The following is a 72,089-nucleotide window of genomic DNA, read 5'->3' as shown; positions in this document are numbered from 1 at the left end:
ATAAACAGCTCTCTTATGTTCTGGCTCCGTACAGGGATAAAATCTTGATGATCAGGATGAATCAATAAATCCCATGCCCTTCAAATTCTTTTTCTATATATATATATATATTTTCCTCATCTGGAGTTTCAGTACAGCCTGAGCAACCTATAGGTCTGCCCTTTTCCTTTTTAGGCTCAGAATTCATGATGTCCTTGAATATTTTCAGTTCTTTCCCTTCTCTTTTTTAAAAAGTCTATATTATTTGTTATTCTTTTTCTCTTCCTACAGAAGTCATATAGATGTGACACCAAAAATTCAAACTCTTGAGGAACGTACAATCTAAAAAGGGAAATTATCTCATGATCCCAGATCACCACTCATTCTAGATAACCAATTTCTGATGAATTTGGTTCATGTCCACCTATATATCTTTACCCCACCCCTGTACTCTTTATATTTCTCTTTATATTTACATACACATATAAACATAGAGTTAACATAAGTCTTCCTTTTGCTAAAATTTGCTCATTACACAAAACTGTTTTGCAATTCCCAGTTTGCCCTTTATAGAATAATATCGATAATGGTAGTAGTAGCAATGATAGTGATAATAGAAGTGACAGAACAGGAGCCAACATGTAGTGAGCTTACACTGCACCTGGCACTACACTAAGCATTGATATATGCACGGTTATCTTTAATTTTCACAATAACCCTATGAAGTAGGTACCATTATTATCTCTATTTTACAGATAAGGAAACTTGAGTCCTAGTGTGGATAAGGAAGTGGCATAGGATTGATTGCACAGCTGGTCACTGGCATAGCTGGGATAGTCCCTGCTCAATGAACACTTATTGATAGATGATATTTCACTATCAGAACATAGAGATGTTTTTAGTAGCTGCATGTTTTTCTCTTGTATGCACACACCATGATTTATTAATCAACCCCATATTGAAAGACTTCTGTGTAATTTCTGTTACAGTGTGGCAGTGATCTCTCTTGTCATCTATCTCTGTATACAGTGGTGGGCATTTCTAGAATGTCTGGTTCAAAAAGTGGGCACGTTTTGAACTTTCATAGACATTGCCAAATTGCCTTTCGAAAAGTTAGTACAAGTGGATACCCCTCATTCATAATGAATGAAAATACTCTTTCTATCCTCTTGTCATGGTTTTAATCCTTGTCATTTGATACTTGAAAATATCTCATTTCTTTTGTTTGTGTTTATTTGATCATCAATGAGCATCTTTTTATATTTTTTCCTTTTTATATTTCTTTTGTGAATTGTTCTTCTACCTACACTGCTCTTTTTCCTGTGGAGTTTTAAAATCTTTGTCTTAGTATTTTTTAGGCCTTTTATGGAAATATAACTTAGATAAATATCTTTTGGGGTAGATTTTTTATTGAAGCATAACATATAGAGAAAAGTGTATAGAGTGTGCAGTTTCATGAATCTCAGAAAAGTGAAAACACTAGTGTAACCAGTACCTGGATCAAGAAGTAGGAAATGCCAAGCTACCCGGAAACCTCCTTTATGTCACTTCCAATGACTATCTCTGATCCCTCTAATTGCATACTTCTGTTCAATTGGTTTGATAGAAATGAAAGTGATAATATTTTTTAAGGTAAAGGGAACATTCTTCAGAGAGAAGCTACTATTTAATCATTTCAAAAAAGCCTTTTCCTGGCCACGCATGATGGCTCACGCCTGTAATGCTAGCACTCTGGAAGGCTGAGGCAGGAAGATTGCTTGAGGTCATAGTGTAGGAGAGAAATGTACTTGGTATTTCTTTTTGACTAGTATCTACACTTAAAAGAAAATAAAAGTCAAACCCACCATAGGCCAGCTTCTGACGAAAGTGTATTCATAGGATATAGTATGGTTTATTATTTTTTCTAGAAGTCTGGCAAGCTGATGACCAGCTGGAGAGGCACCAGGAAAACCAAAACAGACACCTGAGGTAAGCTATATCCATTAATAAGAAAAGTGTGATTAAATAAAGAGGTCATGAATGTGATGAATTTATAAACTCACTTCCTCAGAGCACATGGGTAGTGTCTTTAGTACACATACCCTATATGAATGATTCATATGTGGAGAGTTTTAAAGTTAATTTAGGCTTATTCAGTGCTAATAGGAGCTCTACAGCTCAGAAATGTTATGAATGTAATGTATGTGGGAAATTATTAATTCATGGCAGACATGAGAAAAATAATGAAATGAAACCCCATGACTATAATGCATATGGGAAAGGTTGTAATCATAACTCATCCTTTGTTCAGCATAATATGATTCAAGCTGGAGAGAAAACCTATGAATGTCCTGAGTGTAGAAACCCCCACAGCAAGAATTCATTCATTATTGTTCATCAGATCACTCATATAGGAGAGAAATCTTATGAATGCATGGAATGCAGAAAAGCACTCAGCAAGAAGGCACACCTCTGTATCCATCAGAGAATGCACACAAGAGACGAGCTCTTTGAATGTAATGAATGTGGTGAGTCCTTCAGAGAGAAATCAGCACTGTATATACACCAAAGAGCTCATACAGGGGAAAAACCATATGTGTGCAATGAGTGTGACAAAACCTTCCAAGAAAACACAAAGCTCATCACACTTCAGAGAAAGCACACTGAAGAAAAGCTCTGTGAATGTTCAGAATTTGGGAAAATCTTCAACCAAAAGGCACACCTCAGTGTACATCAGAGAACACACACACAGGAGAGAAACCTCTTGAATGTAATGAATGTGGCATTTCCTTTAGAGAGAAGTCAACACTGCATAGACATCAAATAGTTCATAGAGGAGAGAAACTTTATGTGTGTTCAGACTGTGAAAGAGATTTCACCCTTATATTGAGCCTCAGTGCTTATCAGAGAATTCATATAGGAGAAAAAAATGGATGTGTGTACTGTATGTGGAAAAAAATTCTCCTGGAAGTCACATCTCATGTTACAACAGGGAGCGCATACAGGAGAAAATTCACAGAAATCCTATAAATACAATGAATGTGATAAAGCTCTCTTCCAGAAATCATTTCTCATTAATCATCAGAGAGTTCACACAGGGGAGAAACCCTATAAATGTGATACGTATAGTAGAGCCTTCAGAGATAAGTCAAAACTCACTGTACGTCAGGGAACTCACATAGAGAAACCCTATAACTGTCCTGAATGTGAGAAAAATTTTCCAGGAGTCAAAGCTCAGCACTGATTAAGGAACTCAGAGAGAAGAGAAACTTTACTAAAGAGCAGAAAATGAAAAATCCTTCATAGAAAGTCAAAGAAAAAGAAAATATAAAAGGTGGGGTGAGGGCTCATGCTTTAGCTAGGGTGATCAGGGGAGGCTTTTGATCTGAGACCTGAAAATGAGGTGCCAACCATACTGAGGGTGGAGGAAGAGCATTCCAGGCAGAAGGAATAGCAAGAGCCAAGGTCCTGAAGCAAAATACTCTTGGCCTTAGTGCCCATAAGTACATGAGTGGATTAATAAAATGTGGTATATGTATACCATGGAGTTCTACTCAGCCACGAAAAGCAATGGTGATATAGCACCTCTTGTATTATTATCCTGGATAAAGCTGGAGTCCATTCTACTAAGTGAAGTATCAAAAGAATGGAAAAACAAAGATCACATGTACTCACCATCAAGTTGGTATTAACTGATCAACACATAAGTGCACATATAGTAATAACATTCATCAGGTTTTGGGCAGGTGGGGGGAGGGGATGGGTATATACACACCTAATAGGTGTGATGCACACCGTCTGGGGGATGGACCGCTTGAAGCTCTGACTAGGGTGGGGCAAAGGCAATATACGTAATCTAAATAACATTTGTACCCCTATAATATGCTGAAATAAAAAAATTAAAACAAAAACAAACAAACAAAAACACCCTTTTGGCCTTTGTACTTGTATCATGGGTATATATTGAAGGACTATTTTACATCAGAGAGGTTGTTCAAGACTAAAATCTTTTGAAGCCTTGAATATATGAGAGCTGTCAGTCAGAAACCAAACCTCACCATAATATGGGCCCAGATATTAAGGGAAACCCAATTTAATTAAATGTCAACAAGCATATTTCCTTGGAAATGATACAAGGGAAATATGTTTCCAGATTTAATAACAAACTCTACAGAAATAAATTAATAAAATCTATTATTGAGAATAGCTGTTTTGTCAGATCTTATAATGTGGAATAAGAGCCCTCTACCAGAACAAAAGGGTTTACCAAATGATATAAAGTGATAGATTTAAAGATAACTACTAAAGTAACAATGATTAAAAATATACTTTAGATATAGTTAAGAAGATGGCAGACGAGAAACACCACCAGACAGAGTGTCTCTGCAGAAAAGACAGATTCTAGGAGAAATTAGAAGAAAGAAGCTAGCAGACGAGCATACGGATGAGGGTTGGAAGGAGGGGTACCTGAGACCATGGGAGACTCCATGGGAGAAGGTTGCAGAGGAGAACTGGAAGCAGAGACCTCCCAAGAAGCTTGGAGACCAGCGGCAAGGGTAGGCAAAGTGGTTAACTTTCCCCTCTCTTGCATCTTGGACTACTGGTGGGCTCCCCAGAGGTTGGAGAGACCTGCGGACACCAGCCCAAAGACGGCCACCGACAGTGAGTGATAAGCCTGTAGTGGATGTGGCACCAGGCTCCCAACTAACTCGGGGCACCTCCCTGTGCACAGACCCAAGCCGCGAGGCAGGCACCATATTGCTCCATTCTCCCCTCCCCCTTCCCTATCTGCGGCTGCCAAGAGAGATAATATAGCCACCAGCTGGAGGCATCTCCAGGGAATGGGACCTTCCCTTTGAGGCCCTACAGTTGACTGAGGGGTACTCAGATGGTGATCTCCCTACCCACCAGCCCTCCCAGGTGCTGCTGGCCCAGTGATTCCAAGAGAATGGAGCAGACCCTGAGGCTGAGAGACATTGACCCAGCTTGGGCTCCCCGTGGGTGAATTAGGACTGGCACTTCTCACCCTGGTGGGGTTAGGGATTGAACTCCAGGGCCCAGAGGTCAGACCTGCAGATAAGATCCCATGCACCCAGGTATTGAATTACCCAGGGCACAGAAGGGATATTTGTGAAGGGCCTACTGAGGTGTGTGCGCCTTCACGGGCAGATCAGCATGCCTGAGGGCAACCCTACTCCCAAAGGGGGGCCGTGTGCCAAGGCCAGATGGTGAACCTGTGCGGGGAACCTCACGGCCCACATCACAGCCAGGGGAGGCCTGGTGGCATGTGGCCTGGCCTGCTGGCAGAGGCCCAGGAGTAGCTGCAGAGTTGGGGAGGGTGGAAAGGTGTGAGGCCCACTCCAGACTGTGGATCTCAGACAGCCCTACCCCCACAGGCTTTCTGACTGAGCAGGGCCATTCCAGCCCCTCCCTGACAGCTTTTCCCAGAAGCAGAGAACAGAACTTTGACCCCTGCTAGCAGCATTGGTGGTGCCTGAGGGCAGGCTTACACAACCAAGTTCCCCCCAGACTCACTCCCAGACCAGCCCTCACTGAGGTGGAGAATAAGGACACACCAGGAAGGCCCAGGGCCCCACCCACCATCTGAGGCACCAGAGTGCCTCTCCAGAGAAACAAGAACTGGATACAAGACCCCAAAACAATAGTGTAGCCTGTTCCTCTGAGCAAGCACCACCTACTGACAGGGAGGGCATTCTTCACAGCCTTTTCATGGCACATACTGACTCATCATACAGGGTGTGGTCGAATCTCACCCACAAACACCACCTACTGGCTCAGAGACTGAACAGGGTGTGTCATTATCCAAACAAAAACATAAAGGCAAGAAGCAACAACTGATCCAGATGGGAAGAAGTCAGCGAAGGAACTCAGGAAATATGAAGAACTAAACGGAAAGCACACCCCCAAAGAGGAGCACTAGCTCCTTAGAAATCAACACAAAGCAAAATCAGACCACTAAAATGACAGAAGAGAAATTTCGAACGTGGATCATAAGAAAATTCAATGACTTGCAAGAATAACTGGATAACCAACACAAAGAAAATACAAAAAGATTCCAGGACCTGGAACAAAAATTCGCTAAAGAAATTGAAACAACAAAGAAAAGCCTAACCGAACTCTTGGAAATGAAGAATCAATTCAGGGAACTACAAAACACAGTGGAAAGCCTCAAAAACAGGGTAGATCAAACAGAAGAAAGAATCTCAGAGATTGAAGATAACACCATCCAATTAAATAAATCAGTCACAGAGATAGAGCAGAGAAACAAGAGAAAAGAGCAAAGCCTACAAGAGGTGTGGGATTATGTGAAGAAACCTAATGTGAGGGTCATAGGGTTGCCAGAAGGGGATGAAGACAACACTCAAGGGTTGGACAAGCTATTTGAAGATATAATAGAGGAAAATTTCCCAGGCCTTGCTAAAAATCTCCAGATACAAGTTCAAGAAGCTCAGAGGACCCCTGGGAGATTCAATGCAAACAAGAAGACATCATGACATGCAGTCATCAGACTGACCAAAATATCAACTAAAGAGGACCTTTTATGAGCTGTAAGATGAAAGAAGCAACATACAAAGGAAAGCCAATCTGAATAACACCAGACTTCTCTACTGAAACTTTGCAAGCAAGGAAAGACTGGGACCCCATTCTCACTCTTCTGAAACAGAATAATGCCCGACCTAGAAGCTTATTCCCTGCAAAGCTAAGTTTTGTATATGAAGGAGAAATTAAGACATTCTCATATAAGCAAAGACTGAGGGAAGACAAGACCAGCCCTTCAAGAAGTACTCAAAACAGTGTTACCCATGGATCACACATGAAGGTAAATCTACTCAAAGCTAAAGATCAAAGCCCAGATACCACAATGGTTCAAGAGAGAAAAAAAACCAATAAAGTTCAACCCAACATAACGAACAGAAATCTGCCCCATCTATCAGTTATCTCAATAAATGTCAATGGCTTGAACTCCCCACTCAAGAGACATAGGCTGGCCGAATGGATAAAAAAACACAAGCCTTCAGGAAACACATCTAACCTGCAAAGATGCAGTTAGACTATTGGTAAAGGGGTGGAGAACAATATTTCAAGCAAACGGATGGCAAAAGAAAGCTGGAGTGGTGGTGCTGATTACAGATAACTTAGCTTTTAAATCAACAAAACTAATACAAGACAAAGAAGGTCACTATATAATGGTGAAGGGTACAGTTCAACAAGAAGACATAGAAATTCTAAATATATATGCACCCAACATTGGTGCACCCAGATTCATAAAGCAAACTCTACTTGATCTAAAAAAATGGATAAACAACAACACCATAATAGTTGGAGACTTTAACACCCAACTGACAGCACAGGACAGATCCTCCAAACAAAATCAACAAAGAAATAATGGACTTAAACAGAACTCTAGATCAAATGGGCCTGACTTACATTTACAGGATATTCTAACCCAAAACCACTGAATATACATTCTTCTCATCAGCTCATGGATCATTCTCTAAGATTGACCATATCCTAGGATACAAAGCATGTCTTAAACAATTTAAAAAAATAGAAATTATACTATGTATCTTTTCAGACCACAATGGAATAAATGTAGACATCAATCCTAACAGGAGTTCTCATTTCTACACAAAGTCATGGAAACTAAACAAGTTTCCTTCTTGTTGAATGATCTTCTGCTGAATGATCACTTCATAAATGAGGAAATCAAGATGGAAATAAAAAGATTCTTTGAACTAAATGACAAAGGAAACACGAGTTACCAAAATCTGTGGGACACAGCTGAAGCAGTCCTGAGAGGAAAGTTTATTTCTATAAATGCCTATTTCCAAAAGTCAAAAAGATCACAAATAGACAACCTAATAAATCATCTCAAAGAGCTGGAAAAAGAAGAACAGACCTACCCCAAACCCAGCAGAAGTGAAATCATTAAGATCAAATCAGAACTAAATGAAATTGACAACAGGGAAACCATACGGAAGATTAATAAAACAAAAAGTTGGTTCTTTGAAAAATAAACAAAATTGACACACCTTTGGCTAGACTAATGCAAAGCAGAAAAGAAAAGTCTCTAATAAGCTCCATCAGGAACAATAAAGGAGAAATTACAACTGATGCCCTGGAGATACAAGATATAATTTATGAATACTATAAAAACCTCTATGCACACAAACTGGAAAATGTGGAGGAAATGGACAATTTCTTAGAAACACACAGCCTCCCTAGGCGTCAACCAGGAAGAAATAGAATTCCTGAACAGACCAATCAAGTACTGAAATTGAAACAGCAATAAAAAACCTTCCTAAAAAAAAAAAGTCCTGGACCAGATGGTTTCACACCCGAATTTTACCACACTTACAAGGAAGAACTGGTACCTATCCTGCAGAAATTATTCCACAACATGGAGAAGGATGGAATTCTCCCCAACACATTTTATGAAGTGAACATAACCCTGATACCGAAATCAGGAAAGGATGCAACAAAAAAAGAAAACTACAGACCAATATCCCTTATGAATATAGATGCAAAAATTCTCAACAAAATCCTAGCCAATCGAATCCAGGTGCTTGCCAAGAAAATAATCCATCACATCCAAGTGGGCTTCATCCCAGGGATGCAGGGATGGTTCAATATGTGCAAAACTATAAATGTAATTCACCATATAAACAGAAGCAAAAACAAAGACCATATGATCCTCTCAATAGACGCAGAAAAAGCATTTGACAAAATTTTACACCCTTTTATGATAAGAACGCTCAACAAAATAGGCATAGACGAGGCTTACCTAAAAATAATACAAGCCATATGTGACAACCCACAGCCAATATCATACTGAATGGGGAAAAATTGAAAGCATTCCCACTCAGAACTGGAACAAGACAAGGTTGCTTACTATCTCCACTTCTATTCAACATAGTGCTGGAAGTCCTTGCTACAGTACTCAGACAAGAGAGCGGAATTAAGGGCGTCCAAATGGGAGCAGAAGAGATCAAACTCTCACTCTTCGCTGATGACATGATATTATACCTAGAAAACCCCAAGGATTCAACCAAGAGACTCTTTGAACTGATAAATGAATTTGGTAAAGTCTCAGGATACAAAATCAATACACAGAAATCAGAGGCATTCATATACGCCAACAACAGTATAAGTGAGAACCAAATCAAAGACTCAATTCCCTTCAAAATAGCAACAAAGAAAATAAAGTACCTAGGAATATATTTAACTAAGGAGGCAAAAGACCTCTATAGGGAGAATTATGAAACACTGAAGAGGGAAATAGCAGAAGATATAAACAGATGGAAGAATATACCATGCTCATGGGTCAGCAGAATCAACATTGTTAAAATGTCTATACTACGCAAAGTGACCTACAGAGTCAATGCAATCCTTATTAAAATACCATCATCATTTTTCACAGATGTAGAAAAAATAGTTTTACACTTCGTATGGAACCACAGAAGACCCTGTATAGCAAAATCAATCCTAGGCAATAAAAACAAAATAGGAGGTATCAATTTATCAGATTTCAAGCTATACTACAAGGCTATAGTCATTAAAACAGCTTGGGACTGGCACAAGAACAGGGACATTGACCAGTGGAACAGAACAGAGAACCCAGATATAAAACCATCCTCATATAGCCAACGAATCTTCGAAAAAGCAGACAAAAACATACACTGGGGAAAAGAATCCTTATTCAATAAATGGTGCTGGGAAAACTGGATAGCCACATGTAAAAGACTGAAACAGGATCCACATCTTTCACCTCTCACAAAAATCAACTCATGCTGGGTAACCGACTTTAACATTAGGTGTGAAACTATTAGAATTCTAGAGGAAAATGTTGGAAATACTCTTCTAGATATTGGCCTAGGCAAAAAATTTATGAAGAAGACCCCAAAGGCAATCACAATAGCAAGAAAAATTAAAAAATGGGACCTGATCAAATTAAAAAAGCTTCTGCACAGCCAAAGAAACTGTCAGGAGACAAACAGACAACCCACAGAATGGGAGAAAATTTTCACAAGCTACACATCTGATAAAGGGCTGATAACTAGAATCTATTTAGAACTCAGGAAAATCAACAAGAAAAAAATCAAACAACCCTATCAAAAAATGGGCAAAGGACATGAACAGAAACTTCTCAAAGAAAGACAGAATAATGGCCAAGAAACATGAAAAAATGCTCAACATCTCTAATCATCAGGGAAATGCAAATCAAAACCACAATCAGATATCACTTAACTCCAGTGAGAATGTCCTTTATCAAAAAGTCCCCAAACAATAAATGTTGGCGTGGATGCGGAGAGATAGGAACACTCCTACACTGCTGGTGGGAATGCAAAGTATTCCAACTTCTGTGGAAAGCAATATGGAGATACCTTAAAGTGATACAAGTAGATCTACCATTTGATCCAGCAATTCCAGTACTGGGCATCTATCCAAAAGATCGAAAGTCATTTTATGAAAAAGACACCTGCACTCGAATGTTTATAGCAGCACAATTCACAATTGCAAAGTATGGAAACAACCCATGAACCCATAAATCCATGAGTGGATTAATAAAATGTGGTATATGTATACCATGGAGTACTACTCAGCTTTAAGAAACAACGGTGATCTAGCATCTCTTGAATTTTCCTGGATAGAGCTGGAACCTATTCTATTAAGTGAAGTATCTCAAGAATGGAAAAACAAGCACCACATGTACTCACCAGCAAATTGGTATTAATGGATCAACACCTAAGTGGACATATAAGAAAAACCTTTATCGGGTGTCGGGCGGGTGGGAGGGGTGGGAGGGGATGGGTATATATAAACACAATGAGTGAGATGTGCAACGTTTGAGGGATGTTCACGCTTGAAGCTCTGATTTGAGGGGGTGGGGACATGGGCAATATCTGTAACCTTAACATTTGTACCCCCATAATATGCTGAAATAAAAAAATTATATACTTTAAATGTTCCAAATTATTAGAAAGGATGCATAATCAGAACAATGTAAAGAAAAGAGCACTAGGGCATCAAATCCAGTTTCCAGAAGTAGCAACAGTTGATAATGTCAGCATTTCTGTGCCAGCCTGTCCTGTGGGCAAGATTTTGGCTGTATTTCTATAGATGGACCTTCCCTTTTTCTGAGCTTGATCATGTAGACTTCTCAGAAATACTATGAGCTATCTGATAGACTTTCAGAAGATCTGTTTTTGACTTAAATTTGACTTAAATTGACTTAAATTCACCAGAGTTTATTTAAATTCACCAGAGTTGCTTTTGATGAATAACTTGCACAGTCAGAAATCAGTACCTAAAGTGGTGAGACCCTTTATGGACCCTCAGGGAGATGCAGGAATTGATTATCTAGGTTCATTGGGGCTGAAGGCAGGGCATTCAGTTGCCCTGAATGCCAATTCAGTTGGCATTTCTTGGCTTGCAGTGGCAGCTAGCTGTTTTCATGATCATTTGTGCTTATGATTATCACTGAAAGCAAGGCATTAGGTAGTTCAGTATCCACCCCCAACCAAAGAATAGGGAGCATATAAGGACTGTTTCGTCATGGGACTGGCTGCTTCTAATGGGGCTGGCCAGTGCAAAGAGAAAAGATGGGAAGTTCAACTTCTTAAGTTCTCTGCTCAAGACACAAACTGAAACCCAGGCATTCTGTAAAAAGAAATTATTACTTTGTGTATCCATTGAATTCTTTGCTTAAATTCCCAGCCTGTCATTTGAAACTCAAGACTTTGATCATGAAAGGGGATGGCAGGGGACACTGGGAGAATGGTGATATGTGGGCGGATGTGGAAGAATGTGAATACTTTAAATTGCTAATTCCCACTGAGCTTCCTGTGTAGGCTAAACCTACTGGATTCGTTCTCCCATGAAGAGACTGTTATCTGCCTTAAATAAATACTTAAAAAAAATTTTTTTTAAGGGAAGCCAATCCCCCCACGCTACTCCCCCATCTTCAAACCTCTGTCTTGTGTACCAAGCACTTTATGTACTTTACAAACATTAATTCATTTAATCCTCCCAATGACCCCCTAAGGTGGTTACTATCATTATTATCCCTATTTTACAGATGAGGAAACTGAGGCACAGAGAAATTAAGTGCCTCTTCCACTTACACAGCTAGTAAGTGGTAGAGATGGTACTTGAATCCAGGAGAACATACACTCTTAATCACTACACTATCCTCCCCTCCTGCCCTACCCCAAATGATCTGGTATTTAGACCTTTGAATATATGGAGGAAGTGATTGAATGGGGGTAACTCCAGGCATTGGAAAAATGAAGAAAGTCAGGCATCAGAGCATCTCTTGCATTGTTTACAGATATTATCTTTTATTAAATACACAAAAGAAAGAAAAGAAAATTGAATCTCTGTCTCTGGGAATCTGAGTCATGAATTAATTTTCGGGTCAGTTTTCACATACACATCACACCCTTTGAGCCATTCAGATAAATCATGGCCAGAACAGTGCCGGCTCCAAGAATCCCTGGGAAATGAAGGGAGGGAGGGAGGGTGAAGTGAAAAAGTCGATGGGGTGGCAGTGCCATTATCCTTGGCTGTCCATGGTCCAGGCTATCCCCATGAACTTACCAGGCAGTCATACTGTTATGTGACGACACAACCCGCTTGGCACACAAGATGTCATCCAGAATATGGCGATTGAGCAGGTCTGGGGGGAAGAGAGGGACATGGTGATCTGGTGCATTGAGGACAGTGTGACAGTGTATGTAGGGCCCGGGGATTCTGGATTCCTTGGGGTTGAATAACCTCAACCACTACATTGGTTGATTCTGGATGACCTTGACTCTATCATCAGATGGTTGTGTATTAACTCAATCACCATGTTGGCTGGGTCTATACAACCTTAACTCATGCTGACTGATCCTGGATGACCTCAATTGACCTGGATGACATGACGTTGGCTGTTTATGAATAAACCCAATCTCCATATTGCCTGGTCCTGGACAACCTCAAACTCCCTGTTGGCCAGTTCTGAATGACTTCAACTGTCATTTTGTCTGGTTGTGAATGATCTCAACTGCAATGCTGGCTGGTCCAACATCATCTGAACCACCATGTTGGCTAATTGGAAAGCTACTCACTTGCCATGTTGGTCAGTTCTGGTGACTTCAATCACTATATCGTCAGGTCCTAGATAAATTCAACTCCCATTTTGACTGGTTATAAATGATCTCAATCTCCATGTTGGCTAGTCCTGTTCAACCTCAGCTACTATGGTGCCTGGTCCTATATGATCTCAACTGCCATGTTGGCTGGACCAGGATGACCTTAACTGCCATTTGGCTAGTTATAATGATCTCAACCACAGTGTTGACCAGTCCTTCACAACCTCAGCTGCCATTTTGACCAGTATACATAACTTCAACCTCCATGTTGACTGGTCCAGGACATCAACTTACATTTTAGTGGATCCTGGACTACCTCAAACCGAATAACCTAACCTTAATTTTATCTAGTATTGAGAAAAAAACCTCATTATTCCTATCCTGGATAAACTCAACCTTCAAGCTGGCCAATCCTGAGTGACCTCTTCTGTCATGTTGGCAGAGCTTGGACAACTTCAACCTCCTCTTGCGCTGGCCCCAAATAACCCCAGTCTCCATTTTGGCCTGTCTTGGCACAACCTTACCCATCATTTTAGCCAACACCGAACAACTTCAACTGCTATTCTATTTTGTCCTCAACAACACCACACTCTTATCTGGAAAGTCCTCTCATTTATGCATGGAGGTAGTTTGTTTCCATTCCTATACCAAACATCATTTTTACTCAGGGCCTGGACAACATCAATGCCAAATCAGGACAATATCTCTCTCTATTCCACATGGAGCTAAATTTTCTGTTTCCCGAGTCTTAGAAAACTGCAGTGTCCATTCTGGGTGAGGGTTGGGAGCTCTGAGTTCTCCCGACCTAGACAATCTCTCTGTAGTCTAAGTAATGATACAGGATTGTGTCTCTAACAGCCAAGGCAACTTTTCTCCTTTCCCCATCATTCTTCTGCTTGTTGCAGGAGATTATGGCTTAGAATAATCTTACCACGACAATCCATGTGACAAAGGTTCTGGGTGGGTGTGACACCATTGTCACACCACCAGGCAGAGTTCAGCTGGAAAATGCCATATTCGCTGCTGCCATCAGGATTGTGGTCTACGAAGGAGGTGTCAAAGCCACTCTCATAGTGAGCCATGCACAGCCCTGGATCAGGGAGAAGGGAGTTAGGAGATAAGCACAGAGCCTGGGAATAGGGAAGGATAGGGTGAGGTGGAATACAGGGATGGTTGTCATCTCAGTTGTGAGGATGATGATCTTGGTTTGGTTGTGGTGATGTTGGTGATTATGGTGAGATATCAGTGCTGGTGATGTCAATGGTATTCATGGTGATAATAGTGGTGATGCTATTAATTATAGTGATGGTGTTGATAGTAGAGATAGAGGTGATGGTTGTGAAGGCAATGATGGTGATGACATTAGAGTTAGTTCAACTATTCATCACAGTTAGTCAGTGAGTGACCAAAAGGATCATTCTCTGGTTCAGAGAGGTGAAAAATGGCAAGGGGGGCCTGGGTCTGGATGTGGTGGGTGGCTCAGGGTATGGATGGGACTTGGGGCAACCAGAATCTCACAGTCTCCAACGCTGTAGCCCTTGTAGCCATTAAGGCCTGCCTTCTCCAGCTTGGTTGCCAGCTCGCAGCGTTCATAGATCTTGGCATCCACAGTGGCAACCATCAGCGCGGCCAAGGTCACTACCACAGTGCCCCAGGCCTGCATTGTGACACCCAAAAGCCCTCCTAGCTGACACCTTGCTCTAGTCTCACCCTGTGGTGTTCAGAATTATGGACATTCTGGAACTCTGAGCTCTATGAGCAAAGGTCTACGTGGTAGATTCTGGAACACAGGTCTGGGCACCTCACCACTTTCCCCAGTGCCAGCTCTGTTAGAGACCAAGAGACATACACAAGGAAGAAGAAAGATACTGATATATACACAGAAATGGAAGGAGACAAAGGGGGGGGACCCCAGATTTATCTCAAAGAGATGCAGGGAAAGAGGAGGTAGGGACACACAAGGACAGACAGGACTCTGGTACTAGGCCTCACACTGGGCCCATGTTCTCCTACATTCTTTAACACTGTCCCACTCTCCTCTAGTTAATCATGTTCTACCACTGGTTATCTCCATTTTCACTCACTCTGCCACTCATTACCTCTATTAACCCTCCTGCTGAGTATTCAGTGCTGTTCACCACACTGTGCCTGCTACCACCTCTGATTCCTCATGCTCTGCAAAATATGCCTAATGCCCTTGCTCTCGGCCCCTCATAACTTCCAGTAATCCATTGTCTTAGTCTGTTTGTGTTGCTATGACAGAATACCTGAGATTGGGTATTTTATAAATAACAGAAATTTATTTCCTCACAGTTCTAGTGGCTCTGAAGTCCAAGATCAAGGTGCTGGAATCTGGTGATTCTTTCTTGCTGTGTCCTCACATGGTGGAAGGCAGAAGGACAAGAAAGAACAAACCCACTCCAGCAAGTCCTTTTTATAGTTGCACTCATCCCTTCCTGAGGGTGGAGCCCTCGTGATCTAAACACCTCCCACAAGACCCCACCTCTCAACACTGTTGCATTGGGGATTAAGTTTCTAACACCTGAATTTTGGAAGCGACACATTCAAATCAGAGCACTCATCCTTGACACCTTGTTTACCTTGCTGCACTTACTGTGCTGTCCTATCCTAATTTGCTGGAGGAATCTGCCCCATTTGACACATTACATATTACAAATGACATCATATATACACATATATATGTATATATATATTTACATACATATATATATACATATATGTATATATATATTTACACTCAGCTGCTTTGTCACCTTCATTCTTATTCTACCTTTTAGTCCCGTGTTCATTTACACTACCTCTCATCCACTTATATTCACTCATACCCGGCCTCATGCTATCCTAATTCCCTAAACTTCTACTTCTCATTACCCAAATTCGTTCACATGATATTCCTTTTCATGTCCATTCGCTCTCAGACTCATATCCTACTTTCACCTCCACTTCCTGCTGCCACATCAGATGACTCCTGCTCACTCTCAAGTGGCCCCTTTGTTTATTGACTCGGGCCCTCCTTATCTCCCCCATTCACTCCCTTTTTGCCCGTTCTTCACCTCTATTCTCTCAGATGCTGCCTACATCAGCCCCATTTCCTAGAACTCCACCCCATATTCCTCCCAAACACTAGCTCAAGTTCCCCTTATACACTCACTGTACACTTGGTCACCTCCATCCTGTCCCCATTTTCTCTTCATTGTCCCCACGTATTCTTACTCTGCTTCTCATTACCTCATTCATTGAAATCCACTACCAGTGTAACCCGTTATCCTTTCTCACTCAAATTCTGCTCCTGAGTCATGTCTAGTTGTTTCCACTCTGCCCCTCAGCACCCCCATTTGGTCACACTTTTCCTTGAATTCTCACTTTTCACTCACATGGGGCTCTGTATTTTCCCACTGTCCTCACCCCTGGCCGTGTGACCTTTGTCCCCTCCCTGCCTCACAATACCCACCTTTACTCACCTGCTCTTCCGTTCCTCTCACTCTGCCTGACAGTGCCTCCATTCATGCATGCTCTTCAGCCCACTCATGCTTGCTGATTCCCCCTGGGGCTCCTGGACCACTACCCTGCACTATCCCATCTAGTCCCAATCTGCCCCTCTCACCTCCCATCACTCTCCTCTCTCCAAGGACCCCCAACTCAAACAAATGCGGCCTGGTTTACACTCTACCATGTATTCAGCTCCATTCCCTCTTCTTCTGCCCCTCCTGCACCCCATTCTTCCCTCCATGCCCCACATTACTCCCATTCACTCCTACTTTCCCCCAACTCCCCTCTCTTTACTCATACCATGCCTCATAAGTCGTGTTTATTCACACTCTCATCCTTAGCCCTCATATCAACTCCATTTGCATTTGGCACCTTTCATTGCCCCATTCATTCATGGTCTGCTCCCACTGCACCTTTTATCACTTAGATTGTGTCTCCTTTTCTCACCTTTCACTCAGTCTCATTGTAATCTCAAATTAATTCACAATCAAATGCATAGTCATTCTGTCTGTCCCACATTCACTCCATTCTGCTGCTCATTCACCTCCATTCTGTCACCCTTTGCCTCTTGCCCCCATTCACTCCCAGTTTGTCTTTCAGTCACCATTATTCACTGCCCGCCAGTCCCATGTGTCTCCTGCTCACTGACACTCCCAGTGACTAAGACAGAAAAGTCAGGATTCAGTTTGGCTGCACATACCAACACCACCACAAATACCAGTGGCTTCAAGAGGATGGAAGGGGATTCTTCTTTTAGAGATGAGCAATTCAGGGCTAGTGTGGTGGCTCTGAGGTCACCAGAGACCTGGCTCTTTCTGCGCTGTTGCTCTGCCAACTTCACCTGCTGCCTGGTGGCCCAAAATGACTGCTCACAATTGGCAGTACTTTCATAATTTTGATACAATGTGTCTGAAGAGCAATTGTAATGATGACTCGCCAGCCAGGGGGGCGGGGGAGGCTTTTCTCATTGTCTTTGGGTGGGAGTGTCACATCATGCAGACTCTGTGGTGGGACTAGCCACCTGTCAGCTTCCTGCACCCCTTCACCTAGCCACCTGCTGCTTAGGCTACTGAATGAGGAGATTGTACCTGTAGGGACTTATGGTGGGATGCCCACAATAGAGTGTGGGGGTCTTGGCTCTGCAGCAGAAAAGTTGGCCTCATATAGCTTGTGCATGTGCACTGTGGGCCCTGGGACAGTTTCTGAGTGGTTGTATCACTGACTTAGAAACATTTCTGGAGCTGGCAATTACTACACCCCAATTCCTACCAACCCTAAAGGATTCCCCTCTTTGTATAGGTATGTGTGGACAAGGTAGTGGGGATGACATTTAGGAGATGGAAGGGCCAGACTGTGACAGACCCTAAAGGTCCAGCTCTTTCCATTTCCCTCCTCCTAATGCATTGAGACAGTGGGCAAAGTTTGTACCCAAGAGGTATTGATACTTTAAGGAGCAAAAGACTTGAGTTCCTCTGTTGCTTTCTCCCCTTTTTTAAAATATTTTTTTATTTTTAATTATTATGGGTATATAATAGTTGTATATATTTATAGGATACATGTGATGTTTTGATATGGGCATACAATGTGTAATAATCAAATCAGGGTAATTGGGGTATCCATCACCTCAAGCATTTATTATTTCTTTGTGTTAGGAACATTCCAATTCTACTATTTTAATTATTTTAAAGTATACTATAACTTATTGTTGACTATAGTCACTTTGTTGTGATATCAAATATTGTTCATTCTGTCTAACTATCTAAATATATTTTTGTACCTATTAACCATCCCCATTTTATCCCCTCTTCCTATAACCTTCTCAGCCTCTGGTAACCATCATTCTACTCTCTGTCTTCAAGAGATCAATTATTTTAGAATTTAGCTCCCTCATATGAGTAAAAACATGCGAGATTAGTCTTTCTGTGCTTGGCTTATTTCATTTAACATAATGTTCTCCAGTTCCATCCATGTTGTTGCAGTTTTCTCTCTTTACCTTGTCTGCCAGGGAGCTCTCTTCCTTGGCTAGTTTTAATGGGCTCCTTAGATGCCTTCTGGAAGTTCTGTAGGATATTGAATAAACAGAAGTCTATTGGGTAGAAGTTATGGATCTGACCTTGGGAACTTGCGTGACCTTGGGCAAATTACTTAATCTCTCTGGAATTCAGTTTCCTTATTTGACAGGTGGGGGTCATAAGACTGTTGTAGTGACTATCTGAGGCAGGTCATGTCATGTGCTTCACACAGTGTCTGGCACACACGAGATAATTGAGTTATATCACTTGCTGTGCTGTGCCTTGGCAGTAGTGTCCTCACTGGTCTTCCTATTCCCACCCTTGCCCTCTGCAGTCTGTTCTCCACAAAGCAGCCAGAGTCATCTTTTAATTTTTTTCCTTCTTATTTAAGAAAGTTTTATACATATACACATCAAATTTTATTTAAATAATAATAAACAAATGTTTATGTGCCACGCATTGTTCTAAACCCTTTAAAATTATCAACTTATTTGTTACCACAACCCTAACGAGGTAGGCACCTGTTATCATCCCACTTTTATAGTGAGGAAACTTAGCACAGAGAAGTTAAGAGTTGTACCCTAGGTCACACAGCTGGTAGGTGAGGGTTTGAACTCAGGTGGTCTCCATCATATTTGTTTGTTTGTGTCTGTTTTTTCCCTGCTATCTTTTCAATCTAGAACACTACCTGGCATACAAGAGGTGCTTAAGCAAATCCCCATGGAGGTCATATTCTAGTGAGGCAAGATAGGCAATAAACAAAGAAGTCAAACATACGTGTGTTTTTAACGTTTATAATGCTCGATTTATTCACACTGATCTTTAAAAAATCTGATCCCTCCTATGGCTTCCCATTGTGTCCATAATGAAATATGAGCTCCATCTCTGGTTGAAGAGGCCTTATAGCACTTGCCCCACCCTACCCACACCTCCTACACTCCCAACACGCTGACACTGTTTCTGCCCAGCCAGAGAAAGCAACCTGTTGGCCACTACTTAATACACCTCTTTCACCCCTGGGGCGTGTGCCTGTGTGTCCCATACCAGCGTTCATTTATTCTTCAACTTGCCTGTCTGCATACCAACCTACCATTCTCATCCTTCAAACGTTACTATGGAAACTCCCAGCCTTAGCCACTGGATGGAGCCAGTGGCTTTTCCCTACCTCCTAATTGTGCTCACAGAGACTCTGTCACGCAGCTGTCAATTACACCTGCAACCCCGTTGCTGCCCTGCAAGTTCAAGACATGAAATTGCCGCCTGCTAGAATCCTTAATTAGGCACTTCCCCTCTCCGCCGCGCCATAAGAAAATTGGTGTCTGAAGTCTTAGGAAAGCCAGTCTCCGCAGCCGCAATCCAAGGAAAGATAAGCGGTGGACACCACTATCCCGCCTCAGGGCTGTGACGTCACCGGCGAGGCTACCTTCCCTCTGCGCCTGCGTCAGGGACCGGTCACCTTCGCGGCCCCATATTGACTATTGGCGGACGCGGTCTCAAAGGCGACATTGAGCGTGCGCAGAACCGGCCGCTGCAGCCCTTTAGGCTGCGGTGCCAGAGTCGGTCCCGAAGCGGAAGTCTTGTCCGGACCAGTTCTTGTAACGGTCTTCTTATCGGGGAGCAGAAAATCTGATGTCAAGAGAGTGAGTTTGAGGGGGCGATTGCTAGGGGTCGTGGCCTGAGTGATGGGGAGTTCTAGGGGATGAGTGAAGGGGGAGTTGAGGGTGTGAGTGATGGGGGACCGAGAGGTCAGTGAATGAGGGTCTGGGGGCTCAGTGCCGGCCAAAGTTACGGGGCTAGGCAGGATTGAATGGGGCTTATTAAACTTTGACTTTTACACATTTTCCATCACAGTGACCTGCGCTAAGGGTTCATGCGCATCCCTCTCAGGCCCTTCTGTAGAGTGTCCCGCTCCTCCCTCTGCCCTCTTCTGTTGCCCAAGCCCCGAGATAGGGGCCTGTTGTGAATGCTCCAGCTGAAGGGAACCTGCACCTGAAGGCCTCTTTCTGGCTCTTGGGCAAGACGGCCCCAGTGAGGTGAGCAGGAAGAGACACCTGGGAGTACTCACCTGACCACGGGCCTCGCCCAGAGTTTGGGGCCTGGGAGAAGTGGGCGGGGCCTGGCGCTGCTGGGTTCTGACGGAGTTGGGGGTAAAACGTCATTGAGATAATTGTTTTAGAATTAAGTTTTTGGCATTTAATAAATAACATTTGAATTATAGATTAATTGGGAAATAGAGGAAACGGAAATCAAAAGGAACTAATTTTACTCCCCCACATTTAAATGCCCATTCTTAGACATTTTTATTGTGTATAGGAGTATGCCTTTTAAACATTTAACATACAGTTTTAAAATGGATTCCTGCAGTTTTATAACGTACTTTGTTTTCATTTAGAAGTTTAATGTAATTCAGCTTAATTTTTTTCTATACTGTTTTTAAACTTTAGATTTAGATAAATGTGCCACAAAGTACATAGATAGTAAGTGTACAGTTCTATATAACATTTTAAACAGCTGTTTAGCATTTCATCCCTTATATTTCCTTATTATTAATCCTTTATTATGGGTCATATAGGATCGTTTAAATTTGGCATTATTAAAGTCAATGCTGAGGTGAAGTTATTTACAGAGAAATTATGATACATTATAATAGGTTATTTTATTAAGGAAAATATCTAGAAATATAATTTCTGGGTCAGTACATAATTTATATATAAAACCTTTTGCTGTCAGCATTCACATAAAGAAAAGAGTCAAGAATACACAGGTGGTTGTTAAAACCACATGGTTATTCAAACTCTTCCACAGAGTGGCCTCATGGCCAGCTGGTGTGAGGGGATTTCTAGGTAGATAATTTTGTGCATTGAAAGCTTGAGGGGGTCTCCTCATATGCTCTCATATACTCTTCTCCACTTGTTCCAGCTCAGCCTTCACGAATCTCTGCTTTTTCTCAAGAAGAGCAGGAAATGGCCAAACTCCAGGTATGTATGTTATCTGTCTGTTCATTAATTTACTGTGGATGTGATATGTAGGATCTTTGCTGTAAAATAGGAAATTATTTGTAAATAAGGATTAGGATCAGGGAAAATGACAGGCAGCAGATCATGGCCAAGTTAGAATGTGGACACATGGAGGACTTAGGGTGTAACAGATATGTTAATTAATACTGAGCTGTCAGTTTCTCCTTGAGCCTTCTGACGGTTAAAGGGAAACATAACTGGTACCTTGGTTCACCTCACTTATAAGGAGAAAGCACACCTAGCCCTCAGGGGAAGTCAGGCTTTCCTGGAGTTGCTCTTCAAGACATTTCTTTGCAAGGTCTTCATGTGGATAGTGGAATTGTCTTCAACTCCAGCATGGTAATAAATGTAGTCCCTGGTTTCCTGCAGATATTTCCTATAGCATTACTCAGTGAGCTGGAAATATCATGCCAAAATGTAATTTGGAAATGAAATCTTTTAGGGAACCTGCCTGTCTTTCAAATAATTTTCCTGAAGTAATTTTCTCAGTTGGACTTTTCAATTCTCTTTTGGCCAAGAGACAAAGTTCTTCAGCTACCCATAGTTCACCATGTTTTTTCTTTCACTTTTTAAATTTTTATCTTTTAAATTAACATATAGTAACATTGATTTTGCTATTGTATAGGTTGATAAATGTTAACACATGTATAGATTGGTGTAACTATAGGAGATAATAGTTTCATCATCCCAACAAACTCCTGTGTGCCACCCCTTTTATAGTCATATCCTTCCCCACCTATAACATCAGGCAACCAGAGGTCTATTCTGTATTGCTATAGTTTTGTCTTTTCAAGAATGTCATATAAGTGGGATAATATGCTAGGTAACCTTTCCCTTTTAAGATGATTAATTTACATGCAATTCAAAGAATAATACAGAGAAATCCTGTGTACCCTTTCCCTAGTTTCCCCCAATAACATCCTGCAGAACTGTAGTACAGTATCAAAATCAAGTACAGAATAGCTCTATCATCACAAGTTGTTATCCTCAAGTTGTCCTTTTATAGCCACCTCCACCATCCTTCCTCCCTCATACCCATTCCTAAACTCCTGGCAACTACTAATCTGTTCTATGTGTCAGGAATTTTTGTCATTTCAAGAATGGGATATAAATGGAATCATACAGTATGTGAACTTTTGGGATTGGATTTATGTTTTCACTCAGCACAGTTACCTGGAGATTCATCCAAGATTTTTCATGTGTTAATAGTTCTTTCTTTTTTATTGCTGAGTCCATGGTATAAACATACCACAGGTTATTTATCCATTTCACCTGTTGAAAGACATTTGTGTTATTTCCGATTTTGGCAGTTAGGAGTAGAGCTACTTTAAAGAACCATACACAGGTTTTTGTGTGAACACACGTTTTTCATTCCTCTCGAGTAAAATATTAGATTGCTGGGTCATATGGTAAGTATGCGTTTAACTTTTAAAGAATCTGCCAAATTGTCCAAAGCGTTGAACCATTTTTCATTTCACCTGGCAATTTATGAGTTCCAATTGTTCCACATTTTTGTTACTACTTGGTATTGTCAGTACTTTTTACATTGGTCATTCTAACAAGTATGTAGTAGTGTATATCATTATGGTTTTAATTTGCATTTCCCAATGGCTAAAGATGTTGAACATCTTTATATATGCTTATTTACTTTTTGTATATCCTCTTTGATGAAGTGTCTGTTAAAAAGTTTCTGCTTATTTTTAAATTGGATTTTCTCACTATTGAGTTTTTTTTATATTTTATTGTATTTATTTATATTTCTTATGTGTTAAAAATCAAAAATTTTTAAAAATCCATTTGCAATGTTGATAAACACACTTTCCTTGACTTAATCTTTCTTGACTTAACAACACTTTTCCATTTCTTTTTAAATTTACTTGTTTATCAATTGTGTTCTATATCCTTTAAATATTTTATTTCTTCCTCTCAAAGTTCTCCTAATTTCCTTCAGTACTTCAGCCAAGAATCCATCAGTTTTTTAAATTTAAAGTGCTAATTAGTGATTAATTTAACCGAGAATTACTTCTTGTCAATGGCCTTTTGAAACTTAATAAATTTAAGCACATTGGTTAATCTCTAATTTCCAAGAACAAATTGAATTGCTATCTTACTTGTACAAGTATGTATGTATGTGTATATATACACATGTATATGTACACACATACATATATATTTGTAAATAAATTTATCCTTTTAAAAAATTTCAGGCTATTATGGTGTACAAACATTATGACTTTGCCTCACCCAAGCCTGGATTAGAGGCATGCCCTTCCCCCATACAGTGCTTACCACGTCCAATAGTTGTGAGTTTACCCACTCCTACCCTCCTAACCTCCAATGAATATTATACCTTGTGAGCACCTTAGTGTTGATCAGTTTCACTGTTGAGTTTTTAGAGTTCTTTGTACATTCTTATACTAGTCCTTTGTCAGATACATGGTTTGTAAATATTTTCTCTGAGTATGTGGCTTGTCCCTCCATTTGCTTAACAGTTGTTTGTAGAGCAACTGTCTTCTAGCTATTTGAAAATATACAATAATTTGTTGGTAATTATGGTCACCCCACAGCGCTATACAACACTAGAACTTATTTGTCCTATCTAAGTGTACTTAAGTATCTATCCGTTAACCAACCTTTGGATATCCTCCCCTCCTTCCTACCCTTCCCTGCCTCTAGCAACCATTATTTTACTCTCTACTTCTCTGAGATCAACTTTTTTAGCTTCTACATATGAATGAGAACATACAGTATCTATCTTTCTGTGCCTAGCTTCTTTCACTTAGCATAATGTCCTTCAGGTTCATCCATTGTTGCAAATGACATAATTCCCCTCTTTTTAAAGGCTGAATAGTATTTCACTGTGAATATATACCACATATTCTTTATTCATCTGTTGATGGAAACTTAGGTTGATTCCATAACTTAGCTGTTGTGATAAATGCTGCAATAAACATGAGAGTGCAGCTATCTCTTAAACATACCGATTTCACATCTGTTGGATATATACCTAGAAGTGGGAATGCTGGATCACATGGTAATTCTGTTTTTACTTTTTTTTGAAGAATCTCTTGTTTTCCATAATGTCTGTATATTAATTTACATTCTCTCAACAGTGTGCAAGGGTTTCCTTTTTTCCACATTCTTGCCAATATTTGTTTTTTAAATCTTGATGATAGCCATTCTGATAGGTATGAGGTGATATCTCACTGTGGTTTTAATTTGTAATTCCCTAATGATCAGTGATGTTGAGCATTTTTTCATGTATCTGTTGGCCATTTTTATTCTTTCGAGAAATGTCTATTTGCCCATTTTTAAATTGGGTTTTCTTGCTATTGAGTTGTTTAAGTTCTTTATATATTTTGGATATTAACCCCAAATCAGATGTATGGCTTGCAAATACTTTCACCCTTTCTAAAGGTTGCCTCTTCACTCTGTTGTTTCCTTTGCTATGCAGAAGTTTTTAAAAAAAATTATTTGTAAAAGTGTATGGGGTACAAATATAATTTTGTTACATGGATATATTATGTAGTGGTGAATAACATAAGTTGTACTCATTAAGTAATTTCTCATCATCCACTCCTTTCTCACCCACCCACCCTTCCAAGTCTCCATCATCTATCATTCCATATTCTACGTCCATGTGTACACATTATTCAGTTCCTACTTATAAGTGAGAACATGCAGTATTTGTCTTTCTGTGTCTGAGTTGTTCCACTTAAGATAATGGTCTCCAGTTCTAACCATGTTGCTGCAAAAGACATGATTTTATTTTTTATGGCTAAATAGTATTCCATTGTGTATATATTACAATCATCTGTTGATAGACGCTTAAGTTGATTCCATATTTTTGCTGTTGTCAATAGTGCTGCAATAAACATACAAGGGCAGGTATCTTTTTGATATAATTATTTATTTTCCTTTGTGTAGTTACCTAATAGTAGGATTGCTGAATCAAATGGTAGCTCTATTTTTAGTTCTTTGAGACATCTCTATAATGTTTTCCATAGAGATTGTACTAATTTACATTTCCACCAACAGTATATAGGTGTTCCCTTTTCTCTGCATCCTCACCAACATGTTACTTTTTGTCTTTTTAATCATATCCATTCTTCCAGAAATCTCATTACTGGGCACCTACCCACAGGAAAAAAGGACATTCTGTAAAACAGACATCTGCACTCAAATGTTTATAGCAGCACAATTCACAATTGCAAAGATGTGGAAACAACCCAAGTGCCCATCAATACATGAGTGGATTAATAAAATGTGGTATATATATACCATGAAGTACTACTCAGCCACAAAAAACAATGGTGATCTAGCACATCTTGTATTATCCTGGATAGACCTGGAGCCCATTCTACTGGAGCCCATTTGAAGTATCAAAAGAATGGAAAAACAAGAACCACATGTCCTCACCATGAGATTGGCCTTAACTGATCAACACTTATGTGCACATATAGTAGTAATATTCATTGAGTGTCAGGCAGGTGGGAAGGGGAGGAGAGGATGGGTATGTTCACACCTAATGGGTGTGGTGTGCACCATCTGGGGGATGGACATGCTTGTAGCCCTGACTTGGGCAGAGCAAAGCCAATATATGTAACCTAAACATTTGTATCCCTGTAATATTCTGAAATTAAAAAAATCATATCTGTTATGACTAGTGTAAGATGATATGTTACTGTGGTTCTAATTTGCATTTCATTTGACAAGGGAGTAATATGCAGAATTTACAAGGAACTCAACAGAAAAATCCTAAATAATCCCATTAAAAAGTAGGTAAAGAACACGAATAGGCATTTTTCAAGAGATTACATACAAATGGCCAATATGCAGAAGCTTTTAGTTTGATGTAATCCCATTTGTCTATTTTTGCTTTAGTTTCCTGAGCTTTTGGGGTCAAATTCAAAAAAATCATTGCCCAGATCAGTGTCATGTAGTTTTCTCCTATTTTCTTTTTTTTTTTTTAAGTTTTTTTCTTTTCAATAATTATTTATTTTTATTTAATAAATAAATTTTTATTTATTTAATTCAGGATATTATGGGGGTACAAACATTTTGGTAGTTTTAATTTCTTTAGTCTGTTCTTTTGATCTGTGTATCCATCCCTTCACCAGTACCACACTGTCTTCATTACTACAACTTTAAAGTAAGTCTTAAAATCAGGTAGTATTATTTCTCCTACTTTAGTCTACTTTTTCAAGATTGTTTTGCTATTCTTGTTCCTTTGCCTTTCTATATAAATTTTAGAATAATCTTTTTGTATCTCTAAAAATTATCTTGGTAGGATTTTGATTGGAATTGAGTTAAAGCTATAGATCAATTTGGGAGAATTGACATCTTTACTATGTTGAGTCTTCCAATCCATGAACACAGTATGTCTCTCTGTTTATTTAGATCTTCTTTGGCTTATTTAATCAACATTTTGAGCATATAAATCTTATACATATGTAGCGGTCTGCTCAGGCTGCCATAACAAAATATAACAGACTTAGTGGCTTAAACAACAGAAATTTATTTTGTCACAGTTCTGGAGGCTAGACATCCAAGATCAAGGTGCCATCAGGGTTGGTTTCTGGTAAGGCCTCTCTTCCTGGCTTGCTAACAGCTGCCTTTTGTAGTACTGTATATATGACACGTACATTTTTATGAATTCAAGCAGATGGCCTTTTTTTCCTTTTTTTTGAGACAGGGTCTTACTCTGTTGCCTGGGCTGGAGTGCAGTGGTGTCATCATGGCTGACTGCAATCTCAAACTCCTGGGCTCAAATGTTCCTCCCACCTCAGCCTCCCAAGTAGCTGGGACAACAGGCATGAGCTACCATGCCCAGCTAAGTTTTCTATTTTTTTGTAGAGATGGGGTCTCGCTATGTTGTTCAGTCTGGTCTTGAACTCCTGGCCTCAAGCAATCCTCCCATGTTGGCCTCCCAAAGTCCTAGGATTACAGGCATGACCCACCATGCCCAGCCTGTTCTATTGTTTTTTAGTAAAGTGTTTTGTATGTGTCAGTTGCATACAGTTGATTGATGGTGTTGTTTAGTTCTATATTCTTGCTGATTTTCTTTCTACTGGTTCTATCAGTTATTGAGAAAGGAGTATTGAAATGTACAATTATTGTTGCAAAGTTGCCTATTTCTTATGTCATGTATCAATTTTTGCTTCATGTATTATATTTTGAAGCTCTGTTAGGTATATATACTTCTAGGAGTGTTTGTCTTTTGGTTAATTTATTCTTTTATCCTTACATCATGTCAGTCATTATCCCAGATGATTTTTTTTTTTTTGCTCTGAGGTCTACTTTGGTTGTTATTAATATGATCACTCCAGTTTTCCTTTGATTAGTATTTCAATTATATACTTTTTTTCCATTCTTACTTTTATCCTACATATATTATTATATTTGATGTATGTTCTTTTAGACAGCATATAGCTGAGTATATTAGTCTGCTTGGGCTGTTATAAGAAAGTACCACTGACTAGGTGGCTTGAACAACAAAAATTTATTTTCTTTTAGTTCTAAGGGCTGGGAAGTCCCAGATCAAGGTGCCAGCTGATTTGATTTCTGTTAAGGGCACTCTTTCTGGCTTGCAGATGCCCATTTTCTTGCTATGTCCTCACGTGGCCTTTCCTGTTCTCATGCATGGAGAGAGAGAGAGAGCTCTGATATCTATGTTTGTTCTTATGTGTGCACCAGTTCTGTTGAGTTAGGGTCCTACCCCTATGAACTCATTTAACCTTAAGTACCTCCATAAAGGCCCTGTCTCCAAATACAATGGCATTGGGTGTGGGGCTTCACTATATGACTTTGGGTGGGGGAAGGACACAATTTAGTCCATAACAGTTGGATAATATTATTTTAATCCATTTTGAAAATTTCTTTCTTTCAATTGGTATGTTCGGTCCATTTACATTTAATGTAATTATTGATAGTCTTGGATTTAGGTCTACCATTTTTTGTGTGGTTTCTGTTTTCCTTTTTTGTTCCTCTTTTTCTGCCACCTTTTGGGTTATTTGTACATTTTTTTGTATTACATTTTCATTTATCTATTGCATTTTGACTATATTTACTTAGATTTTTGGTAGTTCCCCTACAGATTATCATATATATTTAACTTTACATAATATGCTTAGAATCAATATTTTACCTCTTTAAGTGGAGTATATGATAACCTTACCATCTTAGAAGTCACTTTACCCTCTCTCCCTTTTATGTTTTTGTTGTCTTATGTATTACTTCTATATACATTGAAAACCCCACTAGACAATGTTATAATTTTTCCTCCAGCTGTCAAACATATTTTAAAGAACTCAAAAAGAGAAGGATAATCTGTCATATTATATTAACCTAGATTTTTACCACTTCAGATGATTTTCCCTCATTATTGACAATCCAGGTTTTCCTTCTGGATATCAATTGCCTGTCATGAAGAATTACCTTAAGCAGTTGTTTAACAGCAAGTCTGCTGGCAACACATTCTTAGTTTTCCTTCATTGAGAATGTCTTTATTTCACCTTCATTCCTGAAGGAAATTTTCACTGCATATAGACTTCTCAGTGGACTGTTGCTTTCTTTTGGAACTTTAATGATGTTGTTCCACTTCTTTCTGCACTCCATGGTTTCTGATGAGAAATCCACAGTCAATTGAATAGTTGTTCCCCTATAAGTAATTTGTTCTTTTTCCCTTGTTCTTAGTTTTTAGCAATTTGATGATAGTGTGTCTGAGTCTGGATTTTTTGGGTTTATCTGTTTGGGCCTTACTGAGCCTCTTGAACCTACAGCTTTTGTCTTTTGCTGTATTTGGGAAGTGTTCAGGAATTATTTCTTCAAATATTTTTCTGTACTGTGCCCTTTCTTCTCTCCTTCTGGACCTCTGATGACATGAATTTTGGACTTTTTGGTATTGTACCACAGGTCCCAGAATCTCTGTTTAGGTTTTGTTTTTTCAGATTGGATAATTCCTATTGATTTACCTTAAAGTTACTCTTTTTTCTTATCTTTCTTGTGTTATTGAGTCCATCCAGTGGGGGTTTATTTCATTTATTATCTTTTTCAATTTTAAAATTTCCATTTGGTTCTTCTTTATTATATCTTGTTTCTTTGGTGAGACTTTCTATTTTTCTGTTGGTTCCCAGAGTATTTGCCCTTACTTCTTGGGATATTTTTATAATAGCTGCTGTAAAGACTTTCTCAAACATTCCCAACGTCTGTGTCATCTTAGTGTTGGTGTCTGTTGATTCTCACATGAGTTGAGATTTTACTTGTTCTTTGTGTACCCTGTAATTTTGAATCATGTCCTGGACATTTTGAATATGATGTTATGAAGCTCTGGGTTATGTTTAAATCCTATGGAGAATGTTGATGTTTTTGTTTGTGATAGGCAATCAACCCAGTTGCATTCAGGCTGCTAGTTCTAATCAGCCTTCTGTGGTTTATAGTTTCAGTGTCAGTTCAGTTTTCAAACCTATGTGGTGCTATTCAGACCTATCCTGTCTGTGTGCCATTCTATAGCCATTCTAGGATTCAGGTAGTGGTTTGTTCCTTAGTTCAGTTCTCAAAGTGTTTGCTTTTCTTTTTAGGATTAGATCCACACATGCACTTCTTAAGCATGAGCCAAAGAGTGGATAAATGGTCTTATGGGATTGCTTTCCTGAACTACTCCTCTCCATGATTGATTTCCTGTGTACTTTCTGGTTCCCTGTGGCCCTTCTTTTCCATTCTCCTGACAGAAAACTGAGACTTTACTTACCCTGCTGTGCTGCATACTTCCCTCAAATGTGCCTAGGAGTGCTGTTTACCATTCCTCAATCCAGTTCTAGAGGGCTGCTTCTTGAGCTCTGTCCATTCTGTGTCATAGTGCTTTCTTCTTGGTTAGGTGCTGCCTTGATCTTGGACCAGGGGATACCAGAGAAAAAGTGGCAAACTCAGAGTCTGTTTGGTGATATTTCAAATTCTGGCCTTTTTCCCTAATCTACCTGCTTCCTTTTTTACTTTTCAGAATCATCAAACACGTCCAAGTTTTATACCTGTATTCAGTGGGACAGACACGGTAGAATGTGCTTACTTCACCTTGCTCAGAACCAGATACCCCAGCATTGTACTGCACTGTGTGCTCCAGCTGTCTAGCACCAAACCACATGGAACTGCACCAAGCCTGTCTGTCACTTCAGCTGCTTCTTACCACCAACACTGTGGGCCTTTGACAAACTGTACTTGCCATATGGCTCAGCTGTCAGATTTGGCAAGCGGTGGGAGGCTTGACTCTGTGCTCACGTATTTTTTTTTTTAATTCTAGTTCCATTGGGGCGTGTGTCTGATCTCAAGCATTTTTCTCTTCTGCTCTTATAAAAGAAATACAGTTTTTCTCACTGCAAATGGAACAGTTGCACCCTATAAAAATCCAGGCTAGTCAGGAATATAAAAAGGATATGAATATAAAAAGGGCACGATTGATTAAATCACCCTCTGGAGAGGTAGGTCTCATCACTTTCACAGTTTGGTAAATGTCCCTAGGGAAGTTTGTCTCTTATTCTCTCTCTTTTCACCCCTACCTGTGATTCCCTTTCTCCTCCTTATATATTTATATCTAATTAGTCATTTTTCTACTCTTTCCATTGTTCTTGCCTCTTTCCTGATGTTCTGAGATTCATTCTTTTTTTTTTTATTTTTTAATTTTTTTTTTATTTTGGCATATTATGGGGGTACAGATTTTAAGGTTTCAATAAATGCCCATTTCCCCCCCTCCCCCCAAAAGTCTGAGTCTCCATCATGACCATCCCCCAGATGGTGCACATCTCACTCATTATGTATGTATATACCCGCCCCCCTCCCCCCTCCCACCTCCCTAATACCCTATTACTGTAGCACCTATGTGTCCACTTAGGTGCTACTCAGTTAATACCAGTTTGCTGGAGAATATATCTGGTGCTTGTTTTTCCATTCTTGGGATACTTCACTTAGTAGTATGGGTTCCAGCTCTAACCAGGAAAATATAAGATGTGCTATATCACCATTGTTTCTTAGAGCTGAATAGTACTCCATGGTATACATATACCACATTTTATTAATCCATTCTTGGATTGATGGGCACTTGGGCTGTTTCCACAGCCTTGCAATTATGAATTGTGCTGCTATAAACATTCGAGTGCAGGTGTCTTTTTTGTAGAGTGTCACTGGATCATTTGGGTAGATGCCCAGCAATGGGATTGCTGGATCAAATGGTAGATTCACTTGTATCGCTTTAAGGTATCTCCATATTGCTTTCCACAGAGGTTGAACTAGTTTGCAGTCCCACCAGCAGTGTAGGAGTGTTCCTCTCTCTCCGCAACCACGCCAGCATTTATTGTTTGGAGATTTTTTGATAAAGGCCATTCTCACTGGGGTTAAGTGATATCTCATGGTGGTTTTGATTTGCATTTCCCTGATGATTAGAGATGATGAGCATTTTTTCATATGTTTGTTGGCCATTCTTCTGTCTTCTTTAGAAAAATTTCTGTTCAAGTCCTTTGCCCACTTTTTAATGGGGTTATTTGATTTTTTCTTCCTAATTTTCATGAGTTCTAAGTATATTCTAGTTATCAGTCCCTTATCGGATGCATAGGATGCAAAAATTTTCTCCCATTCTGTAGGTTGTCTGTTTACTTTCATGACTATTTCTTTGGCTGTGCAGAAGCTTTGTAGTTTGATCATGTCCCATTTATTTATTTTTGTTGCTGCTGTGATTGCCTTTGGGGGAGATTCATTCTTTTATCATGTCCTTTGTGTTTGAAGAACTTCCTATAAGTATTTTCTTAAGAAATTTTCTTAAGTTCTACCAGAGACAAATTCTTTTAGATTTCCTTTACCTGAGAAGGTCTTGATTCCCCCTACATTCCTGAAGGGTAATTTTGCCAGATATAGAATTTGTGGTTGACAGTTCTTTTCTGTTAGTGCTTGAAAAGTATTATGCTACTTCTTTCTGGCCTCTGTGGTCTCTGCTGTGATTGAAATTGTTTTTTTCCCTATAGGTGATACATTGTTTTTCTCTGGCTGTTTTCAAGATCATTTTTCTTTAGTTTTCAGAAGTTTAATTTTGACATGTCTTGGCATGAATTCTTTGGGTTTATCCTATTATGGGTTTGCTCAGCTTCTTGAATCTGTAGGTTTATGATTTTGCCAGATTTGAGAAGTTTTCAGACATGATTTCTTTGACTACTCTTTTAGCCACATTTTCTTTTTCCTCCCCTCCTTCTGGGATGTCAATGACATGAATTTGGATATTTGTTATAGTCCCATGGGTCCCTGAGATTCTGTTCATTTTTTTAGTTTATCTTTTTTCTTGTTTTTCAGATTGAGTAAATTCTATTGATCTGTCCTCATTCACTGATTCTATCCTTTGTCATCTCCACTAAGCTGATTGCATTCAGTGAGTTTTTTATTTTCTTATTGTATTTTTCAGTTCTATAATCTCCATTTGATTTTCTTTTTTATAACTTCCATTTCTTTGCTGAGATTTTCTGTTTTTATTTGTCTCTGGAGAATTCTTAATTGTTGAAGCATTTTTATGTTGCTGTTTTAAATCTTTATAAGGTGTTGTAGGCTGAATTTTGTCTCCCCTGTCCCCCTGCCGAATTTGTATGTATGCACCAGAATTAGTGCAGACCCTGCAAGTTAAGGGCTTATTCTCACAAGATTGCTTCCACTTCAGATGCCAGCCTCATGTGGGGTGCTTGGACAACGTGCACTTCTGCCCAGCTGATTACAAATTCGGGGATTGCCACGAACTTTTCCTTAGGTTCAAGAATTTGCTAGAACTACTCATAGAACTCCGGAAAGCACTTTACTTATGATTACTAGCTTACTAAGAAGGATATAACTCAGGAACAATTAAATGGAAGAGCTATATAGGGCAAGGTATAGCAGGGTGCAGAGCTTCCTTCCATGTCCTCTCTGAGTACGCCACCCTCTCAGCACCTCAGTGTGTTTACCAACCCAGAAGCTCCCCTAACCTTGTCATTTAGGGGTTTTTATGGAGGTTCCATTACATAGGCATGATTGATTAAATCATTGGCCATTGGTGGTTAACTCTATCTCCAGCCCCTTTCCCTTCCCCAGAGGTCTGGGAGTGGGGCTGAAAGTTCCAACCTTCTAATCTAATCATGTACTTGTTTTTTCTGAAAAAAACAAGTGCCCATCCTTAAGCTATCTGAGTCATTTCATTAGCATAAAAAAGGCAGTAAATTCCAAGGGTTTAGGGACCTTTGTGCTAGGAACTGGGGACAAAGATCAAATATTTATTTTTCATTATACCACAGGGTGTTTTTTTTTTTTTTTTCTAATTTGGTTTTGAGGTCTCTCTCACAGGAGTGGTTAGAACCTCTAACTCTACCCTGAGGGGGTTCCAGGGAATTCCATGGGTGTTTACAATTGCCTTTCACAGGGTACTTCTTTATCCTGGTGCATGGCTTAATGCCTAAGTGTCTGACCTGTGACCCAGTGTCCCTCTCACAGGTAACTTGTTTATGCTGGCAGATGTCCATGTGGCTCTTGTCTGACCTATGTCCAGTTTATTCCTATCAAGATAGCCACTCTCTAGGAGAGCCTTGACTGGGGAAGAAGTTAGGTTCTGATGTGTTGGTCAGGTGAGATGCAGAGAAGGCAACACAACAAAACACATGACATGACATGACAGAAGCAGTGTATTACTTACAGGTTCCAGAGAGAAGAGGGCAGCACACCTCTCAGTGCCAACAGGAAGTAGAGAGCCATCCAGGACACACATACTCAACCAGTGTGTGGGGAGCGAGGCTGAGAGAGCAAGGGACCTGTGTGGCAAAGCCTTTATTAGGGACCAGGGCATTACCTAGGTGGATTTCCCTCCAGGAATTCTAATTGGTGAGTTCAGAGCAAGCAGGCACAACTTCCATGGACTCGTGTAACTGAGAGGTGGTCACTGTGGCATATCTGTGCAGCCCATGTGGAGTGTGGGGATCAGAGGGGTGAGTCAAGTAGGTTGTATCTAGCTATCCCCTAGGGAGATGGTCACCAGCTGGGGGTTATATAAGGCAGATATCTGGATCAACCACATTGGGGAACAGGGAGGGGGCAGAGAACTGGAAACCACATCAAGGGTGACTAAGCCCTGTTTCTGGTATGAGAGCGGCCAACTTATATTCAAAATGGATGCCAAGGCAACATACAGTTATAGGAATGTCAACGGAAAAAAAGCCGAACTCTGTAAAATAATTTTAAAGAGATTTACTCTGAGCCAAATTTGAGGACCATGACCTGGAGCCATGCCCAATAAGCCTTAAGCAAGTGGACTCTGTGTGGCTGGGTTACAGTTTGGTTTTTTTTTTTTTTTTTTTTTTTTTTTTGAGACAGAGTCTTGCTTTGTTGCCCAGGCTAGAGTGAGTGCCGTGGCGTCAGCCTAGCTCACAGCAACCTCAAACTCCTGGGCTTGAGCGATCCTTCTGTCTCAGCCTCCCGAGTAGCTGGGACTACAGGCATGCGCCACCATGCCCGGCTAATTTTTATATATATATATCAGTTGGCCAATTAGTTTCTTTCTATTTATAGTAGAAACGGGGTCTCGCTCTTGCTCAGGCTGGTTTTGAACTCCTGACCTTGAGCAATCCGCCCGCCTCGGCCTCCCAGAGAGCTAGGATTACAGGCGTGAGCCACCGCGCCCGGCCTACAGTTTGGTTTTATACATTTCAGGGAAATGGGTTACAGGTAAAGTCATAAATCAGCACATGGGAGGTACATTGGTTTGGCCCAAAAAGGTGGGCCATCTCGAAGTGGGGGCTTACAGGTTATATAGGTGGGTTTAAAGATTCTTTGACTTATAATTGGTTGAAGACATGAAGTTTTGTCTAGAGGCTTGTCATGTTTTAACATAAGGAGCTGATAATCAGAGATAAGCCACCAGACATATATTGTGTAAATTGAGGACCTGCAGATTTGTCTTGCATACCCTTAGGCCTGTTAATGGGTTATAAAGGATGTCCCCAAGAAGGGTGGGGGCATGATGAGGCATGTCTGACCTCCCTCCTCATTGCAGGCAATTTAATTTTTGGATATATCCCCTTGGCCAAGAGAGGGTCCATTCAGTCAGCCAGTCAGAGGGAGCTTTAAGATTTTATTTTAGTTCACAGGAATTCACTACACAGGGGACAAATAGTGCTCCCTGGGCTGGGTACCTGATTGCCCCCTGCTGGCTCTGCATGGTGTGTGGACTCCTGTTGGGAGAAGGGGTTCTTCGGTCAGCAGGGATGAAGAGCATTTCCTGGCTGGGTGCTTGTCTTATGGGGATCCTTCTGCTTGTACTGCCTGACCGCCAGGTGTCTAAAAGTGGGAGTGTGTGTCTAGGTGGTGAGGGAAGTATCAGCTCAGTGGGGGAGAAGGCGCTTTCCCTGGCTGCATATTGAATTTGGGGTTGCTTCCAATTTTATCCTAAACAGAAAGTTGGGAAGTAAATGAATGTCTCTGCATGTTTGTATTCTTGTAGGGACATTTCTGTAGGACAGATTCCTATAACTGGAATTTCTGAAATAAAAAAATTACTTTAATTTTTAAGAGAAATTGCCAAATTCCTTTCTAAAAAGGCTTTACAAGGTCACATGCTCACCCGTAGTGCAATGGAATGTCTGTTTCTGAATATTGTCCCCACAGGTATGTATTAGTGTTTTTGGACCTTGCCAATCATATAATTGATGGATGATTTCTCATTTTATTTATTTATCAAGGTTGACCAAATTTCCATATGTGTTAACCATTTTCTATAGAGAAGTTGTAAGAATGATGCAATGAATAATCATATACCTTCACTTAAATTCACCAATTATTAACTTTTTATCACATTTTTACATCATCTGTCTCTTTGCACAAATATATATGTGTGTGTGTTCTATATAACTATGCATACACACATATGTATGCACTTATTTGGGAGGGTGACAATTTGAGAATTAATGGCAGATATACTAACATAACGACACTCCTGCTGGATCCTTCAGCGTAGTCCTTATATCAAGTCATAGGGATCATCACTATGCAGATCCTAGTGGAGGCTGTATGTTGAGCCTTGTGCAGCCCAGTATGTGTCCATTAATTTTTTAGTGAGGAGCCCACCAATCTCTTCTTTTGACATCCTGTTATTGAGTATCAGGCCCAGAGATTTTTTTGGGAAGGCTCTTGCCCAGATTATTTAGGGTAGGGTGCCTGGTTAGTATTTTTATATTTCTGTTGGTGGTAGTTTTTGTTATTTTGGCAGTAGTTGTATTTTTAAATGCCTGAGAATTAGCTATGACTTGGATTATGTTGTGGGCCAATTGACCTTACCTCATGAGGAGGGTTATTCTGGCTCAATAACCAGCAGGAGCGCCAAGAACAAATGTAGAAGTTTGAGTCAGGTTAACAATCTTCATTCTCCAATGAAGGTGCTTGGCCTAGGAATGCAGATATGTGTAAGAGCATGGCTGGCCTGAGTCCTGGACTCTAAGTCTCTTTAGAGACTACAATGTCTCGGCTATATACCGATGGGGAGCAGCTTTCTCCTCTGGCCTGAAAAATCACAGATAGGTTTTTACCCAGGAGCTGGACTCCTCAGTCTCCTAAGAGCAAGGACATTCTTCTATATCATTAAATTACCTTTAACATACTGAGAAAGTTAACACTGATATGATGCTATTATGCAGCATATTGTCTTTATATTTTAATCTGGAAGAGTTCCTTAGCATTTCTTTGCCTTTCATGTCTATGACATTTTTAAAGCATACCAGCCATTTATATTATAGAATGTCCCTCACTTTGGGTTTTTCTTATGTTTCTTTATGGTTAGATTGAGGTTATGAATTTTTGGTAGGAGAACTGTATAAGTGATATATTCTTGTTGTATCACATTGGGGGGCATATGATGTCAATTTGTCTCATTTTTGATGATATTAACTTTGATCACTTGCTTAAGTTCTTCTCACTTGCTAGGTTTCTTGACTGTAAAGTTACTATTTTTTCCTTTGTAATTAATAAGTAATTTGTGAGGTGGTACTTTGAGGGTACATAAATGTCCTGTTCCTCATCAAAGTTTCACCTGTTAGTGTTAGTATCCATTCATTGCCTGAATCAGATATTGTAACAGTTGCCAAATGACAGTTTTTAAACTCTTATCATTTCTTTTGTATTTATTGTCATTTTACTGTAAGAAAGTTTCCTCTTTTCCTTTATTTATTTGCTTATTTATATCAGTAATGCATTTTAAAATTTTATTTTTATGGGTTTTTATTTTATTCATTGGATATTGCAGTCATTATTTATTCTGATGCTCAGTTGTCCCTGAGTTGGCCAGTGGGAGCCCCTTTAAGCTGGCTTTTGTGTCCTTTTGGCATATCCCTATAATTTTCTGAGTACTTTCTTACTTTCTGGCACAAGATGTTCCACCCTTCATCTTTCACTTTACTTGCCCTAGCCCTGGAATCAGCCATTTCTCCAAGGACCTCTGGTTCCTGTTAGTGGATAATTATATTTAAAGACCAAAATCTGGGTGCTAGATGATGTATTCATTGCTGCTGGGGCATCATTACTTCTGGATCCTTTCAGTGAACAGAGATGTATGTGTGTGCATATGTGCATGTAAGCATGTATCTGCATCTATGTATCTATGTGTGTATGCCCATACAACACACACATACAAACACACTTTGAGTTCATATAGTATCCCAGGAATCTTCCTAGTCATCCCTCATTCCATTTTTGCATTTTCCTTCTCCAACAGTGAGAGCATTGTCCCCTAGGATCAATATATCAACTCATTTGCTCAGTCTACAATATACAGAAAGTAGAATCAGAATTTCTGTGTCTCTATTACCATGAAAAACCAACCTATTGAGTATAGTACATAATTTGTTTACATGTCTTTTGCCTTTAGATTAAGGATATGTAGTCAAAGTATTCTGTTCAAAAGTTACTTGGACTAGTTTTTCTTTTTCATTTTTTCCTATCCAGTATGGTTATGTTATTTATTTGGTATACAATTAGGTTCATGTTTTTAGGTTTGTATTCCATTTTATTTGTTTCCATCTTGTTGATTTAATTTTATTCTTTTTTTTTTTTTTGAGACAGAGTCTCACTCTGTTGCCCAGGCTAGAGTGAGTGCCGTGGCATCAGCCTAGCTCACAGCAACCTCAAACTCCTGGGCTCGAGCGATCCTCCTGCCTCAGCCTCCCGAGTAGCTGGGACTACAGGCATGTACCACCATGTCCGGCTAATTTTTTGTATATATATTAGTTGGCCAATTAATTTATTTATAGTAGAGACGGGGTCTCGCTCTTGCTCAGGCTGGGTTCGAACTCCTGACCTTGAGCAATCGGCCCACCTCGGCCTCCCAGAGTGCTAGGATTACAGGCGTGAGCCACCGTGCCTGGCCTAATAATTTTATTCTTTATATGTAAAATGTTAATATGATTTGAAGAGACAAGATTATATAAAAATATGCATAATTGTCACCTGTCCCCAGAACCTTCTACTCCATTCTCATTCCTACTTGGAGATAACCAATCTTGTTAATTTCTAATTTATGCTTATAATATTTCTTTTTAAAAAATAAGCACATAAGTATATTTTTAAATTTCCTCTTCTTTATTACACAAAATGTAGTATACTTTATTTACATATTCTTTTGCACTTTGCTTTTTCCCCTTAACAGATTCTGGAAATAACTCCATGTATGTTTACAAATATCTTCTTCATTAATTTTCATAGTTGCATGCTGTTCCATTGGTGGACATACTGGTTTGTTTAACTGCTTTTCTATGTATGTGGAAATTTTGGTTGTTTCCAGTATTTGGCAACTAAGAATGATGTTGCAGTGAAATATCTTGTGCATATGTTGTTTCTTTTTTGTGCAGGTATATCCTTCTATATAAATTCCTACAAGTGGCATTGCTGGGTCAAAGGGTAAATAAAATTATGGTTTTGTTAGATATTGGCAGATTCCTTTCTATAGTAGTTGTACTGTTTTCCATTCCTACCAACAGTATATGATGATGTCTGTTTCTCTGTAGCTGTACCAACAGAGTATGTTGTTGGGTTTTTTAAGTTTTCCAGTCTGATAGGTTAGAAATGGTATCTCTGTGTAATTTTTATTGGCGTTTTTCTTACTATGAGTGAAATTGAATATTTTTCACATGTTTAAGAGCCATTTTTATCTTTTTTGTGAATTGTCCTTTCATGGTTTTTTGCCTAATTTTCTAACAGTCTTTTTTCTCCCTGATTTTTAAGAGTTCCTTATATAGTAATGATATTAACCTTTTATCTGTGATCTGTGTTACAACAATTTTTCTATCTAGTTTGTCATTTATCTTCAGACTTATATTTTTGTGGTTGTATTTATCAATCTTTATTACGTCTGGATTTTTATTCATAGTTACAAGGTCTTTCCCTATACTCAGGTCACAGAGGCATCCACTTAAGTTTTCTTCTAGTACTTTGCATGGTTTGATTTTTATACTTTTAGCTCTCTGATCCATTTTGTGTGTACTCTTGTGCATGGTATAAGGTATTGATCACTTTTTTTCCCAAATGTCTCTCCAGTTGTCCCAGTGCCATGTGTTAAAAAGTGAGTATTTTATTCTGTGCTTTGAAAGAATATCTATATCAGAGTATGTTTTGGTATCTGGTAGGGCTGCTCCTTTTCTCAGGTTAAGTATTTTATTCTGTGCTTTGAAAGAATATCTATATCAGAGTATGTTTTGGTATCTGTTAGGACTGCTCCTTTTCTCAGGTTTTCTTTTCCAGTATCTTTTTAGCTATCCTTTGTACATTTATTTTTCAATATAATCTTTGGTATTGCCTTCTTTTTTTGTTTTCAGTTTTTTTTTTTTGTTTTGTTTTTTTTTTTGAGACAGAGTCGCATTCTATCATCCAGGCTAGAGTGCTATGGCATCAGCCTAGCTCACAGCAACCTAAAACTCCTGGACTCGAGCGATCCTTCTGACTCAGCCTCCCAAGTAGCTGGAACTACAGGCATGTGCCACCATGCCTGGCTGTTTTTTTCTTTATATTTTTAGTTTTCCAGCTAATTTCTTTCTATTTTTAGTAGAGATGGGGTCTCGCTCTTGCTCAGGCTGGTCTCAAACTCCTGAGTGAGCTCAAGCGATCCTTCTGCCTCAGCCTCACAGAGTGCTAGGATTATACGCTTGAGCCCCCGCGCCTGGCTGGTATTGCCACCTTTAGCACCATTTAAAAGCTTATTTCTTTATTGGGATCACATTAAATTTCTAAATTAACTTAGGGATAACTAATTGTGACATTCTATGAAGAGTTTGACAGCTTTGAAATTGAAAGGAACAGTGCCCGCAAGAGACCACCCTCATTTCTGACACCAACTGCAAGTTCAGGTGTTCCAAGACCACTGTTAGGTTTGATAATTTATTGAAGAACACACAAAACTCACAAAAAATTGTTATACTCACAGTAATGGCTTATTATAGTGAAAGGATACAGATTGGAATCAACTATGGGAAAAAGTGAACAAGGTAGAGTCCAAGAAAGTGTTGAATGCAGAGCTTCCATTTTTGTCTCCTTTTGGAATCAAGACATGTTACTTTTTTGGCATTCGTGTGTGGAGGGCTCATGGAGTATTGCCAACCAAGAAAGCTCACCTGAGCTTTGGTGTTCAGAATTTTTATTGGGACTTTATCATGTAGGCATGATTAATTGTCCATGTGTCTGGTCTCAGTGTCCAGCCCCTCTGACAGTGACCCAAAGCCTCTACCCTAAATCATGTGATTGGTCTTTCTGATGTGGCCAGCTCCCACTCTAAATCACATTATTAGACTATCCAGTGACCTAAGGCCCCCATGCAACAGAGACACTCTTATCAGGCATGATATCTTAACGATAATCTCCCAGAAGCCAATGAGAAATGCCAGACAGCTTTTTGAGCAAGATTAAATTGTTTACTACACACTATCAAGAACAAGAAATGTCTTTTTATTTGTTGAAGTTTAATTTTGTGTCTTTCAGAAGTGTTTTAAATTTTTCCTTATATAGGTTTTTCTCATTTCTTTTGAAGATTATTCATAAATATTTTCTTTTTTTTTTTTTTTTGAGACAGAGTCTCGCTTTATTGCCCAGGCTAGAGTGAGTGCCGTGGCGTCAGCCTAGCTCACAACAACCTCAAACTCCTGGGCTCAAGCGATCCTGCTGCCTCAGCCTCCCAAGTAGCTGGGACTACAGGCATGTGCCACCATGCCCGGCTAATTTTTTTCTATATATATTAGTTGGCCAATTAATTTCTTTCTATTTATAGTAGAGACGGGGTCTCCCTCTTGCTCAGGCTGGTTTCGAACTCCTGACCTCGAGCAATCTGCCTGCCTCGGCCTCCCAGAGTGCTAGGATTACAGGTATGAGCCACTGCGCCCGGCCTATATTTTCTTTTTGCTATTATTTTTCTACTATTTATATGTTCTAATTGGCATTTGTTTGCATACATGAAAGTTATTAATTAATATTCTTATTTTATATAGTGCTACGTTTTTGGATTCTCCAAATGATTATCTTAGTTTTCTTATTGATTCTGTTTTTCAGATACTCTTATACTATCAATAAATAGAGTTTTACTTATTTTCAGTTCTTATGCCTCAAATTGTTTTCTCATGTTTAATTGCATTAGGTAATTCTTTTTTTTTTTTTTTTTTTTGAGACAGAGTCTTGCTTTGTTGCCCAAGCTAGAGTGAGTGCCGTGGCATCAGCCTAGCTCACAGCAACCTCAAACTCCTGGGCTGAAGCGATCCTACTGCCTCAGCCTCCCGAGTAGCTGGGACTACAGGCATGCACCACCATGCCCGGCCAATTTTTTCTATATATATTAGTTGGCCAATTAATTTCTTTCTATTTATAGTAGAGACGGGGCCTCGCTCTTGCTCAGGCTGGTTTTGAACTCCTGACCTCAAGCAGTCCGCCCGCCTCTGCCTCCCAAAGTGCTAGGATTACAGGCGTGAGCCACCGCACCCGGTGCATTAGGTAATTATTACAGTACAATATTATATAGTAGTGGTGACATTAGGCCTCTTTGCCTTGCTCCTGATCTTAGTGGAAATGCCTCTAGAATTTTCCCATTCAGTAAGATGCTGGCTTGATATAGTTTGGATATTTTTCCCTTCCATATCTCATGTTGAAATTTGATCCCCAGTGTTGGAGGTGGGGCCTCAAGGGAGGTATTATTCTAAGGAAATTGCTATCAGTTCTAATCTTCTTTGGGTAGTTTTTGCTATTATTAGCATTGGGTATTAAATTTTGTTTTATCATTTTTGTATCAGCATTCCTTATATTAATCATAAAGATTTTCTCCATATGTATTTAAATAGTGAATTATATTAGTGGATTTTCTAATATTGAGCCATCATTGTATTCCTGAAATAAATCTTACTTGGTTATGTTGTATTATTATCTTAATGTAGTTCTATTCTGTTTACATGTTTTATTTAGGAATTTTGCACTGATATTTATGTGTGAGATTGGTCTGCGGTTTTCCTATTTTGTATAATCTCAAATGCATTTTTTTTTTTTTTTTTTTTTGAGACAGAGTCTCGCTTTGTTGCCCAGGCTAGAGTGAGTGCCGTGGCGTCAGCCTAGCTCACAGCAACCTCAAACTCCTGGGCTTGAGCGATCCTTCTGCCTCAGCCTCCCGAGTAGCTGGGACTACAGGCATGCGCCACCATGCCCGGCTAATTTTTTATATACATATCAGTTGGCCAATTAATTTCTTTCTATTTATAGTAGAGACGGGGTCTCGCTCTTGCTCAGGCTGGTTTTGAACTCCTGACCTCGAGCAATCCGCCCGCCTCGGCCTCCCAGAGAGCTAGGATTACAGGCGTGAGCCACCACGCCCGGCCTCAAATGCATTTTTATATCAAATTTACTGAATTTATGTAAAGAATTTGGACGCTTTTCATTTTCTATGCTTGGGAAGAATTTTCATAGTGTTGGGATAGTCTTTGAAGGTTTGGTAAAATTCCTCTGTGAAACTTTTCTGGGTTAATTCTTTGATAACCTTCTCTATTTCTTCTATCTAATCTGATTCTGATTAAGCTTTTTATCTTTGCTGAGGTGAGTTTTTTTATTTGTACAAATTTATGGGGTACATGTGAAATTTTGTTACATGTATATAATGTGTACTGATCAAGTCAGGGTATTTAGGGTGTCCATCATCCAAGCACAATACATTATTATTAAGTACAGTCACCATACTCTGCTATCAAACACTGAGGTTATTCCTTCTATCTAACTGTATGTTTGTATCCTTTAGCACACTTCTCTTGGTCTTTCCTCTTCCCTCACATTTGCCCTTCCCAGTCTCTGTTATCTATCTTTCTACTCTCTCCCTCTATGTGATCAAATATTTTGGCTCCCACATATAAGTGAGAACATGCAATATTTTCCTTTTTGTGCCTGTCTTATTTAATTTAAGATAATAAACTCCAAGACCATCCATGTTGCTGCAAATGACATGACTTTTTCTTTTAGCACTGTGAGAAGAGGTGTGTGCTCTGATTTGTTTTGGTTTTGAGTTTTGATTGTTCTTTGTCTTACATGACCCTAAATTTCTCCCTCTAGTTTTATTTTTTCCCTTCACCACCTAGCCTCCAAATGATACTTCCTTGTCCTTTTACCCTCTTCTCCCTCAAAAATGATGCCTTTTTGTGACTGCCACCTTGGGTCCCACACACATTTCCTATAGCTGGTGCTCTGTTATATCTAGCCAGTTTATGTTTTCATATTTATGGTAGATTTTTATCTTTTTAAGCCTGATTTCAGCTCACCCTTATGCTCTCTACTCTCTCCTTCTGTTCTATTTACTGTTTTGTCAGACCTTCCTCACACTTCAGGTAATTAGAAATTTGTAGTAATCTGTATTTCCTGTTATAAGTTATATTGAAGGTATAGGTTATGTGTGGTTTTATATGTTCTTCATGTTGATCTGTAGTTTTTTGGAGGATATATGAAAAGATTTGGATTTATACAGATGTAATTAGTCTAGATTACCTAGAAGTGCCTTATTTTTTATTTTAAAAAATTAAGGTATAATTTATGTACAGTAAAATGGACATTTTTAGTGTACAGTTCTTCAAGTTTTGACAACCCATAAAGTTATGTTACCACCACCACAATGAAGCTATAGAAGAGTTCTGTCATCTCCCAGTGTGTCCTCTTTGTAATAAAACCCTTGCTAAACCCTGGCCTTTGGCAGTCACTGATATATTTTCAGTCTCTGTAGTTTTGCCTTTCGCATAATATTATATAAATGGAATCATATAGTATGTAGCCTTTTTTTTGAGTCCAGCTCTTTTCACTTAGTATATTTGAGGTTCATCCATGTTATTGCATGTATCATAGTTATTTCATTTTTATTGCTGAGTGATATTACGTTGTATACATTGACAATTCCAGGTTGTTTATTCACTGGTTGAAAAGCATTTGGAATGTTTCCAGATTTTGGTGATTAAAAATATATTAAGAGCTGCTATATAATAGTTCACATATAGGCTTTGGTATTTACATAAGTTTTCATTTGACTAGGATAAATATACCTGGGAGTGGGATTGCAGGGTTGCATGGTAGTATATGCCTAACTTTACAAACAACTGGAAAACCATTTTCCAAAGTGGTTGTGTACTGTTTTACATTCCTACTATGATAGAGGTTCAGTTGCTTCAATCCTCGCCAGCACTTAGTATTGTCATGTTTTTTTCTTGATTCTAATAGGTGCGTGGTAGTAGCTTATTGTGATTTTAATTTGCAGTTCCCTCATGACTAATATTTGCCATCTGTATATCTTCTTTGGGGAAATATCTCTCTTATGCCTGTTTTTGTTTTGTTTTGTTTTTTAGTTTTTGTTTTTTTTGTACTGAAACCATTTATTTCTGTTCCTGATAGATTATTTTTTTTTATCTCAAATTCTCTGGGTACAAAGCCCTTCTCCCCCCTTCCACCTGTTCACCTCCCATTAAAAAATTTTTTAAATTTATTTTTAGACATTTTGGTTACAGTGTGTTTCTTTGCCTCTCCCTAAAAAGGGATAGAAGTAATCCTTTCCCCCCTACAATGCTCATCACATCCTTAAGATATGGGTCTCCCCCTCCCCCCCAGATCCCTGTTGAACACTACAATTTTTTGAGCACCATAGTTTTAGTCTGTCAGTACCAATTTGATGGCGAGGAGATGTGTAGCCCATCTTCCAGGTCTTGTGTCATCTCGCTTTGTATTACAGGCTTAAGCTTAATCCAAGATAGCATAAACGGTGCTAGTTCACTATCGTTTCTTAGGATATTCCATTGTGAGTATATACCACATTTTAGTTATCCATTCATGAATTGACGGGCACTTAGGTAGTTTCCATGACCGTGCAATAGTGAATTGTGCTGCCATAAACATTTGGGTGCAGATGTCTTTATAATAGAGTGACTTATGTTCTTTTGGATAGATGCCCAACAACGCTATTGCTGGGTCGAATAGTATTTCTATTTCTAGTTGTTTGAGGAATCTCCAAATTCTTTTCCACAAAAGGTTGCACTAATTTGCAGTCCCACCCGCAGTGTAAGAGTGTTCCTGTCTCTCCGTATCCTCAACAGCATTTGTTGTTTTGGGATTTCTTGATACAGGCCATTCTCACTGGGGTTAGGTGGTATCTCATTGTGGTTTTGATTTGCATTTCTCTAATGATTAGAGATGTTGAACATTTTTTATATGTTTGCAAGCCATTCTGTCTTCTTTTGAGAAGTTTCTGTTCATTTCCATTGCCCATTTCTTGATGGGGTTGTTTGATTTTTTCTTGTTTATTCTTTTAAGTTCTAGATAGACTCTTGTTATTAGACCTTTATCGGAAGTGTAGGGAGTGAATATTTTCTCCCATTCTGTGGGTTGTCTATTTGCTATAATGATCGTTTCCTTGGCAGTGCAGAAACTTTTTAATTTGATCAGATCCCATTTGTTTATTTTTGCTGTGGCAGTGATTGCCTTGGGGGTCTTCCTCATAAATTCTTTGCCTAGACCAATATCTGATAGGGTTTTCCCAACATCTTCTTCTAGGATTCTTAAAGTTTCATGTCTTAGGTTTAGGTCTGTTATCCATCTTGAGTAAATTTCTGTGAGGGGTGAGAGGTTGGGGTCCTGATTTGCTCTTCTGCATATTGCTAACCAGTTTTCCCAGCACCATTTATTGAAGAGAGAATCTTTTCCCCATACTATATTTTTGTCTGCTTTATCAAAGATTAGGTTACTGTATACAGATGGTTTGATCTCTGGAATCTCAGATCTATTCCAGATATCGATGTTTCTGTTCTTGTGCCAGTACCAGGCAGATTTTACTATTAATGCCTTATAGTACAGCTTGAAGTCAGGAAGACTGATCCCTCCCAGTTTGTTCTTTTTACTTAAGATTGCTTTGGCTATGCGTGGTTTTGTCTGGTTCCATACAAAGTGAAGGACTATTTTTTCTAAATCTGTAAAGAATGCTGGTGGTATTTTGATGGAAATTGCATTGATTCTGTAGATTCACCTTAGATAATATTGACATTTTAACAATATTGATTCTTCCAAGCCATGAGCATGGTAGATTTTTCCATCTGTTTAAATCATCTACAATTTCTTTTTTTAGTGTTTCATAGTTCTCCTTGTATAAATCTTTCGTATCTCTCATTAGATATACTCCTAGATATTTAATTTTCTTTGGAGCTAAAGAAAAGGGTATTGCATTTTTGATTTGAGTTTCTGCTTGATGGTTTTTGGCATATATGAATGCTTCTGATTTGTGTATATTGATTTTATACCCTGAAACTTTACTGAATTCATTGATCAGATCTAGGAGTCTCTTGGATGAGTCCATGGGGTTTTCTAGATATAATATCATATCATTGACGGAGAGTGAGAGTTTGATCTCATCTGACACAACTTGGATGCCCTTAATACACCTCTCATGCCTGATTGCTATAGCTAAGACTTCTAGCACTATGTTGAATAGGAGGGGAGAAAGTGGGTATCCTTGTCTAGTTCCAGTTCGAAGGGGGAATGATTTCAATATTTCCCCATTTAGAATGATGTTAGCCATTGGTTTGTCATAAATGGATTTGATAAATTTTTTTAATTTTAATTTTATTTTAGCGTATTATGGGGGTACAAGTGTTAAGGTTACTTATATTGCCCATGCCCCCCTCCTCGAATAAGAGCTTCAAGCATGTCCATCCCCCAAACGTTGCACTTCTTACTCATTCTGGTTGTATATACCCGTCCCTTCCTCCCTTCTCCCACCCTCCCGACACCCGATAAATGTTACTCCTATATGTCCACTTAGGTGTTGATCCGTTAATACCAATTTGCTGGTGAGTACATGTGGTGCTGGTTTTTCCATTTTTGAGATACTTCACTTAGTAGAATGGGTTCCAGGTCTATCCAGGAATATACAAGAGGTGCTATATCACCGTTGTTTCTTAAAGCTGAGTAGTACTCCATGATATACATATACCACATTTTATTAATCTACTCATGAGTTGATGGGCACTTGGGTTGTTTCCATAGCTTTGCAATTGTGAATTATGCTGCATTAAGCATTCGAGTGCATGTGTCTTTTTCATAAAGTGACTTTTGATCTTTTGGGTAGATGCCCAGTAGTGGAATTGCTGGATCAAATGGTACATCTGCTTGTATCGCTTTGAGGTATCTCCATATTGCTTTCCACAGAGGTTGAACTAGTTTGCAGTCCCACTAGCAGTGTAGGAGTGTTCCTCTCTCTCCACATCCATGCCAGCATTTGTTGTTTGGGGACTTTTTGGGAAAGGCCATTCTCACTGGAGTTAAGTGATATCTGATTGTGGTTTTGATTTGCATTTCCCTGATGATTAGAGATGTTGAATATTTTTTCATATGTTTGTTGGCCATTATTCTGTCTTCTTTCGAGAAGTTTCTATTCATGTCCTTTGGCCATTTTTTGATAGGGTTATTTGATTTTTTCTTGTTGATTTTCCTGAGTTCTAAATAGATTCTAGTTATCAGCCCTTTATCAGATGTGTAGCTTGCAGAAATTTTCTCCCATTCTGTGGGTTGTCTGTTCTCTTGACAGTTTCTTTGGCTGTGCAGAAGCTTTTTAATTTCATTAGGTCCCATTTTTTTATTTTTGTTGCTGCTGTGATTGCCTTTGGAGTCTTCTTCATAAATTCTTTGCCTAGGCCAATGTCCTTGCAGGTTAGATGTGTTTCCTGAAGGCAGCAGATACTTGGCTTGTGTTTTTTTATCCATATGGCCAGCCTATGTCTCTTGAGTGGGGAGTTCAAGCCATTCACATTTATTGAGATAACTGATAGGTGGGGCAGATTTCTGTTCATTATGTTGGGTTGAACTTTGTTGCTTTGTTTTCTCTCTTGAGCTGTTTGTAGTGTCTGGGCTTTGATCTTTAGCTTAGAGTAGATTTACATTCGTGAGTGTTTATTGTGCTGATCCATGGGTAACACTGTTTTGAGTACTTCTAGAAAGGCTGGTCTTGTATTGGTGAATTCCCTCAGTCTTTGCTTATCTGAGAAAGTCTTGATTTCTCCTTCAAATACGAAGCTTAGTTTGGCAGGGAATAAGATTCTAGGCTGGGCATTGTTTTGTTTCAGAAGAGTGAGAATGGGGCCCCAGTCTCTCCTTGCTTGTAAAGTCTCATTAGAGAAGTCTGGTGTTATTCGAATTGGCTTTCCCATGTATGTTACTTGCTTCATTCATCTTACAGCTCTTAGAAGGGCCTCTTTAGTTGATATTTTGGTCAGTCTGATGACTGCATGTCGTGACTTCTTCCTATTTGCATTTAATCTCTCAGGGGTCCTCTGAGCTTCTTCAACTTGTATATTGAGATTTTGAGCAAGGCCTGGGAAATTTTCCTCTATTATATCTTTGAATAGCTTGTCCAACCCTTGAGTGTTGTCTTCTTCCCCTTCTGGTAACCCTATGACCCTCACATTAGGTTTCTTCACATAATCCCACATCTCTTGTAGGCTTTGCTTTTTTCTCTTGTTTCTCTGCTCTATCTCTGTGACTGTTTTATTTAATTGGAGAGTGTTATCTTCAGTCTCTGAGATTCTTTCTTCTGTTTGATCTACCCTGTTCTTGAGGCTTTCCACTGAATTTTGTAGTTCCCTGAATTGATTCCTCATTTCCAGGAGTTCGGTTAAACTTTTCTTCATTGTATTAATTTCTTTAGTGAACCTCTGTTCCAGGTCTTGGAGGCTTTTTGTGGTTTCTTTGTGTTGGTTATTGAGTTATTCTTGCAGGTCATTGAATTTTCTTATGATCCACATTCGGAATTCCTCTTCTGTTTTGGTTGCCTGATTTTGGTTGGTGTGTGTTTTTAAGGGGCTGGTGCTTCTCTTTGGGGGTGTGTTTTCCGTTTGGTTCTTCATATTTCCGGAGTTCCTTCGCTGATTTCTTCCCTTTTGATCAGTTGTTGTTTCTTTCCTTTAGGTTTTTGTTTGGGTATTCACACACCTTGTTTAGTTTCTCAGCCAGTAGGTGGTGTCTGTAGGTGAGGTTCGACCACTCCCTGTATAATGAGTCAGTAGGTGCCGTGAAGAGGGTGTGCAGGGTGTCCTCCTTGTCAGTAGGTGGCACTTGCTTGGAGGAACAGGCTATGCTGTTGTTTTTGTGACCTGTGACCAGCTCTTGTTTCCCTGGAGAGGCACTCTAGTGCCTCAGGTGGTCGGTGGGGCCCTGGGACTTCCAGGTGTGTCCTTTTCTCCCTCTCAGTGAGGGCTGGTCTGGGAGTGAGTCTGGGCGGAGCTGGGGTGTGTAAGCCTGCCCTCAGGCACCACCAATGCTGTTAGTAGGGGCCAAAGTTCTGTTTTCTGCTTCCGGGAACAGCTACCAAGGAGGGGCTAGAATTGCCCCGCTCAGTCAGAGAGTCTGCGTGTGGGGGTGAGGCTGTCTGAGACCCGCAGTCTGGAGTGGGCCTCACTTCTTTCCACCCTCCCCCACTCCACAGCTATTCCTGGGTGTCTGCCAGCAGGCCAGACCTCATGCCACCGGGCCTCCCCTGGCTGTGATGCCGGCCAGGAGGTTCCCTGCGCAGGAACGCCACCTGGGCTGGGTGAACGGCCTCCTTTTGGGATGAGGGTTGCCCTCTAGGATGCTGATCTGCCCCTCAAGGCACACACACTTCAGTAGGCTGTTCGTACATATCCCTTCTGTGTTCCGGGCAATGTGAGACCTGGATACATGGGATCTGGTCTCTGCAGGTCTGACCTCTGGGTCCCAGAGTTCAAACTATATCCCCACCAGGGAGAGGAGTGCCAGTCCCAATTCACCCACAGGGAGCCCAAGCTGGGTCTATGTCTCTAAGCCTCAGAATCTGCCCCGTTCTCCTGGGATCACCAGGCCAGCAGATCCTGGGAGGGCTGGCGGGTAGGGACCTCAGAGTCTGAGTTCCCCTCAGTCAGCTGCAGGGCCCCAAAAGGGAAGGTCCCGTTCCCTGGAGGTGCCTCCAGCTGGTGGCTATATTGTCTCTCTGGGCAGCCACGGATAGGGTCGGGGGAGGGGAGAATGAGGCAATATGGCGCCTGTTGCGTGGCTGGGGTCTGTGCACAGGTAAGTGCTCTGCGGGAGTGGGAGCCTGGTACCGCGTCAGCTATAGGCTTACCACTCACTGGCGGTGGCCGTCTCTGGGCTGGTGTCTACAGGTCTCTCCACCTACTGGAGAGCCCATCAGCAGTCCGAGATGCAAGGGAGGGGAGAGTTAATCACTCTACCTACCCTTGCCGCTGGTCTCCAGGCTGCTCCGGAGGTCTCTGCTTCTAGTTCTCCTCCACAACCTGCTCCCATGGAGTCTCCTGTGGTCTCAGGTACCCCTCCTTCTGACCCTCATCCGATGTAGGCTTGTGTTCTTGCTTCTTTCTTCTAATTTCTGCTAGAATCTGTCTTTTCTGCAGAGACACTCTGTCTGGCGGTGTTTCTCGTCCGCCATCTTAATTCGGATCCGGATATGATAAATTTAAGGTATGGGCCGTCTGTGCCTATTTTGTTAAGGGTTTTTGTCATAAAGGTATGTTGGACTTTATCAAATGCTTTTTCTGCATCTATTGACAGAATCATATGGTCTTTGTTCTTGACTTTATCTATAAAGTGGATTGCATTTATAGACTTGTGTATGTTGAATAGCCTCGCATGCCAGGAATAAACCCCACTTGGTCATGGTGAATTATTTTTTTGATGTGCTGCTGAATTCTATTTGCTAAAATTTTGTTTAGGATTTTTGCAACTATATTCATGAGGGATACTGGTCTATAATTTTCTTTTTTTGTTGCATCCTTTCCTGGCTTTGGTATCAAGGTGATATTGGCTTCATAGAATGAGTTAGGAAGGATACCGTCCTTGTCAATGGTGTGGAATAGTTTCTGTATTATAGGTATGAGTTCATCCTTGAATGTTTGGTAGAACTCTGGGGTGTAGCCATCTGGCCTGGGACTTTTCCGTTTAGGGAGGTTTTTAATTACTGCTTCAATTTCTGAGCTTGTGATTGGTCTTTTCAGGAACTCATTTTCCTCCTGGGTGAACTTAGGGATGTTGTGTGATTCCAGGAATCTGTCCATTTTGTCTTTGTTCTGTAGTTTTTGGGCATATAGATTTCTATAGTAGTCAAACATAATGTTTTGTATTTCTGTGGAGTCTGTTGTGATCTCTCCTTTTTCATTTCTTATTGAGGTTATCAGCATGATCTGTCCTATTTTTGAGGTTTTCCACTGTATTATGGAGTTCCTTGAATGTTTCCTTCATTGCTAGAATTTCTGCTTGGTTTCTCTGAATTATTTCTATATCTTTGGAGAATTTTTCATTCATTTCCTGGATTGTTCTTGTGGTTTCTCTATGTTGGGATTCTATTTTCTCTTTGATTCCATTGAGCTTTTTAACAATCCATATTCAGAATTCTTCCTCTGTTAGTTTAATCATATCATGTAAGTTGGCATCCGTTGGTGGAGAATGAGTATTTTCTTTTGGAGGTGACTTTTCTCTCTGATATTTCATGGTTCCTGATGTTTTTCGCTGGTTCTTCCTCATCTGGATACTTTGTTGAGGACCAGAGGTGCTGGAAGTCAATATAAGCTGTGTACTTGGGTTCCAAAGGAATGATCCTTGGAAGACCAGGGGAGGATGTGTTCTGGTCATGTATTGTCTCTCCCAAGGGTTCTTCGAGTCCTCAGAAATAGCAGCCTCCTTCGCTTCTCTGCCTTGCTAAGACAGGCTCTACTCTCTGGGCACAGAACGCCAACCACTGAGTGCAGCAAGATACCACTCAGGTGCAGACTTATGCGATAGCTGCCGAACAAAGCACCACTCTCAACTTTCCACCCTTATAAATTCAGCTTTCAAGGCCACCTGCCCGGTTAGGGCAGAGGGGAAGACTGAGTTTACTACTGGGGCAGCCCTCCGCAGTGTTCTCATGCTAAGGAGCGGCTCGGTGGAGCTGGGAAGCAGCTGCTGGGTTCGGACCTTCTCCCTCTTGCTTCTGTTTCAGCGGAGGCTGGGAACTCAACAAGTTGCCTTCTCCGGAGGCCCGAACAGATCAGCCAGTTTAGGGTAGAAGAGGTGCCAGAGAAATGCTTGAGCGCTGTCCCCCGCAGTGTCTCCAAGCTTCGGGGCAGTGTGGTGGTGCTAGGAAGTGGCTGCAGGGTTTGGACCCTTTCTTCTCCTGCTACTGGTTCAGTGGGGTTCTGGTGGTTCAGAGAGGTGCCTTCTCCAGCTGCTCGAAGAGTTTGTCTGGTTTAGGGTAGTAGAGATGCCTGGCAAACTCCTCCAGCGCAGTCCTCTACAGCTTCTCCAAGCCTCGGGAGTAGAGTAGCTGGGCAGGGGAGCAGGCACAGAGCTGGGCCCTTCTTCCTACCCTCTACCGCTTCAGAGGTGCTGTGGGCTTGATAGGCTGCCCTCTCCTGAAGCAGGAACAGTTCAGCTGGTTTGGGGCCCTGGGGAAGCCTGGTGAACGCCTCCCGCACAGATCTGTGTGGCGTCTCCAAGCCACGGGGGCTGGGCCCTTCTCCCCACCCACTACCACTTCAGCGGCGCTGTGGGCTCAATAGGCTGTCCTCTCCTGAAGCGGGAACAGTTCAGCTGGTTTGGGGCAGAGGGAAAGCAAGGAGAACATCTCCCGGGCAGGAGTCTCCAAGCTGTGGGGGCTGGGCGGCGGGGCTAAGGAGCGGGTGCTGGGTTCAGACCCTTCCTGCACTCCCTACTGCTTCGGTGAGGCGCTGTGTAGAATTCAAAATGCTGCCTGCTTCAGATTCCCCTCCAAACCGCTCGTCTGCCCATGTTGCCACCTCCCATCAACTTCAGGCAGTTCAGCGGGGAAGGGATCATCTCCCTGTGTGGGGTAGAAGGGATGCCTCCTCCGGCCAGCCCGTGGGGCGGCTGACGGGCAGGCGCGCTCCCTCCCTACTATACTTCCAACTCCCTGGGTTTTGTGAAAGAATTTCGGTTCACCTTTAATTGTTGTCCAGATTTCCGTATCCCAGTGTCTCTTTGCAGTCCTGCGAATCTGCTCCAGAGTAGGTGCAGATGGCCTGCGTGTGGTCGTCCGTCCTCTTTACCCCTCACCCTGAGAGCCGAGAGTCAAGAGGTCAGCCCTAATCCGCCATTTTTCCCCCTCCTGTTTTTTAGTTTTTGAGGGTTCCTTATGTATTCTCAATGCAAGTTCTTTGCTAGATATTTGATTTGCAGATATTTTCTTCTGTTCTCTAGCTTATCTTTTCAATCTCTTAACAGTATATTTTGGATTTTGGTGTCACATCTAAGAAATATTTGTCCAACCCAAGGTAAAGAGATTTTCTCCCATATTTTCTTCTAGAAATATAATATTACAGGTTTAGGTCTATGATTCATTTTGAATCCATCTTTATATATGTTGGAGGTATTAATTGAGGTTCTTTTATTCGCATATCGATATCCAGTTGTTCCAGAACCATTTGTTAAAACAGGAACTCCTATTTTCCATTGAATTGCCTCTGTGATTTTGTCAAAATAATTTTTATGTGTAAAGATATAAAGCACATTTAAGAATAACATACACAGTTTATAAGTACAGTTTAATTTTTTTTTAATTTTTAGAAACTCATGTTTATTTTCCATCAACCTTATTTCCATTTTTAAGAGTTTGTAGAACTTAAGACCACTCAGTGGTTGTTCCCACCCATTCAGTGGCCTGAGCAGTGGGAGCTGCAGACCAGTCTTCCGTGGAAGGCTGAGCGCTCCAGTCTTCAGTGGGGAATTGCTGAATAGGCACAGAGGGCACCTGCACACTTTCAGACCAGTCTGCAACCTCGGGCTGAGTAGCAGTAAACTCAGGAGCTGGAGCTGTCCATTCACCCTGAAATTCCTCTTTTGTCACAGCTTTCTTGGCGGCAGCTTGCTCTTCCTTCTCAATCTCTTCAGGATCTCTGTAGAAGTAGAGATCAGGCATGACCTCCCACAGGCGTTCACGGGAGATGGTGCCGTGTATTCGGAAAACTTCCCGGGCCAGCATCCACCACATCAGACCCACAGAGTGAGCCCCCTTGTTGTTGCATGGGATGGCAATTTCCACATAACGCAGAGGAGAATCTGTGTTACACAGAGCAATGGTAGGCAGGTTAACATAAGATGCCTCTATGAGAGGCTGGTGGTCAGCCCTGGGGTCAGTAACCACCAGAAGACGCGGCTCCCGGAATGCTACCTGGATCTGGTTAGTGAAGGTTCCAGGAGTGAAGCGGCCAGCAATAGGAGTGGCTCCAGTGGCAGCAGCAAACTTCAGCACAGCTCGCTGGCCAGTATTCCTGGAGGATATGACACTGACATCAGCGGGGTTTTCAATGGCAACAATGGCACGAGCTGCCAACAGAAGCTTCTCCCAGGTCCTCTTCAGATTTATAATGTAGATGCCATCAGTTTTCCTTTTGTAGATGTACTGTTCCATTTGGAAGTCAAGGTTGGTGCCACCTAAGTGGGTTCCTGCTGCAAGGAATTTGAGGACATCCTCCTCTTCCATTTGCAGGACATCAAGGGCTCCGGACATCGTGAAAGTTTCCCTTTAAGTTACGACAGGAATCCAGAACAACGCCGTATGGGCCCCTTCCGCGGGTAGCATGGAAAGCAAGTATACAGTTTAAAAGTGTATAGCTTGATGAATTATTACAAAGTGAACACGCTATGTAGCCACCACCTTGGCCAACATATCAAGCATAATCGGGACCTCAGAATTTTCCCTTATACCCTGTCCCAAAGTCATTGCCACCCACAAAACTAATCACTATTCTGACTTCTAACATCATGGATTAGCCTTGCCTGTTCTCTTACTATATATAAATAGGATAGTGCAGTATATAGACTTTTGTTTCTGATTTCTTTTGCTCATCAGTACATCTGTGACATTCATCTACATTGGACATGTGCAGAACAGTTCTCTGGGTAGCCTTGGACTGACTGACTTCTCCCTGCTTTTTTACTTATAGTTCTCAAGAATAACTGTATAATGTGTTGGGAATGTAACATCCTGCTTTAAGGGAGGAGCTGGCCAGAATAGCCTGGGCTCTGTTCTGGTCACCTCCTAGAAACTGGATGTTCCTCAGTGCTTTAGCCTAGTGTGCCATGTGCCCCCGCCCCACCCAAGGTATAAAACCCAAGGAAGGCTGCTTTCTGAGGTCTGTCAGCTGTGGTGCAAGTGGGGTACACACATATGAGACTCCATCCACCTTGTGCAGCTTTCCTGAGTCTTGGGGTACCAGCTCACAATGAATACTAGGTTTCTGTTGTTCCTTGCACCCTATCTGTAGGTAATAAATGTGCTCCATGTAACTGGTGTACAGGGGTATTCTGTCTCACTGGACTCAGACAAGTTGGTAACCAGTGCACAGTGAACCTGCTTCACAACATGCTGTGGCAGTTCATTCATTTTCATTACTACACAGCATTCCATTGAATCACTGTGCCATAATTTACTCTTTCTGCTGTTGATGGACATTTGGATTTCTTCCATGATTTTGCACTCGCTTTTTTCTCGATTCCTTTATTCTACTCAGGATTTAATTTTTTAAATACCCCAGATTTTACAAAGTGCGGCAGTAGAATAAAAAACTGGAGTTTCTTTTCATACAAACTTATTTATTTGGATTTTTTTATATTTCAAATTATTGAGACATTCAAAGAGTAATTTTAATCTCTATAATGTTTGCTAACCATGTCGAGTCACACTCGACATCTGAGTGAAAGGTTTAAAAATAGTGCTGCTGTGAACATCTGTACACTTGTTTTCTAGAGCTCATGTGCATAATTTTCTCCAAGGTGTATGTATACTTAAGAGTAGAATTGCTGGGTCACAGTATATGCAAATCATTAACCTTGGTAAATAATGTCAAACTGGTCCCAAAATGATTATACCAGCTTACATTCCACTAACAGTATGTGAGAGTTCCCATTTCAACACAATATTATGGTATTTTAGTATGCTTGATTATAACTTTTCTGGTGACTGCATATTGGTGTTTCTATGCATCTTAAATTTTCATTTACCTGAGTACTAATGGGGTTGAGTACATTTTCTGATGTTCATAGGGCATTTGGTTTTCCTTTTTAGTGAAGTACCTATTTACTTCTCTTGTCTATTCTTTCGTGTTATTTGTATGTTTCTTATTGATTTGTAGGGGTTATTTTATATATTACAGATAAGACCCCTTTATCACTCATTAATATTGCCAATAATCTCCCCATCTGTGGTTTGCCTTTTCACTGCAGTACTTTTACTCTTGTAACACTTACATGTCTTTTCCTTTATGAGTGGTGCTTTACATACCTTGTTTCAGAATTCTTTCCCTATCTCAAGCTTAGGAAGACATTTTTCTGTATTATTTTATAGGCACTTTATTGGTTACCTCTCGCATTTGATTTATAATTTACCTGTAGCTAATTTTTGTGTATAGTAACAGGGGTTACATTTCATTTTTCCCCATATAGATATCCAAATAACCCATCTACATTTATTGAAAAGATAATTTTCTCCCAGTTGCTTTACTGTGCCAACTTTGCCATAAATCAGATATATATACATGTTTGGATTCTCTTTCTAGCTCCACTGGACTATTTGTCTATCCTTGTTCTAATATCACACTGTCTTTAAATATTCTATTAATGGAATATTTTTCCACTATGATTTGTGATTTTCCACAAAGTAGGTCACTAACTTAATATGAAATACACATCTAGTATTGTCATTATGATGAACTGGAAACCCAATCAGTAGTTCCCCTACATTCTAGCTTTATTACCCAGTCGCAAGCATTTTAAAATAAAAGGAATGCACCATTACAGGAACTAGTGACATTTGAAGACGTGGCTGTGGATTTCTCCCAGGAGGAGTGGCAGTACCTAAACCTTCCACAGAGGACCCTGTATAGAGACGTGATGCTGGAGACCTACAGCAACCTGGTCTTTGTGGGTAAGGATGGCCTCCTCAGGTAATTTTGCTATTTATGATTATTGTATCCAATAGAGGACCTTTTCTTTCTCAATTCCCCCTCTACCTCTTGTGACTAGGTGTTTGTGAACTCAAAACCCAGGTTAAATGGTTTGATTTTACAATTTGTTAGTGATAGGTCCCTTGTGCTGCCCCCAAACTGCAACTTCCTCTGTCTCAGAGGCTCTGAAGACCAAGGAAGTATCTCTGTCATTTCTCATTAATAGGGCAACAGGTTACTAAACCAGACCTCATCCTCAAGTTGGAGGTTGAAGAATCCCCGGCAGAAGGAAGAATCCTAGTTAGGAGCTTTCCAGGTAAGTAGGATTGACCCAGGCCCTGGGAATGAGGCTCCAGCCTATCAGTCAGAGGTGAGGCACTCTGAAAGGACTTTTACGAATATCTTAAGAAAAGGTTGTGGCCCTTTGGCACTGTTGGAGGACAGGAACATGAATACCTCAAACATAAGACTGATACTCCCTCCCCTATCCTCCCCACACCAGATCACTCATTCTGCTTAAGTTGGTGCTCACCGGCAAGTTTCTGCATAGTTCCTTTTGTTCCATATATGTTTATTAAATGCTACCACCCAGGCCCTACCACTTTGATGATTCTCACCTATCACTTACTTATCTGAAGCCAGGCCCACATTAGTCACAGGCCTGGACTCTAATGCTGTAATTCCAGGTTAGATAACCTGACTCCTTTTTTCTTGTTCAGCTTAGATATTCCTGTAAGATTTGTTTTCCCGAAACATCTTGATTATCTATTTTTTAAAAGTAGCTTTATTGAGATATAATTCACACATCACAAAATTCAGTCTTTAAAAGTATACAAGTTAGTGGTTTTTAGTATATTCATAGAGTTGTGCAACCATCATCACTATCAAATTCTAGAATGTTTTCATCACCCCTAAAAGAAGCCCCTGCTCCTTAGTAGTCACTCTGGATTCTCTCCTCCTCCCATTCCTTGGCAACCACTAAACTACTTTCTGTCTCCATGATTTTGTTTATTCTGGATGTTTTATATAAATGGAATCATATAAAATGTGGCCTTTTATATTTGGTTTCTTTCACTTGGCATGTTTTCAACATCCACATTGTAGTGCATATCAGTTCCTCATTCTTTTTATGGAGCAATAATATTCCATTGTATACATAGACCATATTTTGTTTATCCATTCATCCATTGATGGATACTGTAGTTGTTTCCACTTTTTGGCTGTTATGAATAATGCTGCTATGAACATTCATGTACAAGTTTTTGTAGTAATGTATGTTTTCATTTCTTTTGGGTAGATACATAGGATTAGAATTGTTGTACCATATGGTAACTCTATCTTTACCATTTTGAGGAACTGTCAAACTGCATGAATATCCTGTTTCTCAAAAACTTTTACCCAGTGGTTTTAAGATTCAGTGATGATTCTTGCCTAAATCAGTTATTAATAAGATGGTTGATTTTTATTTTTTCAATGTGTTATCATCTAATACTGTCATTATTCATTTTCATGTTGAAATTGTCCTTAGGTTGGCCAGTACAAGTCCGTTCAGGGTGGCCCCTTTGTCCTTTTGATGTGCCCCCATCATTCTTTGAGAATTTCTTCACTTTTTAGCACAAACATAATGTTCCAGGCTCACCTTGTACTTTCCCCATTTCAGACCTGGAATCAGCAACTTCTCCAAAGACGTCTGATTCCTATTAGTGAATGTGATATTTAGAAATCAGGATCTGGGTGCTGGGAATATTCATAGCTCCTCAGATTCTTGTCTCTTATAATTTATAGATGATTCGTTCCCCTCCATCTCTCTTTTTTCCCCTAATATTCCTTTTTTAAGTAACTGGGTCATTTGACCTTTAGTTTTCCATATTCTAGATTTTGTCACATAGTGGTAATTAACATCATCCTCTGTATTTCTTGTAAGTTGATAGTTAGATCTAGAACCTGGATCAGATTCAGGTTTTTATTTTTTCTTTTAGCAATATTACTTCTAGCTACTTCCACCAGGAGGCATCTAATGCATAGTTGTCACTTTTTGTTCTGTTACTAGTCGTTGCTGATTACTGCTTAGATCCATTAATTAATGGTTGCAAAATGGTGATATTCTACATTTCTTTATTGATTAGATGGAATAATTCTACAAAGAGAAATTGCTTCTCATCTATTATTTGGTTGCCATGAGTTACATATTATACAGAAAAGACAGGCTAAGTGATTGTTTTTCCATTTACTAATCAGTTTTCAAAATAATGAGTTGCTTTTATAGCATCATCCAAAGGTGACCAATAAATTATATCTTTTTTATCCATGTCATTTATGGACTTATGGGTTTAAACATTTTTATGTTTTAATCCATTGCCTTAATATACTTATTATAAATCAAACTGTCTTATCTTTGGCCAGTAGAAACTCCTTCAAGTTAGCTCCTGAGTCTTTGGTAGCTTCCTTGATTTCTGGTGTTACAACATGTTCCAGGTTCATTTTGTATATTTCCCGACTCTGACTTGGAATTGGCCGTTTCTCCAAGGAGCCCTGGTTCATTTTAGTAGAAAATAATGTTTTGAGCCCACAATGTACATGTTAGGGAATAATTTTTAGGGCTTTTCATCGACAAAACTAGGGACTATGTATACATTTTTTACAGAAAAAATACCTTATGTATTCAAATTGATATTTCCAAATCAAATTCTGGACTTAAAAGTTTCTAAAATTATTAATCCCACATCTGAAGGTAGTATTCTTCTGAGACTGTTGCGTGTGTATATAGTGATTGAATGAATTGAGGTAATCATGTTGGTGCCATTGATAATCAAGATGTTTCAACATTAAGAACTAGGATTAAGAACTAGGGCTTAGGTCTGCGTGGTGGCTCATGCCTGTAATCCTAACACTCTGGGAGGCTGAGGCAGGAGGATCACTCAAGGTCAGGAGTTCAAGACCACCCTGAGCAAGAGTGAGACACTGTCTCTACTAAAAATAGAAAGAAATTAGCTGGACAATTAAAAATATACAGAAAAAATTAGCCAGGCATCGTGGCACATGCCTGTAGTCCCAGCTACCTGGGAGGTTGAGGCAGGAGGATCGCTTGAGCCCAGGAGTTTGAGGTTGCTGTGAGCTAGGCTGACACCATGGCACTCTAGCCCCAGTAACAGAGGAAGACACTGTCTCCAAAAAAAAGAACTAGGGCTTAGCCATGTAATGAATGGAAGTCAGAGGAGTGAAACCACAGCTGCACAATCCATTTTAAATTTCAGTATTTCTATGGCAAAATGTTGAATCTAAATGGTTGAATCTAAATGGTTGAATGGTTGAATCTAAATCTAATATGAGTAGTTATTATACTCTTCTTTCAACTTGGTTGTTATGAAATGCAGATGAAGGGATGTTTACTGTTATTAAGGAATCCTTTTATATTCAGTTTTGCTTTATGATTACATAAAATATTTATAAAATATTCACTTGGTTCCAAAGTCAAATCAAGAAAACAAGGTATATTCAGAGAAGTCCACCTTCTTTCCTTCTCCATTCTACTACCTTCCTTCCTTCCGCCATAGGTAACCTTTATTAAAAATTACAGGTTTATTATTCCATCATTTTTTATAACATGAACATGTATGTATGTATTTATATATTCATTTCCTACTATGCACAGTTTTATTTACTGCCTTTTTTCACTTAATATTCAACAACATATTAAGTATATAGATACTCCTTATTTCTTTTTACAGTAATGTAGTAGCTTTTAATAATCATAATAGTAGTAGTTGCAGTGGTAGTAGCAAACATTTGAAAAGTACTTCCTATGTGCCATGCATGCCCTGTTATAAGTAATTTAATCTTCTCAACATCCATTTGGGTGGGCATGCTGTAATTCCTATACAGGTAGGAAAGTAAGATACAGATAGATTAGATCACTTGCCTAAGGTCATAGATCAAGTGAAATGGTGATCAAGGATTTGCTTCTGAGGTAGAGAGGCCATGACCCTAACCACATGGGCCATTTTTGCTTATTATGATTGCTTGTTATCACCTAAGGAGGTTCATATTCAGCAGATCCTTGGTGGAGCCTGGGTTCCATGAAGCACATATTTTAAAAGCTCTTCGTGTGATTTTGTGTTCATCCTTAGTTAAGAACTAGGGCTTAGCTATCCAATGAAAGGAAATCATAGGAAGTGAAACCACAACTGCAAAATCCTTTTTAAAATTCAGTGTTACTATGGCAAAATGTTGAATCTAAGTGGTAATGAATAGTTATTGTACCCTTTTTTCAACTATTTTTTTATGCTTGAAAATTTTCATATAAAATATTGGGGAATAGAAGAGTAAACTACAAAAATGATTAAACATTCAGTACATGTGCAAAAAATTACCATATTTTATTGACTTCAATATACCATTGATTTAAAGGCATACCACTAAGAAAAATTGCCAGCAATTTATCTATGAAATGTCATTAATTATAAGGTACATCCAGATTTAGACATGTTAAAATGTGAAATAATATGTATTTTGCAATTGATAAAATATGAAATTATAGGCAAGGCTTTGCAATTTTAACTTGTTTAAATGAGTGGTACGGATGACTGACTAGAAGTTAGTAAAAAGTTATATAGGAAGATTAGAGTAAGATTTTTTGAAAAGACCGAGCTGCCTCATGAAAGTTATCTAGATTCTGAATATAGCAAAATATGGAGGACAGGGCTATGTGAGTGACAGAACAAAAGAAAGAATTTGGAGTTAACAGCAGAGCTTTTATTAGAAATAGCATAGACAGGAGCAGAGAAGGTGGTATTGAAGAACTTCGAATACAAGCTTGGGTGGATACCACAAGTGAACCCATATAGGCAAAGATTTTTAGTTTTTTCTTTGTTTTGTCAGACTAATTATTCTAGATTTTTCTCTCATTCACTGACAATGTGTATTTGGTATTATTATAAGACTTGAGTCTAGGAATTATAAGACTTGAGTCTAGGAATCACACTGTTGCATTTCTACCTATGTGAAAATATTAATAGTATAAGCCAGGTACAGTTAAAAGTTCATATGATAACTGAAGATTAATGACAATAAGGTTCTCAGAGTTGATGGAAGTCAGAAATGATGTAAAAGTAGAGGTAAGAAAGACTGAGGTGTTGAGGTAAGGTTGTTCTTGGTAACAAAAAGATCAGCACATGGCAGTTTGGTAAAAGACTCTTTCTCTAGGAACTCTGATAAAATGGGATGTTACTGTCAGCTTTCATATGGCAGGGTGTTTCTAAAGAAGGTCCATTCCATGATGTCAAAGTATAAAGATGGTTTATTGTACTTCTTTCTAGAAGAAGTCTGCCAAGTTGATGAACAGATTAAGAGGCATCATCAGGATGATCAACATAAATGTCTGTTGAGGCAAGTTGGATTTCCTGACAAGGAAACAGTTACAACCAAGAGTGGCCGTGACTGTAAAGAATTTGGAAACACACTTCATCTAAGTACAAACCTTGTTGTTTCAATACAAAGACCCCATAAATATGAACCACTTGGAAATAATATTGTAGATAATTTAGACTTATTTAGTAGAAGCTCTGCAGAAAAGAAATATGATAGTGGATGTGCAAAATTATTCTTCCATACTGAGTATAAGAAAACAAATCCTGGAGTGATACCCCATGGATATAAAGAGTGTGGGAAAGCCCTCAGGCGAAAGAAAGGCCTTAGTCTACACCAGAGAATCAAAAATGGAGAGAAACCCTTTGAATGTACTGCATGTAGGAAAACCTTCAGCAAGAAGTCACACCTCATTGTACATTGGAGAACTCACACAGGAGAGAAACCCTTTGGCTGTACTGAATGTGGAAAAGCCTTTAGCCAAAAATCTCAGCTCATTATACACCTGAGAACCCATACAGGAGAGAGACCCTTTGAGTGTCCTGAATGTGGAAAAGCCTTCAGAGAAAAGTCAACTGTCATTATACATTACAGGACACACACGGGAGAGAAACCTTATGAATGTAATGAATGTGGAAAAGCCTTCACTCAGAAATCAAACCTCATTGTCCATCAGAAGACCCACACAGGAGAGAAAACCTATGAATGCACTAAATGTGGAGAATCTTTCATACAGAAGCTTGATCTAATTATACATCATAGTACCCATACAGGAAAGAAACTCCATGAATGTAATGAGTGTAAGAAAACTTTCAGTGATAAGTCAACTCTCATTATACATCAGCGAACTCATACGGGAGAGAAACCACATAAATGTACCGAATGTGGGAAATCTTTCAATGAGAAGTCAACCCTCATTGTGCATCAAAGAACTCATACAGGAGAGAAACCATATGAATGTGATGTGTGTGGAAAAACCTTCACCCAAAAATCAAACCTTGGTGTACATCAGAGAACTCACTCAGGAGAGAAACCCTTTGAATGTAATGAATGTGAGAAAGCCTTTTCTCAGAAATCTTATCTCATGCTACATCAGAGAGGTCATACTGGAGAGAAACCCTATGAGTGCAATGAATGTGAAAAAGCATTTTCCCAAAAATCGTATCTTATTATACATCAAAGAACTCATACAGAAGAAAAACCCTATAAATGTAATGAATGTGGCAAAGCCTTCAGAGAAAAGTCAAAGCTCATTATACATCAGAGAATTCATACAGGAGAGAAACCCTATGAATGTCCTGTGTGTTGGAAAGCTTTTAGCCAGAAGTCACAGCTCATAATACATCAGAGAACACACACAGGAGAGAAACCCTATGCATGCACTGAGTGTGGCAAAGCTTTCAGAGAAAAGTCAACATTCACTGTACATCAAAGAACTCACACTGGAGAGAAGCCCTATAAGTGTACGGAATGTGGGAAAGCTTTTACCCAAAAATCAAACCTTATTGTACACCAGAGAACCCATACCGGAAAGAAAGTCTATGGAAGAGGCCACATCCGGAAGTCAAAGCTCATCGCACATTAGAGAATAAATCAGCAGTGTCTGTTTTGTACACTGAAGGAAAGTTGTGTCAATTTAATTAACATTTTAAAAATATGTTCTGACTTCTGATTTAAATATGGGGAATAAAGTTGGCCTTTCTTTTCATCTCAGTCTTGATCCAAAAGCTACAGGAGAAAAAGAAGCAGAAGTATAATCTCTGTATCTGACAAAATTAGGAGACAGCTGAAACCCTGACAAGAGGGCTGGCAGAGGAAATAAAGCACCAGGTCAGGAGAGTTCAGAGAGAGAGAGAGAGTGCTCAAGGCTGCATCTGTGAGATGGCACTGGTAAGGACTCTTAGCTGAGGTTTGGGATACACCCCGAAGTGCAGAACCATAAATAAAACAACAGAAACAGAGTTCATGGGCAGGTAGGAGGTAGGATGCTTCCTAGACCATTTGTGGTCTGAGGAGAAACATGCATTAGCCTCAACAATGAATCGCCAAGACAAGCCATATTTGTAGAGTGTAGTCTGTACTGATGGGAGCAACAGTTGGGGCAGGGTGTTCTAGAGGAAAAGAACGGGCTTTTCCTTGTGAAGAGCCCTACAGCTGCCCCTGTTTACTGACTCAGGAGAAGTAAAGTCTGAAAGAACTAACACATGTGGGAAAAAATCCCAGTTGTTAGAAAAACTGATCTGCCCAGAATGTGGCCCTAGTTTCTTCCCCACATGAACTTCTAGCAAATAGCAAGTCCAGGAAAAACTCTTCTCATTCAAAGAGGAATGATTCAGAAGTAATCAAAACCACAAATGCACATGGCTTTTGAGCCAGCAATTCCACTCCTAGGAATGTATGTACTCACATGTGTACAAAATGATGAACATATAGAGGTATTCATTGATACATTATTTGTGAAAACAAAAGATTGGAAGCTATCTAAATGACACCACCAGGGTTCTGTTTCCTGAAATTGTGGTATATTCACACAGCATATTCCTAGGTAGACAAAATGAATTAATAAAGAGAACTTGGGTACCATTTACGTAGTGATGTGGAATAATCTCCAAGTTGTGCTCTTAGGTAGGAAAAGTAAGGTACAAGATAATAAGTATGATCTGCTACCATTTGTACATAAAAAGGAGAAAAATGGTAAGTACATAATTGATTGCATATGTATGAATTATGTCTGAAAAGAGACACAAGAAGCTGGTAACCCTGATTACCTCAGGGAAGGGGCAGTGGTGGCGGGGGGGGGGGTGGAATTGGGAGGGAGATAACTGTGTATCCTTTCATAGCTTTTGAAAATTGTACTATGTGGCTGTACTGCCTTTTAAAAAAATAAATAAAACCTTTTAAAAGCGCATATTATCCTATTACTGTTATATTAAAGAATAGAGTCAGAGTCTAAATATAGGACTTCATAGCATTATGAAGATATGGATATGCCTAATATGGAGTTTAATTTTTTTTGAATGAATAGATTGAATAACCAGACAGACAGAACAACAGATATTCCATTAATTCCAAAGTTACTTAGGCATTATATTTTCCTGAGGGTGTCAAATAGAGTGATTCTCAGGTCAGCTAGGACCATATTAGGTAAACCTAAAATAAATGAGACTAGAACACATTTCCTTTTTAGTATGCACAGGACATACGTGAAAAGATCTTGTACTAAAGCCTACCAATGTCTTTCCATATCTTAACAAAATGATTTAAATTACTTCATTAACACACACATAGACACACACTTTTTACAAGAGGTATAAAACATGAATACACAGAGAGGTTGAGTAACTCGCTCCTGAGGTGACACAGATTTTCCAAGGTGAGGGACAGATTGGCAGTGATGGTCTGAATGGGCACAACCAAAGACCACATAACAGGACATTTGCCCCAGAATGAGAGGTTTTGCTTGTGAATAACTCTATTTGTGGCCCCTGCACTTCTGAGGTTTTTCAGTGGGGCCATCTCTGTAGTGGAACTGGACAGCCCAAGTTATATAAGACCTCGGGATAGGCAATGTTCAGGTTTATCAAAACAAGTGGGTGAGTTAGACCTGAGACCTTGTCTGTGCCCTCCCAGGCTGCCCTTTGCCCTCTGAATTGTCCTAAGAAAATGAGTGGCGGTTCATAGCTTCCCTAATGAGCTATGTAAGTCAGACATGTCACATTCAGAACCTTTTCAGGGAGAGGAAATGTGGGGCTGATTGGTATTACTGGATAAGAAACAGTCAAGTGTAAATAAACACGAGTAATGTTGGGGATAGCAGGAATGAGTAGAGCATAAGTGAGTGAGTGGGCAGAGTGAAGAAAATTGGGAGTAATATGAAGCACAGTATGAATAATGGTGGTGAATGGGGCTGAGTGAAGAGCATTGCAGGGCAGTGGGTTGCCAAATCATGGTGTGGCATTAATGAGTGAAGAGAATAAGAGGGCTGGGCAGTCAAGGTGGGCCGACTGTGCTGGAATGGGAGAATGGGGGCACTCTGTGGAGTGATTGGGGATCTGTGGTATCAGGGATTATAGGGTCTCAGCAGTGCACAGCCTCATGGTGATGGCTATGGGGAGTTGAGTGGAGGAGGCAGGACGTAGTCACCAGGGTTTCTGCACAAAGTGGAGTTGTCCTGGGGACCCTGAAGTGACCACAGGTATACAGGATGGGAACAGCATGTACTCTGGACACAGTGCCCAATGAATGTCACCTCTGTGTTCCATGTTCTTATTTATTTACACTTAGGGGGAGAGGCCCCACCACAAGAGGTGACACCTCCCCCAAATCAGCTCTTTTGTGCCCTTAGGCCAGCCCTAGTCCCATCCTCATATTGTTTATGCCAGTTATTTGTCTTATTGCTATAGCTAAAACTTCTAGAATAAAATTATCCCTCCTCAACTTGTTCCCTAGGGCTCTCAAGACTACCCTGGGATCCCTAAGATCAGCCCTGTGACCCTTGACTGACCCTACAACCATGCAGATCTGTACTAGGTGTTCCCATCCCTATTTTATAAGTAATACCGTTGTTTGTTCTATCATATAGTCCATGTATTCTATTTATCTTTAGCATATCTTACAAGTTACTAACTTGCTAACTATAATGTATCTTATGAATTCTTCCTGTAGGTCTAAAGCTACTTGTTTATACTCATTATCTATACTTTATAATCCTATGAGTTTTGTTCATATCTCATAAACACCTAGCTTACTATCTATGCTTGGCACTTTCTACAAGTTTCCTTGATCACATTTGTTTTTGTGACCTCTAGAGGACAAACCATATAGAAAATCAAAGCTAGTTCTTTGAAAAGATTAATAAAAGAAACTGGACTAAAGGAAAAAACCCCAAAATTTTTCAAATGTCCCTTATATAGTGAACAGCACTACAGATTCTATAAACATTAGAAAGACAATAAGGGAATTACAAAAAACATTTATGCCAATAAATTTGAAAATTTAGTCAATATAAGTAGTAAAGGTGAAACTGATAGATACAGAAAAGGGGATTTGGTAAAATTCACCCATTCACAATATAAATTCTTAGTGAACTAGAAAGAGAACCTCCTTAGTCTGATAAAGGATGTGTATTTATTCATTCATTCAATCATTCATTCTTGCTCTGTTGCCTGGGCTAAAGTGCCATGGCGTCAGCCTAGCTCACAGCAACCTCAAACTCCTGGGCTCAGGTGATCCTCTTGCCTCAGCCTCCCGAATAACTGGGACTACAGGCATGGGCCACCATGCCCGGCTAAGTTTTTCTATTTTAGTTGTGTGGCTAATTTCTTTCTATTTTTTTTTTTTTTAGTAGAGATGGGTCTTGCTTTTGCTGAAGCTGGTCTTGAACTCCTGACCTCAAGTGGTCCTCCCGCCTTGGCCTCCCAGAGTGCTAGGATTAAAAGTGTGAGCTACCACACCCGGCCAAGGATGTGTTTTAAAATAAAAACCTTAACAAAACTTAATGGTGACATGAGGCCGGGCGCGGTGGCTCATGCCTGTAATCCTAGCTCTCTGGGAGGCTGAGGTGGGCGGATTGCTCAAGGTCAGGAGTTCAAAACCAGCCTGAGCAAGAGCGAGACCCCATCTCTACTATAAATAGAAAGAAACTAATTGGCCAACTGATATATATATAAAAAATTAGCCGGGCATGGTGGCACATGCCTGTAGTCCCAGCTACTCGGGAGGCTGAGACAGAAGGATCGCTTGAGCCCAGGAGTTTGAGGTTGCTGTGAGCTAGGCTGACGCCACGGCACTCACTGTAGCCTGGGCAACAAAGCGAGACTCTGTCTCAAAAAAAAAAAAAAAAAAAAACTTAATGGTGACATGGAAAAAATTTCCTCCTGAGATTGGGACTGAGACAAGGATGTCTGCTATTCCGACTTCCACTCAACATTGTACTAGAGGTCTGAGGCAGTGTGATAAGAAAAAGAATAATAACTGCAAGTGAATAAATAAAACTTTTTTCATGTGTGGTACAGGCTCAGGCCTGTAATCCTAGCACTTTGGGAGGCTGAGGCAGGAGGATTGCTTGAGCCCAGGAGTTCAAGTCCAGCCTGAGCAACATAGTGAGACCCCATCTCTACCAAAAAATAGAAAAATATCTGGGCCTGGTGGCACACACCTATAGTCCCAGCTATTCAGGAGGCAGAGGGAGGAGGCTTGCTTGAGTCCAGGCATTGGAGGTTGCAGTGAGCTATGACGGTGCCACTGCAATCTAGCCTGGGCAACAAAGTGAGATCCTGTTTCAAAAAAAAATTTTTAGCTGGGCATGGTGGTGCATGCCTGTAGTCCCAGCTACTCAGGAGGCTGAGGCAGGAGGATCACTTGAACCCAGGAGTTTGAGGTTGCTGTGAGCTAGGCTGATGCCACGGCACTCTAGCCCAGGCAACAGAGCGAGACTCTGTCTCAAAAATAAAATAAATAAACAAAAACAAAAACTTCAGTCTCTGCAGATGATTCTACAAAGTGTTTGAATTACTAAGTGAATTTAGCAAGGTTGCCAAATACAAGCTCAAACTACAGAAATTGTTTTTCTTTGTACCACCAACAAACAACAAGGAAACAAAGAAATCATAACTTCAATTTGGGAGAACATAGAGACACAAGTGATGGGACCACATAATGGAGATCTTCAAAAGGAGGAATTTAAATTTGGATGGGGTACAATCTGGTTATAAAACACTAGGAGAAAACACATTTAGGCTTTTTACAAGGATGAGAGAAGAATGTAGGAGAAACACAAGTCACAAATTTGGAAAAGGACAAATCTATAAATGTCTGAGTGCATAAGTAAAGGGGTTGATGACAATGGAGGGAAGGAAAATGAAAAGGCCTGGGAATAGGAGACTGACCTAGAAAGGCTCATTCCAGCTGAAGGAAGATGGGATGAGATCTGTGGATAAGGAAGGGGGCCGGTTCTTTCCCAAAGCTAAGCAAAGAATTGAGGGAGATGTGGAGATGTCCTTTTATCTAAGTAGCTCACATCTATGTCATGTAATCACCAGAGGCCTGCCTCCTTTAGGGAAGACATGACATGTTGATGGCACATCAAAGGGGTCAACCTCCCACTCACCAGATGGAATCTTCCTTTCATCCACTATACACAATCTTTCTAGTGCTCTCTAACCTATGCAACTTTAGATTTTTCTCTCTGACATCAAAGGGTATTCTTTCTCAAATGTGAAAATGAGTTCTGGTTTGGTAACTCGATCCCTGTAAGAGGACATGATTCACAACTTAAGGCCACCCACTTGGGCTTGCGAGCCTCTGAAGACGAAAAAAAGACAGTTTCAGGGGCTGCACAACAAAGCTGCCCATTTTCATCTTGGCAAAATCTGGCTATTTCACTTAGGAGGTGAGAGAAAAAAATACCTCCTCCAGGGTCCAAAAGAGATGAGGAATCTTTTACACCTGAACAATTTCAGCACTTTAGAGGTAAGAAGTTTCTACATGCCTTTTCATCATCACCCAGGGATGACCACTGCAGATGAGGCCATCATGTGTTATTGCAGGGACCAGTGACATTGGGATGAGACAGAGGACTTCATCTGGCAGTAGTGGCAGCACCTGGACCCTGCTTAGCAGATTCTGTGTGGATATATGATACTGGAGAATTATAGCCAGCTGGTCTCTGGGGAAGGAAGGCTTGCCCAGGTAATTTGATATTTATGATTAGTGTGTCTAGGTTTTGAAAGCTACCTTCCTTCCATGCTGCAACCTTCCTTCTTCATCTTCCTTATCCTGCAACAACATATGGCTCAACAGTGCCCTGGGTGATGAGGAAAAAATATATGTGAACATCTTTCTTCTTTCTTGCTCACAGAAAGGATGGCTGCACTCAACCTGGGTTTTGTTACATGTTGGAGGAGAAGCAAAATATCTTATTAGAGAAACTTCTGCTTTTGGTGATATCAAAGAGGCTTTTAGCAGACCAATGTTTCTACTGAGAACAACTAAAAAACTATTAAAAAATGGAGGTATCAGAAAGCTGCTGAGGTACCTGAGATTTGCAGAGACCAAAATGCCAGAGAATTAAAAGACCAAGATTGTCAGTTCAGATAAAGACCAAGCCTGACTATAGCATGTGCCTAATGACCCTTAAGAGTCATGGCTTTCTTCAGTGCTGCCCTTAGTAGCCCACAAGTGGGGGCTCCAAGCCCTGTGTAAAAGCCCGCCTCTAAGTTTTCTAAGTCTCTCTTCAGTGCCTGAGACTAGCTGGGGGCCATTGCCACCCAGACAGGTCACTGGGCCTGGTTCTGGTACTAAAAGAAGATTGCTCTTGCTGCATGTCCCATATTTCTTTCGTGAGATCTTATGAGATTAAGCCACCGGAATAGTGCTGTCATTGCCAATTTGGGGTGATGCTCACATTGAATACAGGATGTGTTTGGGACTGTGGGCTTATCATAAGGGTCTGCCACCAACCCTTGGGCTTGAGCTACGTGTGTGGGTCCATGTATTAGCTCAGATATCAGTGTTCTAACTGTAGTGCTGCTTGTCTTCAGCATCCAAGGACAGCAGGGTGCCTTTATTATGAGTATTCAAAAAGGCAGAGGGCAAGGATGG

General features: G+C 40.1%; 3 protein-coding genes across 6 annotated transcripts; 1 reads left to right on the top strand and 2 right to left on the bottom strand.

Moving 5' to 3' along the window:
• Positions 1-12,295: 12,295 nt before the first annotated feature.
• LOC105856398 (sperm acrosome-associated protein 5) lies at positions 12,296-14,867 on the bottom strand. Its single transcript, XM_012738103.2, has 4 exons — positions 14,634-14,867; positions 14,047-14,205; positions 12,580-12,658; positions 12,296-12,475 (listed from the first exon to the last, which is right to left on the bottom strand). Exons 1-4 carry the CDS (start codon positions 14,776-14,778, stop codon positions 12,379-12,381), a joined length of 480 nt encoding a protein of 159 aa, XP_012593557.1. The 5' UTR covers positions 14,779-14,867; the 3' UTR covers positions 12,296-12,378.
• Positions 14,868-20,151: 5,284 nt separating this feature from the next.
• ZNF182 (zinc finger protein 182) lies at positions 20,152-66,276 on the top strand. 4 transcript variants are annotated; one of them, XM_012738035.3, is made up of 6 exons: positions 20,152-20,277; positions 20,489-20,670; positions 21,557-21,615; positions 57,979-58,105; positions 58,351-58,440; positions 63,440-66,276. In XM_012738035.3, the coding sequence occupies exons 3-6, from the start codon at positions 21,601-21,603 to the stop codon at positions 65,071-65,073; spliced, it is 1,866 nt and encodes a 621-aa protein (XP_012593489.1). In that variant the 5' UTR covers positions 20,152-20,277; positions 20,489-20,670; positions 21,557-21,600; the 3' UTR covers positions 65,074-66,276. The 4 variants fall into 4 exon arrangements, 3 of the variants coding, with proteins under 3 accessions (XP_012593489.1, XP_012593490.1, XP_075855660.1); XM_012738036.3 differs by lacking the exon at positions 20,489-20,670; XR_012916030.1 differs by lacking the exons at positions 57,979-58,105; positions 58,351-58,440; positions 63,440-66,276 and adding an exon at positions 25,770-26,314.
• On the bottom strand, positions 54,775-55,690 carry LOC142865937 (small ribosomal subunit protein uS2-like). Its single transcript, XM_075999546.1, has one exon. The coding sequence runs from the start codon at positions 55,688-55,690 to the stop codon at positions 54,803-54,805; it is 888 nt and encodes a 295-aa protein (XP_075855661.1). The 3' UTR covers positions 54,775-54,802.
• Positions 66,277-72,089: the final 5,813 nt, after the last annotated feature.

The sequence above is a fragment of the Microcebus murinus genome, chromosome X, assembly GCF_040939455.1.
Source record: "Microcebus murinus isolate Inina chromosome X, M.murinus_Inina_mat1.0, whole genome shotgun sequence".
NCBI classification, from domain to species: domain Eukaryota; kingdom Metazoa; phylum Chordata; class Mammalia; order Primates; family Cheirogaleidae; genus Microcebus; species Microcebus murinus.
This window is presented reverse-complemented; position numbering and strand designations above follow the sequence as displayed.

Coding starts and splice junctions, on each gene's coding strand:
- ZNF182 (XM_012738036.3), top strand. Junction 58,106..58,350: donor CAGCAACCTGGTCTTTGTGG/GTAAGGATGGCC, acceptor TCTCATTAATAG/GGCAACAGGTTACTAAACCA. Junction 58,441..63,439: donor CCTAGTTAGGAGCTTTCCAG/GTAAGTAGGATT, acceptor ACTTCTTTCTAG/AAGAAGTCTGCCAAGTTGAT.
- LOC105856398 (XM_012738103.2), bottom strand. CDS start 14,778: ATGCAGGCCTGGGGCACTGTGGTAGTGACCTTGGCCGCGCTGATGGTT. Junction 14,206..14,633: donor GGGCTACAGCGTTGGAGACT/GTGAGATTCTGG, acceptor TCCCTGATCCAG/GGCTGTGCATGGCTCACTAT. Junction 12,476..12,579: donor CATAACAGTATGACTGCCTG/GTAAGTTCATGG, acceptor TTCATTTCCCAG/GGATTCTTGGAGCCGGCACT.
- LOC142865937 (XM_075999546.1), bottom strand. CDS start 55,690: ATGTCCGGAGCCCTTGATGTCCTGCAAATGGAAGAGGAGGATGTCCTC.